Source organism: Rhipicephalus microplus, chromosome 8 (genome assembly GCF_043290135.1).
Source record: "Rhipicephalus microplus isolate Deutch F79 chromosome 8, USDA_Rmic, whole genome shotgun sequence".
Taxonomy (NCBI): domain Eukaryota; kingdom Metazoa; phylum Arthropoda; class Arachnida; order Ixodida; family Ixodidae; genus Rhipicephalus; species Rhipicephalus microplus.
The window spans coordinates 123,502,408-123,574,496 of record NC_134707.1 but is presented as its reverse complement, the minus strand read 5'-3'; the positions used below and the strand labels follow the sequence as shown (position 1 = coordinate 123,574,496).

At 44.1% G+C, this 72,089-nt stretch overlaps 1 protein-coding gene across 2 annotated transcripts; it reads right to left on the bottom strand.

The window, feature by feature from the left end:
- Window positions 1-16,011: 16,011 nt before the first annotated feature.
- Window positions 16,012-70,143, bottom strand: LOC119165486 (lipase member K). Of its 2 annotated transcripts, XM_075872557.1 has the most exons (9): window positions 69,947-70,143; window positions 52,068-52,257; window positions 49,978-50,092; window positions 48,751-48,901; window positions 47,523-47,615; window positions 35,639-35,791; window positions 31,980-32,051; window positions 28,847-28,915; window positions 16,012-16,370 (listed from the first exon to the last, which is right to left on the bottom strand). In XM_075872557.1, the coding sequence occupies exons 1-9, from the start codon at window positions 70,040-70,042 to the stop codon at window positions 16,116-16,118; spliced, it is 1,194 nt and encodes a 397-aa protein (XP_075728672.1). In that variant the 5' UTR covers window positions 70,043-70,143; the 3' UTR covers window positions 16,012-16,115. The 2 variants fall into 2 exon arrangements, with proteins under 2 accessions (XP_075728672.1, XP_075728673.1); XM_075872558.1 differs by lacking the exon at window positions 31,980-32,051.
- Between the last annotated feature and the right edge of the window lie 1,946 nt (window positions 70,144-72,089).

The following is a 72,089-nucleotide window of genomic DNA, read 5'->3' as shown; positions in this document are numbered from 1 at the left end:
TACAGTGGCACCACATTCTCGCAAGAAGTCTATGCCGAGAATGACGTCATGTGTCGACTGAGGTATAATCACAAACTCGGTCGTTATGATAAGGCCTCCCGAAAATACTTCAGCACTACACACACCTATAGGGCGCAACGGCTCTCCACTCACTCTACACAACGTCGAAGTTTCATCCCAGGTAAAAACAACTTTCCGCCCTAACACGTCTCTAAAGGAAGCACTCATCACAGAAATTGTTGCACCTGTGTCCACCAAAGCCATTACAGGCACATATTCTACCAAAACACGCACTTTGTTTTCAAACATACACACATGAGGTGTTTCTGCCAGTAGCATGTTTCCAGCAACCTCAACCCTATTGGCCGCGCTGGCTAGTTTTCCGGTGGCGAAGAGGGCGCTTTGCCATGCAGCGGTGAAGGAGAACGATGAGCACGAGGTCGCGGTGGGGGCGTTAAACTCTTGTCAGATGCCGAGAAGTGGTTGCGGAAGTTGCTGGCCAATAGTTGTCATCAGGTGGTATGTGGGCCGGCCGCCGGACACCATGAGACTATTGAAGGTTCGTGAAAATTCGGATAGTTGGTAATACCAAGGAGCCACCCTACGTTTGCAAAACCGCGATATGTGGCCTGGCACACCGCAGGAATAGCACACCGGCCGATGTCGAAACGTTGGTCGCTTGATAAATCGAGCATCATCATTTGTTCTTGTGTAACGTATGTACTGGTCGGGTACGTCGTAACGAGACGCCGAGTGTCGAGGAGGCATGCGCTGAGGGCGTCAGTCATACCGATATATCAAGATTGATATCAAGATATCAAGAAATACATATCAAGATTTTCATGTCATGACAAGTCAAATATGTCCTTCATACAGTCATGTTATGCCATACCAAGTTTGGTATCAATACAATTATCGAAACGGCCATGAGAGCTAAAAATCGTAGGTGGCTAGATAGATAGATAGATAGATAGATAGATAGATAGATAGATAGATAGATAGATAGATAGATAGATAGATAGATAGATAGATAGATAGATAGATAGATAGATAGATAGATAGATAGATAGATAGATAGATAGATAGATAGATAGATAGATAGATAGATAGATAGACAGACAGACAGACAGACAGACAGACAGACAGACAGACAGACAGACAGACAGACAGACAGACAGACAGACAGACAGACAGACAGACAGACAGACAGACAGACAGACAGACAGACAGACAGACAGACAGACAGACAGACAGATAGATAGATAGATAGATAGATAGATAGATAGATAGATAGATAGATAGATAGATAGATAGATAGATAGATAGATAGATAGATAGATAGATAGATAGATAGATACGCTCAAAGTCGCTGAACTTCGCTAAGAAATGCTTCGCAATTAAAACGTTCCCCATTGTGAGGTATTATGGGGCGAGAATTATATGTGACACATAGTGTATAGTGAAAAATAGTGGATGATGTAGTGCCGGCAACCCTGTAGCGCGAAACGTTGTCAGAACCACCATGACGAGCTGCCACAAAAAAAAAATGGCAGCATATCCACGGAGTGAACGATGGAGAGTGGGGCGAAACATTTGTCCGTCCATTCGTTCTTGCTTTCGTCCGTCCATGCGTCCGTCTGTGTGAACGTACATGCGTCCATCCGCCCGTCCGTGCGTCCGTCCCTGCGTTCGTTCCTACATCCGCTCCTGCGTTCGTTCATGCGTCCATCCATGCATCTGTCTGTGTGTCCGTTCGTCCATCTATTCAACACTGCAAGTATCACCATCTCACATCTTTTCATCATATATTCCCCATATAGAAGCCCCGCCATTCAGTGGACATTCCAAGGACTAAACGAGAGATGGCACACGCACACATTCTTACGGCTTGCGCTTCGGGTCTACTTCCCACCTTTAACCACCTCAACTTCATGGTATATACTAGTTCACTGTATTCATGGCACTGCGGCCCAACGCTCGCTAAACTTTTCCAAAACCAAGGAGGTTACGGCCAGCGAGTATAACGCAGCAACCTTTTCCTGTCAAATAGTGCTCAATGTACATGCCAATGGCTGGTAATGGGAAATGAGAGACAGGAGAATTCGGCTTTTACTTTCTTACGGCTTGCGCTTCGTATTTACTTTCCACCTTTAACCACCTCTAGTTCATTCATGGTATATACTAGTTCATTGTATTCATGGCACAGCGACACAACGCTCGCTAAACATTTCTAAAACTAGGGAGGTTACATCCTGCGAGTATAACCTAGCAACCTTTTCTTGTGAGATAGTGCTCATTGTACATGCCAATGGCTGCTAATGTGGATTGCAGCGCAAGCGTTAAGCCGAATGCTCCTGCCTCTCATTCCCCCTTAGCAGCCATTGGCATGTACATCTTTTATTGTTCAACAATGCACAGAAAAAATCTCTCACCGGCACCACCTTGGAGGTCAAAATGTTACACTTGTTACACACTACAACGGCTACGAGGGACGAACGGGTGCCGCTATAAGGAGCTTCGCCCCTAAAAAATTAATAAATGTAGAGAAAGCGATGCGAAAAGTACCACTTTTATGTAGAGTTAAACTCTGCAATTCTAGAGTTAAACTCTACAAGAAGGTGATTTCACATGCTGTCACGTGCTTTCAACTACGCCACCACCATCCACCAAGTTTCCTCACGTCGCCGTCATCCAGCTTGTTCGCCAAGCCGCTCACCAAACATGTTTTGCATCGCCGAAATCAGCCGGCATTTTCCCCTGTCACCACCACTGGCTCACCACCACCACCAGCATGTGCCACCATTTATTCCACTCTCGCCGTCATCAGCTATTTTGACCACTACATCTCCCGCGATAATTGCTATTATTTTCATCGTATTACCCATTTTTCCCACCATATCCACCAGCAATTCCAGTATCCACCCAGTCAGGATTTTCTATAGGAAGGGGTATTTTGTGTTTCTTTCTTTGTAACTTCGGCTACCAGTTGTACAGTTTTTGCGAAATTTCGGCAGTTGTTCTCAATGCTAAGCGGCGAAATCGGCAATTGCAGAAATACTAGACAATAAACAAACGTGGCTTTATTTTGATCTTAGAAATTAACTACGTTGTGAGACTTCTCCGACACGGTTCTTGACCACGCAAAATATTGTCTTGAAGTAGCTATTTTACGCATGAAATAATAGAATACATTTCTCGCTATTCGACTGTCATATCGCACACTGCACAACATCTATTCCGCCGTCTTATGGACTTTGTACCCTCAGGACAATGGTCTCGCCTCGTCTTTTTCATGTAGCGTTTAGTGAACGTCCGAGTTTTACGATGGTATTGCAGAGCACAAATTAAATGTGTCTCGCTGGTTACCCCTCCAGGAAGTCAGAGATTTTTCGTCTGTTTATTATATCTACAGATCAACTATGGTGATCACCGCGCTGAGCCAAGCTACCAGGCTAATTATTTTGGCCAGACCCACCGTGACAAAATATAATAATACTAAGCGAAAGCAATAGAGGTATATTGATGTTGAGATGTTTCTTTTACTTTACTGGTTTTTTTTGGTCGTCGACCTGGTCAAATCCTATTATCGTTTGACTGAGTGGAGCACTGATGATTCCCGATATATTGCGGCACTTGCTGATGTAGAACTTGTAACGTAACAAAAACAATGCACCTTGAAGAGTACGCCTCCGAGAAAACTTGGAGTTTGGTGCTGGGCGACGCATCAGACAGCGGTTTGCATTTTTTATTGGGGTTGTTTAACATTAAAACGGGCACAGTAGTTCCCGTGAACCATTGGCTGGCTGATGTAAAAAAAAAAAGAAGCAGACGGGTGGTTAGACCTAAAACATGCTAATATTGTTCGACTCATCCACGCATAAGTCCACACACTCCGCGCCGTCGGCACGAGCAAGAAAAGAAGATAGTGCTGTTGTGGGAATAGGAACGAAATTTCATCGCCGCGCCCTCGCCTTTTCTCTGCCTCCCTAATATGTCAATATATAGGGCTGGCGTGCCGCCAAAGCATCGCGGATGCTGCAGCCAGCCAATGGAGCTCTCGGTGCGTTCATTTTGCGGGTGCTTGTGGAGCACGTGTTTGCAAGAGCAGCGATACTGGGAACGACATGTGGCATAGCCTCGCGCGGTCATGTGACCAAGCCTTCTATGCTGCTACGTCGCAAGCCGGCTTCACGGCATGAAACCAAAACCGAAAAATGTCCGCCTAAATACCGTAACACCAAATTATTTAGCCGCAATAAATTAATGTTTTTGAGTGTATCATGCTTCTCGGTGCTATAGGAAACACTTGTAGCAAAGAACGCGAATGCAACGAATATGATGTCACCACCCCTTTCAAAGAAAACTTCATTCTCCTTGAAGCAAAACATCCCACAAAAGAGCCTTGACGTACAACTACAATCTAGGCCAGCGTTTTGGTTATGACATGTCAAAGGAGGCGCAGGAACACTATCTATAAATGGCTCCGCAAACATAGCATAGACACCAGAACTGAGGCCAATGGCGTAAGCGACTGTCTCGGCAATGGTAGGCGCAGTAGGGTGATCCGCTGGTTCACCTCGTGACCCAGGGCCCAGGTCCTGATGTTACGTCTACTGCGCCGGTGGGATACGCGGTGGCCCAGGTTTGAGCGCCTCAAGCGAAGCAGTGCACGTGGAGAGGAGGACCTCGGTCTTGCCAGCGGCCGATGGGAGGGCCCTCTGACGCTGAAAACGTTGCGAGAAATCCGTCGGTTCCGGCAGCTTTCTCGTTAAGGATTCTGGTTTCAACGATGGTTGGCCGGTCATTCTCAATGTCTCGGAGAGGGTTTTATCCTACCACATTCGCACCGTATTTCGGTGGGAGCTGCGTTCCCATTAGGTGGCTTCTCGCAAGCGATGACTTCCACGACAACTGCAAGGGCGTCTTCTTCGGCAGGCGTTTGGTGGGTGGCGTCACCACGGACCTGAGCCAACAGTGGGGGGCTTTACCGTTGGGTTGTCCTCGCTCTGCAGTATGTCAGAGTAGAAATTTCATGCAACAGACACACAGCTACTTCGTTTTAGTTAACATTTGTTTCACTGCAGATGCCACAATTAGAGCATAAACCGGGTGCGACGATTATTCACAGACACTAAAAGAATGCTGTTGCTTTGAGCCATTTGTTATCTGGAATATTTGTTGACACAAGGAAATGCTTTGTAGCGACAAATCTGTTCGCGCATTTACTGTTTAAATAATAGAATGCTGTACAACACAGAGTTCAAAGTGTCACTTCAATATGCGGTGTGACAAATAATTATTGCCCGCACCAATATGCGGGCAAGAACTAATTGTAAAAAGGGCCACTAGTTCAGTAAAAAAAACAATCCCCTTTTTCGTGTCAATTGATTTCCTGTACTACGCAAATATGCTAATTTCTGTTGATCGGAGAAGTTTAACATCCATACAAACATTTAAAGGATTTTATGAAAGACATGGAAATGTTAAATTATCGAAGTTATGTGAAGAAGAAACACGTAGTCTGAGCAGCGCATTATAGACAATTCTGCTGATCTTTTAGTGACATCTTGTAAAATTACCCGATTATTGATAACCTGCTTGATTATCAACCCGACATTAGCCGATCTTTGGGCTACGTAACAAGATTACATAGATAATTCAAGAAGAGCTGACGCAGCTGCAGTTATGCGCCGCACCACGACCACCAGGTCGCTCACCGCGAGCGAGGTCGCAATGTTTTGTTCAATCCCACGATTAAGGTTCCTACAACTACCTTATGTCGATGACAAGATTTGTTGCTGCTTGTAATCACCTGTGATATCCAGAAGGTAACAGAACAATTTGTTTTTGCCGAACACAGTCGAAGGCTTCGCACAATCTTCGCTGCACAGGCTTTGTCTGGGCAATGTTGATTCGTGGAGAACAGCCGCCGGCGAGGCTGCTTACGTCACTCCTCCTACAGCCAATAGAAGCCACTGAGCGATGTGCCGGAGGTTTGGCGAAGCAGCCACTGGAGCATAATCAGGGAATAGGCCTCGTTTTCTTCCCGTTTATTTCGTCCGTCGCCCACCAGAGAAAAAAAACACTGTAAAACGAGTGTATATGCTCCGGCATATTCCGGTTTGAGGGACACTAGCGGAGCAGAGTAGGAGCCTCCCCCTCCCCCTCTCCCCACATTCCCATTTCTCCTAGCTTCGTATACTTTTTTTAGTTCTAGCTACCCTATACTGCTGCCTAAACACGATTCACACTTCAGCCCGATGAATCCCATAACGCGGCCGACGGTTCCATTGATGTTCTGGGTTTTCCACATACGATAGCGGTGTGCACGTGAAAAAAGAAGAAAATCGCCTGCATACCGAAGAGACTATTAGGCAACTGATTAGCCACATTATTTGCATAAATTTTCTTTGTTTCCTCGAGTAATTTCTTATTGGAATATGCTACTGAAGAGACGGTCAACACTACGTTCATATGGGTGTTTTCTCAGCGTATTTCTAAAATAAGCTCTGGTTAAAGTGTTGTTTCAAAATCGAAAGACATTATCATTGTGTTATTTTATCATATGCATACCGCATCGTATGCTCACACGCGATTGTGTGAGCATATTTACGCCTCGCCTTATGTGTGTTGTACGTTTTAAAATGACATCAAGCAACACTGATGTATTGTCAAGTTGTATGTCGAATTACTGTCGATGTGTTTCTTTGTTTTCACTCCTGCATGCACCCGAGAAGGGCCTGCAGTATCTGTAAATAAAAGAATGGACCACTCCCGAATAGTTGAGCTATTTCGGCTACGCACGCTCACACTGAGCTAACAGGAGGTCACTGAGAGCTGGTGCCACCCAAAAGCGTACACATACACCGGCCTCTTGAACATAGTAGGTGCCGTCGTACGCTACGAGGGAGCAACACAAATAGGAGTGCTGCAGTTCAAGAAACATACTTGTGTTCGTGCCACAGGAAGTTTCGAAACACACTTCACCAAGTTCTTCGATGGCTTTCAAGACAGCAGCCAGAGGTTCTTCGTGCGGAAGACAGCAGTAAAGGTCCTTGACATCCACGGCCAGGACAAGCACATCTCACTTACTCAAGCGTTCTGAGTGCGCGGAAAGTTTCTCTACAAGTTCATATCCCTTCTTGGTCACAACTTCAGCAGCAGTCTCCTCAGCGGCTGCGCCCGCGTGCGAGTAAATCTGCCTTCCCTGGTGTTTTTTGCACATGCGACTGCAACGTGACCGCTACCTGGCGCGGTTATCCCTGCCTCGCGATCTCCTTGGAGAGGAGCGCACGTCGGAGTAAAAAATTAGACCTCCCGCTAAGGGAACCACGGAGATGCAAAGCAGTGGGCACTAACGCTTACAAAGGCGGCGGCGTTGACGCTTGCGCTAATCGCATCGTGGCGCAGGAGAAAAACCTAGAGATGCACAAAGCACACAGTGATTCAACCGGTGTTTCCTAGTGGAACATATCCCCGCCACGGTGGTCTAGTGGCTAAGGTACTCGGCTGCTGACTCGCAGGTCTCTGGATTGAATCCCAGCAGTGGCGGCTGCATTTCCGATGGAGGCGGAAATGTTGTAGGCCCGTGTGCTCAGATTTGGGTGCAATTTAAAGTACCCCAGGTGGTCGAAATTTCCGGAGCCCTCCACTACGGCATCTCTCATAATCATATGGTGGTTTTGGGACGTTAAACCCCACATATCAATCATTACTGAAACATATGAATCATTGATAATGGGCAAAGAGAGAAAGAGGACCCTAATTAGACACAGAGACCCACTGCCCACTTTTAGTTATTGCACATGCCGAGAATTGTTGTTTAACAAAGCACATGAGAAATCTCACACCGGCACTACCTAGGTCAAGATCCAGTGTCTTCAAGGGAGGGTGGCCAGTGAACGGTCGTGCAGCGCTAGCGTGCGTTGTGAGGTAAGAGAGAGAGAGAGGAGAGTGGAGAGGGAAAGAGAGGAGGATGGGACATGCACGTGCACTCAGGCTGGCCACGCCGCACACTGGATTAAAGAGGATCGTGAAATGTTTCGCATCTAATAATTGGAAATGTCACCACATACAGAACATTATTTTAGGATGGGTGCAACATACTGTGGGATCAGGAAGAATGAATCCCGAGGTGAAAACGTAACTGTTTATTCGCTCAGTAGCAGCATTCGGCGAGCATACCGATGCTACGCCCATCTGGGGTCTTTGTATCGAAGGAAGAAACTTGCGGCAGCCTGTTTTAGTAGCCACAGCCACTGACGCCATCTCTGGTGATGCTGTGGTGGCACTGTGTAGTTTATCGAAAGGTGATGCAGCATGTATCCATGTCACGCCGACTTAAAATATAGCGAGGTGGAGGCTGGGCAGGAGTATGGGCAGTGTGTGTCGCCGCAGCTTCGCATCAGAACGGAAAAGTGGGGGTGTGGGAGTGCTAATTAACCGTGGAGCCGAATGGGACTGAGTCGAAATGATGCGTTCAGAGCAGCTCAGTGTTTTGGGCATATTAGGTCAAAATAGAACGTCGTCAGGGCTGGATTGGTTGCACCTGGCGTGGAGCAGCCAATGGTACACGCCTTTCAACGTCAGTAAGTGTTCTCATGAGTCCTTTCGTTGCCGCAATAGCTATATAGCGCCTTCGTACGCCATCAACAACCACACATCAAGTGATGTCCACCTCTGTTGAACAGTGGCTACGGCGTTCGGCTACTCACCCAGAGGTAGTGGGTTCGGTACCGGTCACGGTGGGCACTTCTAGATGGCAGCAAAATGATGGAGGCCCGTGTACCGTGCAATGCCAGTGAACGTGAAAGAACACCAGATGGTCAAAGTTCTGGGAGCCCTTTACTACGACGCCTCCCTCATAATGATGTCGTGGCTTTCGGACGTAAAACACCACGCAATATTGCCGCCTCTTTCTAGTAGTGGGTCGTATGCCAGGGCGTGATTACCTTCTTTAGTTGTCTGGTCATTTTCCCGCTTAGTATCGAGTAGTCAGCCCCGGTATCAACTAAAGCACCTACTGCATAGCCATCTATCAGCACCGGTATATCCAGAGAAAGCCGCACATATCGCTCAGTCGAATCTACACCCTTTACTGTTAGCGTCGATCGGAGGTCTTCAGCACGTCGACTGCCAGCGACCTCGCCTCCAACATCAGTGCTCGTCCAGCATCAAAACGGCAAAGAACGAGTCATTGCCTATGCCAGCCGCTCACTGTCCCGTACCGAGGTGAATTACACGACCACAGAGAAAGAGTGTCTCGCAGTAGTGTGGGCGATCACCAAGTTTCATCCGTACCTCTATGGTCGTCCATTTAAAGTGGTGACGAACCACCATGCCCTCTGCTGGTTGGTAAACATTCGTGATCCCTCTGGACGACTGGTCCGATGGAGCTTGCGTCTACAGGAATTTGATGTTACCATCGTATATAAGTCTGGATGGAAGCATGAAGACGCTGATACGCTGTCACGTGCACCCACACCTTTAGTCAATCAAGAAGAAGAGGACGATGACGGTTTCCTGGGCGCCCTTAGCTCATCTGACTTGAGCAGACGCCAGCGAGAGGATGAAGAGATTCGACCGCTCATCGACTATCTGGAGGGTCATAGCGCCGTTATACCTCGCCATCTATCTCGCATCGTGACATCTTTCTGCCTCCGAGATAATGTCCTGTACAAAAAAAACGCCCGTCCTACGAGCCGCGCTTACCTCCTCGTCGTCCCGAAGGACATGCGGGATGAAGTCCTCTCTGCGTGTCATGACGAGCCCACATCTGGTCATCTAGGTTACTCGCGAACGCTCGCCAGAGTAAGTGAGGCGTACTACTGGCCCGGACTTTCTGCAAGTGTGAAGCAGTACGTTAAAAGCTGTCGTGAATGCCAGCGTCGAAAGTCGCCACCAAGCAAGCCGGCTGGATTACTTCAGCCAATTGATCCACCCCACAAGCCATTTGACCAAGTTGGCATGGACATTCTCGGTCCATTTTCTTTATCGTCTGACGGCAACAAATGGGTCATTGTTGCAACTGACTATTTGACCCGCTATGCTGAGACACAGGCGATACCACGAGCCACGGCTTCTGAGGTAGCACAGTTCTTCATGTGCCACATTGTTCTGCGCCACGGTGCTCCATCTACAGTGATAACCGACAGAGGAACAGCGTTCACTGCACAACTTATTGATGAAGTTTTTCGACTAAGTAACACTAGGCATCGAACGACGACTGCTTACCATCCGCAGAGCAATGGCTTAACCGAGCGACTAAATAAGACAGTCACAAACATGATCTCCATGTACATCGACGTCCAACACAAAACATGGGATCGCATTTTGCCTTATGTGACGTTCGCTTATAACACCGCCGTTCAAGAAACAACCCTATTTACACCGTTTCGCCTTCTCTACGGCCGCGAAGTTCAGACGATGCTGGATGCGATGCTTCCTTGTGAAGGCGCCGATCAATTAACAACTGACGCAGAAGAATTTGCAGAGCGTGCCGAAGAAACTCGCCAGCTCGCCCGGCTACACATTGGTCAGCAGCAACAGGTTGATGCACGACGTTACAATATGCGTCACAATGACGTATCTTACAGACCGGGAGACCAAGTTTGGATTTGGACCCCTGTTCGACGCCGTGGCCTCTCCGAAAAGTTGCTCAGCAGATACTTCGGTCCGTATAAAGTATTACGCCGCGTGAGCGACGTAAACTACGAAGTGGTTCCGGACGCTACGTCGTCACGATGGGTACAACAAAAACAACCGACCTCTGACATAGTTCACGTGGTGCGCATGAAGCCCTATTTTGCGCGTTCCTAAAAGACCACTTTTCCTGTGTTTTTTTTATTTGTGCTCCGACAATTGCCTCATCATTGGTGAACTTATCGCGTCTAACATTTCATTATTGGTGCCCTTTTTCATTGTTTAAACTACTTTGTTTTGGTTTTTTTTTCAATAACTTTGCAGCATCGGGACGATGCTCTTTTTTTTTTGTTGTTGTTGAGGGGGAATATTGCCACCTCTTTCTAGTAGTGGGTCGTATGCCAAGGTGAAGGCACACACCACAAAAAAGAAAGAAGTGCACGTGGGCCTTCGCTCTGGCAAACAAGCCCAACCGACGCGCTTGGTTAGAGCCCTGTTGCTCAGACGTCAGTAAATCTTGTCGACACCCCCTGGAGTGACGTGACAATATTATTAACACAATAACTCAGTGCAAGACATGTAAATGCCTAGCAGTACATATATCTCGTCAATTTTATGGACCCACCATCTTCACCAACTAATTCCTACACTCGCCTATTAGGATAACTACGCCGTAACCTATCATTAGCATCCCATGTAGGCCAACTACCTACATATGAAGCATTGGTCCGATTCAAAGAAGAATATACTTCCATATTTGTCACAACCACCAAGTAATATCCCTAACTGTTCTGTACCAATTGAATTGGTCCAGAACAGCGCTTCCAGGTTCATTCTTTCTGATTATTCCTACAGAACAAATGAATCCTTCCTAAAATAACAGCTCTTCCTACCTTCACTTTTTTCTCGTCAGAAAACTGTTCTCCTGATATTATTCCTTAGATTTTTCCATTCGCTGCCTCCAGGAAACTAAATAATCATTTCTAAACACCACTCCTTCCACGACTCCCACCAAAATGCTGCGTGTCCAGCACGTGCACATACGACCACCCATGAACCTTCATTTTTCCTGCATACCTCCGTGGAATCGAATGTCCTTGCTTCATGTATCCCCCTCAACCACAACCTTGCTCTATCTAAAGCTGCCATTGAAGACCATCCTTCAAATCATGAAATATAACCAGACACGCTAGTTTTTCTTTTTAGGGGCGAAGCTTGTTATAACGACCCTCGTTCGTCCCTCGTAGCCATTGTAGTGTGTATCAAATTAAACATTTTGACCTCCAAGGTAGTGCCGGTGAGAGATTTCTTCGGTGCGTTGTTGAACAATACAAAATAGGGCTCAATGTACATGCCAATGGCTGTTAAGAAAGAATTAGAGACAGGAGCATTCGGCTTTTGAATTACGCGCACGCTGCGATCACCATTATCAGCCATTGGTATGTACATTGAGCACTATTTGACAAGAAAGGGTTGCTACGTTATACTCGCTGGGTGTAACCTCCTTAGTTTTAGAAAGGTTTAGCGAGCGTTGAGCCGCAGTACCATGAATACAATGAACTTGTATATACCATGAACTCGAGGTGGTTAAAGGTGGGAAGTAGATACGAAGCACAAGCCGTAATAAAGTAAAAGCCGAATTCTCCTGTCTCTCATTTCCCATTAGCAGCCATTTGCATGTACATCTGACAGGAAAAGGGTGCTACATCATACTCGCTGGGCATAAGCTCCTTGGTTTTTGAAAGGTTTAGCGAGCGTTGGACCGCAGTGCCATGAATACAGTGAACTAGTATACACCATGAACTCGAGGTGATTAAAGGTGGGAAGTAGACCCGAAGCGTAAGCCGTAAGAAAGTGTGCGTGTGCCACCTATCGTTTAGTCCTTGGAATGTCCGCTGGATGGCGGTGCTTTTATATGGGGAATATATGATGAAAAGATGCAAGATGGTGGTACTTGGAGTGTTGAATAGATGGACGAAGGGACGCACAGACAGATGCATGGATGGACGCATGAACGGACGCAGTGGCGGATGCATGGACGAACGGAGGGATAGACGCATGAACAGACGCACGCATGGATGGGCGGACGGACGCATGGACGGTCACACAGACGGACGCATGGACGGACGGAAGCAAGAACGAATGGACAGACGAATGCTTCGCCCCACTCTCCGTCATTCACTCCGTGGATTGTTCGTCCACTCCTTATGTTATGCCCGATGTGGGACCTTCGAAGTATTATGAATACATTATTCAATCTAGGGGCCTACTTTTGAAGGAAGGTAGGAGGGGGTGTGGCATTAGACAGCTCACAGTGACACAGGGCGAGAAAGTGAACACACATTTCTTTGCATCAAAGTCAGCATTTTCAAGGCAGTGCAAGCTCCTACTCTTATCGCATGCGGCGCCTTTAAGTGCTTTCGCGAAACGTGACACAGCTAAATAAACAGGTGTTGCTCAGCAAGAACTCCAGCGAAACGTATTTCTACGTGCAATGAATGTTCGTAAATGAAAAAAAAAATCACTAGAGATTTTGCTGCAATTCTTTTCAACCATTTCAAATATCTGGCTCAATACCAGATAGCTATAGAGATTGTGCTGTCATTTCTATTTTAAACATCCGAGCAATACGAGCCGCTAATACCGCGTTCCCCCTTGTTTTCTTCAAACTCAGACATCCGTATACAGTGTCTAGTCTCACCTTCACCTAAATGACTTCGGACTGCAACTGCACATGAAACAAATTCAGAAATATGATCAACTTACGTCGCAAGGCCTCCCTCGGCGGCAAAGTTCTCCATTGTCATTCTGTGCAAGTTTTTCTTTGTGGAACAAGAAAAAATATTTCGCAACCTTTTGCAACGTAGTTTGAGCAGCCTACTGCACAGCAAGTCGCCGCGGCATCGCACTGCAGCTGATTCCACTGCGCAGAAGGTATAAAGGAGGAATCGGCAGCGTGCGGACTGCGGGGCCGTATTGTGCAGCCCTTGGCATGACGCCCGTTCCCTCCCCTTTCTGGTTTGTCACTTCCACTCTGAAAACTGACATGAAATTTTTCACATGAAATAGTATTTTCACTCTTAACCAATACCTCATTGGAATTTATGACATGTGTGGTATGGTTTCTCATTTATTGTGCAAGTTATTGACAGACGATTAGAAGAGTCTTTACGCATATTGCTTGCCCTCCGATTTTATGTCGACCAACGGCTCCCTCTTCTTTATGCAACGGAAACTTCCGCTTCAAATGGTTGCCGATCCCTGGTGTGGAGCCTACATATAGTTTCCTTGGGAACGCAATTGTTTCCCTGTGTTTGTTCGCTCTCTCTTTGTGTCACTTTTTCAGTAAATGAAATTTACACTGGTCATCGGAGGGAGGGAAGGACGGCAACGCATATTAAGAGGAGCACCGCCGAAACATTGGCGGAGCCCTAGAAGCCTTACCTTGATATTATTGGAAGTGTTGCACTGTGTCTCTCTCTCTTTTTTTCGGTCGTCTTTTTGCCCATTACCTGGGATCGTCCAAGAAGCCTTCGTTGTAAAGGTTCGTAATGAGGTAGAAAAAGGCAAAGAGATGTGGAGAGAGAGAGGGAGAGCTCAGGGAGGAGGTTTTCCTTTCCCCTAATTGCAATTTCGTGCTCTGTCAAGGCAAAAAAATTCATAGTTTTAGGGCTGGAGCGAAGCAATGATTCTTAGAGAAACATATCGGAATGCCACGCAGAGAACAACAAGCAACTTGAAACTTGCAGCCTGCCGTTGAATCACAAGAAGAAATGCTCGAAAACAGCGCACAGGTATACAAATGGCAAGCGCGAACTATACCTATCGCAATTGTTACGTGTTCTTGTTTGATCTGCGTGGAATGCAAGTGTCGACCTCGCAGGACCCGACACTTTATGCTAGGAAACAACTTTATTGGTGGTCCGGCAGAGCTTTCGCAGACCAGGCTTCGGGTCTTTCTACGTATGGACGTCGAGGACTTGCCTCAACGCCACCTCGGGGGCCTGCTGAACGGACCAAAGTTGGTCGCCGAGGCTGGGGGGGTTCAAGACAACAACCTACTGTGACGAAGGGGTTCCGGTGTTAGCAGGTTGTGGTGTTTGGGTACAATGCCTGAACACCTGGTTATTGTGGCGACCTCAGTGTGAGGAGGTGGTAGAAGAGCTTGGTAGTCTCATGGCGGCTCGTTCAGCAGTCTGGTTCAGCAGTAATATACGACGCTCGCCTGCGTGGTTCGCGAGAACGTGTGCCTACACGTGTGCCGTCTCGTTTATGTTGCATTGAATTTCTGTTGACTCTCCCGTGTGAGCCGCTGACCGCAGAAAGGCTGCCTATCAGGCCCAACATTGTCTTGAATAAGCAAAAAAAATTGGGTGATGTCGTACTCCTTAACCGGTTAAGTACTTACCTTGTGAAGTTTCTGGAAGCTTTAGCGTGGTAATGTCTGAAAACACCAAAAACACTTTAAAGATTTACCATCACTGTGGATTTCACGTGCAAAATGATCAGCGAAAAACCTAACAATGTTATTTCGACTTCCATTTTCATCATTATTAATTCACCCGCAGATAGCGAGACCAAATTCCGGCTTCGTAGCCTACATTTTCAATTGGGGCGAAAATGCTTTAGGCCCACGTGCACACATCTGGATGTAGGTTAAAAACCCCCCGGAGGTCGAAATTTCCGAAGCCATTCACTAGGGCGTCTCTCATAACCATATTGGAGTTTTGCTATGTTAAACCCCACTAATAAATCAATGACTTAATCGATCGATCGATCGATCAATATTTGATAATAACGTATGACCGCGGAAATAATGACTAAAAAGCACTCAGACAATCATTTATTAGGCAAAACAGATTGATACTCCCATTTCCTTGATATTTTAAGCGTCATGTGCATTGCTGCTAAAATGATCCCGACTTTTTTGCGGAATATCTTATTGTGAAACTATCAACTTGAACATCACTGTTTTTAGTAACACCTCTCCCAGGTGGCCAAATTTCCGGAGACCTCTACTACAGCGTCTCTTATAACCGTATGGTGGTTTGGGGACGTTAAACCCCACATATCACCTTTAGTACCACCCCAGTTGCTAGATCGAGCGGCTACAGAGCCACAATTTAAAGATGAAAATCTGAAACATGAGTCTACTACTGGAATTGCTGATGAAAATTACTGCTTACCGCATCTCATTTTCGCGCAACTACAGCCTCATTACGTCAGTAAAAAATTGGTATTTTCAAGTGCTTCAGTCATGTCAATTGTGTGTTCACGGTTTCTTATGTTATTTATTATTCACCTAATTTTTTAGCAGTAAGCCAACTACTGAACAGCAAAAAAGGAAAACAAAAAAAAAACAGCCAGTGGTTTACGTACTACTTGGTGAGGATGTTTATTCATGCTTTTTCACAATTTCAGTCAAGGCTATTTCACAATTGGTTAATTCCAATACTATTGATAAGCTGCTGCCTTCATGCCGCATACAAAAGCCTCCAATAATTCATAAAATCGATGAGTGGCCTGTAAACGACTGTAGCTGCATCGGTGCCTAAAACGAAGTCCAAGTGCGTGAATTCCAGCTCTGGAACAACGTAGTCAAGCACCACATTCGGCAGGCTCCTCCGAAGTGTGGAAACATCTTCAGGGTTAGCAAAGAAGTCATTTCTGGCGCTGAAGAGTGCCACTGGAGCTGTAATCTTCGAGAAATCGTAGGCCGGACTTTTCACCTTTAAAAATTATGTGGGAAAAAAATTAGTTGCCTAAGCAGTCACTTCAAGAGCCTTTCCACAAAGAACTAATGAATATTGGTCTTGTGAACCATTCTGCAATTACTTAAGTAACTGTAGTAAAATATAAACTTCGATTTTGCATCAGATAATTAGACGCATGGCAAAACTCGGTGACATCACAATATATGCGCAGATCTGTTGTATATTTAACAGCCTGTTATTGAAAAACAAGCCAAGTGTAATTCAATTGGTTTTTAACTCGTTTATATTTTCTCATGCTTGTAAATGATACCCAGATAACAAGCTGACCAATGGCGACACGATGACATAGGTTTTGTTGAAAGCATCTCTCCAATAAGATGGCTCTTCCTCGCCGTGGTGGTATAGTAGTTAAGGTACTCGGCTGCTGACCCGCAGGTGGCGGGATCAAATCCCGGCTGCATTTTCGGTGGTGGTGAAAATGGTGTAGGCTTGTGTGCCCAGATTTGGCTGCACGTTAAGGAACCCCAGCTGGTCAGAATTTCCAGGGCCTTCCACTATGGTGTCTCTCGTAATGATGTGGTAGTTTTGGGATGTTATTCTCCCCTCCCCCAATATCAATGAATCCAATGATGGCTTTGAATGATTCATTGTTTCCTCAAATATTGTGTCATTAAAATTTGCATAGTACAGTGTTGTGTGTGCACCATAGAGTTTCCTAAATATACACTAGGGGGAACTCTGACGCTAGTGTCTATGGGAGCTTCAATGCACGGTGCTTCAGCAAGTTTGGGAATGATGAGTTTTACACGGATTTGTTTGATCTTCGTGCTTATGACTCCATGTGTGTTCGTGTGGCTTGGAGCTGTTTGTCCCAAAACAAACCTAAGCAAATGTTCACCGGTTACACTCCACCACATCACTACTTTAGGCTTATCATTTCAGAGCGGGTCATGAAGTTCAAAAAGGGTTTGTTTTTTCCTTCGAAGTAGAACCGAAACACCGCAATAAACGAAGCCACATGTATGATTCGTCATCCGCAAGTAAGAAGACCAGGCAAATTCGTGTACTATACACCATTCCCATAGTCGCTTAACGATTGGTTGCCAGAGTACCCTCTTGTTAATTTAGGAAATTCTATGGCGTGGACTACTTTGTGTAACCTCTTTTGACAACATATGATTGATATGTGTGGTTTAACGTCCCGAAACCACCATATTAATATGAGAGACGCCGTAGTGGACGGCTCCGGAAATTTTGACCACCTGGGGTTCTTTAACATACACTCAAATCATATATATATATATATATATATATATATATATATATATATATATATATATATATATATATATATATATATATATATATATATATATATATATATATATATATATATATATATATATATATATATATATGTATATATGTATATATATATATATATATGTGTGTGTGTGTGTGTGTGTGTGTGTGAGAGAGAGACATATGATGGGTGGATGGCTGGTTTGTAGAAGCAGAGGAGGAAGAAGTGATACAGAATAACTATGGCGTATGAGCCAGGCCACGTCTCCCGTTTCCCGTTCATCGTAGCGTCACACGAGTCAGCAGGATGAAGACCTGGGCGCCACATTCATCAACCGACCACCATCTTTGAACGTCTCAGCAAGACACAGTGACTGAACGTGGACCACGAAAGTACATTCCAACTCTACACCAAGACCAGCATCATGACAGCACCATCAGACGGCCTTGACATCCCCAAGTACACCGCATCAGTGGACGACGGGCCCGTACAGGACTGGTTCTACCTTTTCGAGCTTCCACGCTGCCGCTGCATCCTGGTCGGAACGGGAGATGATCACAAACTTCACTGACTACATCTCAGGTGAGACATTCAAATTTTACCTCACCCGCATCTTCGAGAATGATGAGTCTTGGAAAAAGATCAAAGAAGAAATGATCACCCGTTTTAAAGAATACAATGGAGACCCGTCCATACTTCATCAGCGGAAAGCTTTTCAACTCAACCATCACAGTTACGCGAAGTGTTCCCGCAGTAAGCCTATTTTCCAAATGAGACCCCAGAGGAAATATACCGCCATTGTACCATCATATGACTTTTCCGAAACGTCACGCATTACAACACCAACTAGGGACTTGCACGTCGCAGCAGAGAAGGTAATGCCACCGCACACGCCGATAGGAATGTAGACCATTTTGCCAAAAGACCGAACTTACGGTTGGATTTTTCATGAGCAATTAAACCAGCATTTCCTATGTATTTACGGCACCATAATACTTCAGGTATTACTGAACAACCCGAATCACTTGATGCTTCGTGTCGCACACATGGCCCACGCGTCTTCGGACGCGTGACGGCATTTACCCATGACGAGTTAGTAAATCCGCATGAAACCAAACCACACAACGAATGTTCACAGAAATCACATTTGTTCAAAGTATTCAGCTCAGCAGTTCCACAAAGACAGAAGCATTCACAATCAGCATCTTGTGAAGAAAAGTGTTCTGCAGAAGCGTCGAGTGTTCATCAATCACAAGATCGAAGCAACGTGAATCCAGTATACAACCTCACTGCCTATAATGAAAACAAAACCACACGTTCGACTTCTGATGACCTAAGTACGCTTCAGGCGACCACCAACAACGAACGGTTTATAAATACAGAAGATTCAAGTGCACCGAGCCCGCCACATTATCTTGCGCCGAAAACAGTTGCATTGGTTGGCACCGTAAAAGCCTGTGGAGGACTCGCTAAGAATCCTGGCACACCGCGATCAACGTCACACCACAAGCAAGTTGACGAAAACAAGAAACTACAACGTCAACGTATACTTCAACATTGTCAACGACGAAACAAAACTTCATCGAGTGCACTCTTAAGGCTTAAAGAACATTGCAAAAAGGCCCATCATGGTGGATACATTCTCCACCAAAGATCAAGAATGTGCCTTCCATCGAAACATTTGCGACATCGCCATAGAAAAATCTCCAAAAGCCACAAAAGCACCCCTTGTACTCAACAGAAACACAGGCAGCGCCGAATCAACCTCGATCACACGCAAGCTGCCGGCACGGCCTGTGCCACGACGAAGAATTCGATGCCTACGACATTCTACCTTCAAGTGCTCCAAGGACTTCCAACCTTGTTCGTTCCTCGCAGCTGCTCAAGTCATGTCATGGTCAGTGCAGTTTTGCAAGACGCGGTTACCTTCTCCAGAACGCCACAGCCAACCTCGCCCACCAGAACTCCCCCATGCATTTACCGGACTGCTACTCTTTTCTGAAGTTTTGCGAGTTTACGGAACACCACTTGTACATAAAACCAATTGTGCATTTTGACATTTGTGACTTCTCAACCTTGCCTTGTTTACTTTTTCTTGTTCGTAATCCATGCCTTCTTTTGGGGGGAGGGGGAATCATGTGACATATGATGGGATGGATGGTTTGTAGAAGCGGAAGAGAAAGAAGTGATATAGAATAAACATGGCGTATGAGCCAGGCCACGTCTCCCGTTCATCGTAGCGTCACACACACACACACACACACATACAGATATATATATATATATATATATATATATATATATATATATATATATATATATATATATATATATATATATATATATATATATATATATATATATATATATATATATATATATATATATTATCCGTATATGGAAGAAGACGCACGTACGAAGTGATTTTATTGACGTTTCGGCCGTGGGTACGGCCTTCATCAGAAGCTGATGAAGGCCGGACTTGTTTTTGGTATATATATATATATATATATATATATATATATATATATATATATATATATATATATATATATATATATATATATATATATATATATATATATATATATATATATATATATATATATAAATATGAAAGTAGATGCGCTTTCACATAACAACTGTTTATTGTGCCGACGTTTCGACAGGAACCCTGTCTTTTTCAAGGCATAATACTATTTACACATGTTCCGTGCTTTTTTTATATCCTGTCGAGACAGGAGGGGAGGGGTCAAATGAGAAAGAGAGACAAAAAAAAGAAAAAAAAAAAAAAGAAGGAAGAAACAGCGAAACGGGAGGACAAACAATAAATAAAATATAGAAATTCTAGGAGAAGAAGCAAGACCGACATGGCGTAATTAGAAAGAGGCAGCATTTCAACAGAGTAGGGCAGAGGTAGATGAGGAGTGTCATCATTGTCAACAATACCTCCCCCGCACCCACACTTCCCCAAGTGGGCAGGGAGCCGCCGTTTTTGTATTTCCCCTTTCCGTGTAGTCCGCTGGCGGCTCGTTCCTCTTTGAAGTGTATGACAAGTTAATGGGGAGGGCTTAAGTGCTTTAAGTGCATGCTGGTGGCATCGGGAGTAGCGAAAAAGCCGGTGAATGAGGCACTGCCATCGATATTCATTATATGCATTGGTTCCTTGTCAGTGAAGGAAAAGAATGTGCGTTAAAGGATTAACGAAGGAGAAAAAAAAAAAAAACAGGGGGGGGGGGGGGGGAGAGACTGTACCACTCCGGGACAGTCACCACACAGTTGAGGCCCACTGGGAAGATATGCGCGCATGTAGGAAAAAGTTAACGAAACCACCTAGCTGTCAGCTCCTTGTCAGTGAAGGAACAGAATGTGCGCTGAAGCTTGACGAAGAAAAAAAGGAAAAAAAAAGGGGGGGGGGGACCGTACGACCTCCGGGACCACTTATCTGTGCGTTCCGGCTGTGCTTGATTAGGCAAATCGTTTCTATGTTGTCAGATGCATAGGCCAAAAGCTTCGTTAGCGGGTAATATTATTGTCGTAATGAAACCGGACTGATTAGAGAGAAGCGTTTGCGTCTTTTAGCGGTCGTAACGCAGACAGAGTGCCTGGGTGTTCATTTATTCCGTATTTTATCGTGTTAAATTTGTAGATAAAATAAGATTCCCGTTGTTCCCGTTCTCTGATTGTTCGAAAGTTGTTTTCTAGTAGTGTAACCCTGATGTCATCAAAGCTGTGGTCTTTTAATGTGCAGTGTTTTGAAAGTGGAAGGCCTGGAAGAGATCGTACATGTGCCCGATGGTTGTTGAATCTAATTCTAAACGGAGTGTCTGTCTGGCCCACGTATTGCATGTTACATACCCCACATTCCAAGAGGTATATGACATTGTCTGAGTCACAGTCTAGTGCACCTCTTATCCTGTGCTTAAAATCCGAGTGGGTGCTTTTCGCCACTGTCGTTGTCTGCATGTGTTTGCATACCCTGCATCTGCTTTTTCCGCAAGGGTGACACCCAATTTGAGGTTTCACACCTATCTTTGAATTTATTAAATGATCCTTTATATTTTTCGGCCTTCTGTATACAACACAAGGAGGAGAAGTGAAAATTTTGGATAGTCGCACGCTCTGTTCCAATATGTTAAAGTGTTTTCTTAGGACCTTGTTTATGTTCGGTGGGTTGCTCGTGAAAGTTAATAGCAAGTTTTTGTTGCGGTGTTGGTCGGCGTTTCTCTGGTGGTTGAGAAGAATCTGGCGGTCCAGATTTTCAGCTTTTTTGATGGCGTCATCGATGATAGCTGGTGGGTATTCTTGATTAAGGAGTACTTCGCGCATATGTGTGCTGTTTTTGTGGAAGTCCTCGGTGCGGGAGCAGATTCGTCGAAATCTGTGTGCTTGGGAATAGGGAATGCTGGTCTTGCAATGTCGCGGGTGGCAGCTTTTGAAGTGCAGGTATTGTTGCCTGTCTGTAGGTTTTCTGTATACGTTAGTTACCAACGCACCATCGTCAACTCGAATGAGTACATCAAGAAAGTTTATTTCAGTGTTAGAGTAGGTGTGTGTAAAATAAATGCTGGGGTGTACCTGGTTGAATGCCTGTATGAATTTGAGGAGCTCGTTTTCCGAATGTGTCCAAATTATGAATATATCATCTAGGTACCGTTTATAGAGTAATGGTTTGATATTACAAGATGAAAGAAAATTGGACTCTATGTGGTGCATGAATATGTTGGCGTAGTTTGGGGCCATTCTTGTACCCATTGCCGTACCGCTGATTTGAAGATAGTACTGGTTGTTAAATTCAAAGCTGTTCAAATCGAGTACAAGTCTTGTGAAGATTTCAATTACTTTTTTGCTTGGATAAGCGACAGGGTTGTGTGTGCCATACGATTCAACAAGTGCCCTTACACCATCGTCATGTGGGATATTTGTGTAGAGTGAGCTAACATCCAATGTTACGAGAAATGCACCGTCTGGAATTTTCACGTCTGCTATTTCCCGAAGGAAGTGGTTTGTGTCACGCAAGAAGGACTCATGTGTGGGTGGTATGTCTTTGATTAAAGAATCAATATAACTGGAAATGGGTTCCGTTAACGTTCCCGTGCCTGATATAATGGGTCTGCCAGGGTTATTCTCTTTATGAATCTTCGGCAGCATGTAAAAACGACCAGGCGCCGAATGTACCGTAATAAGTGCCTTTTTAAGCTTTGAATTAATGGCGCCTTCACGTGTGAGATTCTCTAGGGTTGTTACAATGATTTTTTTGTGCTCCGTGGTAGGGTCAAAGTCGAGGTGTTTGTAGAATTGTTTGTTATTTAGTTGTCGCTTGCCTTCCTCGATGTAGTCCGATCTATTCAGAACAACAATCGCGCCTCCTTTGTCTGCTGGTTTGATGACGAGATCTTCGCAGTTGCTCAACGTGAGTAGTGCCTCTTTTTCTCTTTTTGATATGTTATTCATGCTTGGTTTGTGCACTTTGTACGCATGTATAACATCTTTTTGAACCGCGTCTATATAGAGATCCAGATGTCGATCTCTGTTGGCGTCTGGGGTCCATTGCCGTCCAATTACCCCACGAAAAAGTGCGTTATCTTTTGCGGGTTTATCAAAGAAATATTCCTCCAATCTTAAATTTCGTGCGAAGTTGTCTAGGTCTTTTAGGAGCGTGAATTCATCATACCAAGAATACGGCACGAACTTCACGTGCAAAGCCTCGAGCAATATGTACTGGCGGGTACGGCTCCGAAGGGGCTGCGCTTGTCGCTAACACCATCGATGCATAACTTTGCCGAAGGGGAAATGAAACGGTGGAACGAAATTCTCGATCACGCCACACAGGAGCTAACGAAGGTCACCATCGAACACTGTAGAAAGACTCTAAACGCACTGACAGACGAGGAGCGGTATTTAAGAAATATCTTTTCTCTTTCGGAGTGGGAAACTAAAGAACTAGACGTATTTGAGCACAAAAAAACGGAGGAAATTGAAAAACTTAAGAAGAAGAAATTTGCGCGGGACAATGTGTCACAAGCTATACCCACTGCTGCTTACAGAAAAAATACCAAATCATCTCACGTTCAAAAAAATTTGCCACCACACCCCAAAGAGCCAAACGTTATTAACCTTTCCGACAAAGAACTTAGCAAAGAAGAATTGAGTATACTATCACGCGGACTCACATTCTGCCCTGGCAACGGAAGGTATGATGAATTCACGCTCCTAAAAGACCTAGACAACTTCGCACGAAATTTAAGATTGGAGGAATATTTCTTTGATAAACCCGCAAAAGATAACGCACTTTTTCGTGGGGTAATTGGACGGCAATGGACCCCAGACGCCAACAGAGATCGACATCTGGATCTCTATATAGACGCGGTTCAAAAAGATGTTATACATGCGTACAAAGTGCACAAACCAAGCATGAATAACATATCAAAAAGAGAAAAAGAGGCACTACTCACGTTGAGCAACTGCGAAGATCTCGTCATCAAACCAGCAGACAAAGGAGGCGCGATTGTTGTTCTGAATAGATCGGACTACATCGAGGAAGGCAAGCGACAACTAAATAACAAACAATTCTACAAACACCTCGACTTTGACCCTACCACGGAGCACAAAAAAATCATTGTAACAACCCTAGAGAATCTCACACGTGAAGGCGCCATTAATTCAAAGCTTAAAAAGGCACTTATTACGGTACATTCGGCGCCTGGTCGTTTTTACATGCTGCCGAAGATTCATAAAGAGAATAACCCTGGCAGACCCATTATATCAGGCACGGGAACGTTAACGGAACCCATTTCCAGTTATATTGATTCTTTAATCAAAGACATACCACCCACACATGAGTCCTTCTTGCGTGACACAAACCACTTCCTTCGGGAAATAGCAGACGTGAAAATTCCAGACGGTGCATTTCTCGTAACATTGGATGTTAGCTCACTCTACACAAATATCCCACATGACGATGGTGTAAGGGCACTTGTTGAATCGTATGGCACACACAACCCTGTCGCTTATCCAAGCAAAAAAGTAATTGAAATCTTCACAAGACTTGTACTCGATTTGAACAGCTTTGAATTTAACAACCAGTACTATCTTCAAATCAGCGGTACGGCAATGGGTACAAGAATGGCCCCAAACTACGCCAACATATTCATGCACCACATAGAGTCCAATTTTCTTTCATCTTGTAATATCAAACCATTACTCTATAAACGGTACCTAGATGATATATTCATAATTTGGACACATTCGGAAAACGAGCTCCTCAAATTCATACAGGCATTCAACCAGGTACACCCCAGCATTTATTTTACACACACCTACTCTAACACTGAAATAAACTTTCTTGATGTACTCATTCGAGTTGACGATGGTGCGTTGGTAACTAACGTATACAGAAAACCTACAGACAGGCAACAATACCTGCACTTCAAAAGCTGCCACCCGCGACATTGCAAGACCAGCATTCCCTATTCCCAAGCACACAGATTTCGACGAATCTGCTCCCGCACCGAGGACTTCCACAAAAACAGCACACATATGCGCGAAGTACTCCTTAATCAAGAATACCCACCAGCTATCATCGATGACGCCATCAAAAAAGCTGAAAATCTGGACCGCCAGATTCTTCTCAACCACCAGAGAAACGCCGACCAACACCGCAACAAAAACTTGCTATTAACTTTCACGAGCAACCCACCGAACATAAACAAGGTCCTAAGAAAACACTTTAACATATTGGAACAGAGCGTGCGACTATCCAAAATTTTCACTTCTCCTCCTTGTGTTGTATACAGAAGGCCGAAAAATATAAAGGATCATTTAATAAATTCAAAGATAGGTGTGAAACCTCAAATTGGGTGTCACCCTTGCGGAAAAAGCAGATGCAGGGTATGCAAACACATGCAGACAACGACAGTGGCGAAAAGCACCCACTCGGATTTTAAGCACAGGATAAGAGGTGCACTAGACTGTGACTCAGACAATGTCATATACCTCTTGGAATGTGGGGTATGTAACATGCAATACGTGGGCCAGACAGACACTCCGTTTAGAATTAGATTCAACAACCATCGGGCACATGTACGATCTCTTCCAGGCCTTCCACTTTCAAAACACTGCACATTAAAAGACCACAGCTTTGATGACATCAGGGTTACACTACTAGAAAACAACTTTCGAACAATCAGAGAACGGGAACAACGGGAATCTTATTTTATCTACAAATTTAACACGATAAAATACGGAATAAATGAACACCCAGGCACTCTGTCTGCGTTACGACCGCTAAAAGACGCAAACGCTTCTCTCTAATCAGTCCGGTTTCATTACGACAATAATATTACCCGCTAACGAAGCTTTTGGCCTATGCATCTGACAACATAGAAACGATTTGCCTAATCAAGCACAGCCGGAACGCACAGATAAGTGGTCCCGGAGGTCGTACGGTCCCCCCCCCCCTTTTTTTTTTCCTTTTTTTCTTCGTCAAGCTTCAGCGCACATTCTGTTCCTTCACTGACAAGGAGCTGACAGCTAGGTGGTTTCGTTAACTTTTTCCTACATGCGCGCATATCTTCCCAGTGGGCCTCAACTGTGTGGTGACTGTCCCGGAGTGGTACAGTCTCTCCCCCCCCCCCCCCCCTGTTTTTTTTTTTTTTTCTCCTTCGTTAATCCTTTAACGCACATTCTTTTCCTTCACTGACAAGGAACCAATGCATATAATGAATATCGATGGCAGTGCCTCATTCACCGGCTTTTTCGCTACTCCCGATGCCACCAGCATGCACTTAAAGCACTTAAGCCCTCCCCATTAACTTGTCATACACTTCAAAGAGGAACGAGCCGCCAGCGGACTACACGGAAAGGGGAAATACAAAAACGGCGGCTCCCTGCCCACTTGGGGAAGTGTGGGTGCGGGGGAGGTATTGTTGACAATGATGACACTCCTCATCTACCTCTGCCCTACTCTGTTGAAATGCTGCCTCTTTCTAATTACGCCATGTCGGTCTTGCTTCTTCTCCTAGAATTTCTATATTTTATTTATTGTTTGTCCTCCCGTTTCGCTGTTTCTTCCTTCTTTTTTTTTTTTCTTTTTTTTGTCTCTCTTTCTCATTTGACCCCTCCCCTCCTGTCTCGACAGGATATAAAAAAAGCACGGAACATGTGTAAATAGTATTATGCCTTGAAAAAGACAGGGTTCCTGTCGAAACGTCGGCACAATAAACAGTTGTTATGTGAAAGCGCATCTACTTTCATATTTATAACCTTGCGGCAACCGAAGTTATTCTTCTATATATATATATATATATATATGGCTCCGCAATGGTAAATTTATAATCTAAAGAACACAGACAGGACACCCATACGAAGGAAAGAACCTGAATTGTGCAATGCCTCGGCTTCCCTATTTCTCATAGTTCAGAACAGCAAAAGACAATGGGGCACATAATGAACAGAAACACAAGGACGGCAGTCGGAACTCTTCTGAGCCTTCTAGTTACTTTTATTCGCGTGGTTTGGATCCACGAGATTGACGTATTTAGAAGAATAATAATGAGGTAGTGGGCACTAAATACTAATATTAAATTACGAACAACGTAGAAAACCGTCGTTAGATCTTACAAATACCTGGTGATCTATATGCTTCATTTTATTCGAAGTTATGATAATTCGTTAAAAAAATAATGGCACTGAAACATTTTTTTTTACCAGTGCACTTGTCTTCGTCAAGGCGGCTAGTGTATACTGGTTATTTGAATGCACGCTATTCATTCGTGTGAAAAGAAGAACATAAAGACTATAGGAAGGGAAGAAATGAAAGGCAGGGAGGTCAACGAGACGCACGTCCGGTTTGCTACCCTGCAGTGGGGGAAGGGGTGAGGGGTTAATATTATTAAATTTCAGTGAAGTTGATTCACTGGAGGGTGTTTGAGCCTTTCTAGCTTATAGCGCTGCGTTATTTCATGGTAACTATCCACGCGGTCCTCCCATTGCCACTCTTTCTTGCGTATAACTCCGGTTGAAACGGCGTTGGCGTTCGCAAAAGCTCGGTTATTGACCTCTCGTGCAGCCACGTGCGCGGCCTTGTTGCTGGCCAGCGGTGTTTTTGTGTGTGCGGTGTTTCATGTGACAAAATTATTATAGAATTTTCTTTATTCATTAGGATTCGTAGCGCTTTTCGGGGAAAACGGCCATTAGCATAGCTAGGTATTGCCGCTTGCGAGTCACTAATTACAACTTCGGATTCAGTGGTGGCAACGGCGAGCGTGATGGCCTCCTCAGACGTCTCGGTTAGGGGCGTTCGCAGCGTAGCGTTAGTCTTACATGCCCACTGTCAACCACCGCGGCCACGTAACCCACACTTGCACGCGTATCTGGCTGCGTCTACGAATACCACTCTTCCTTGCGATGTTCGTATTTTCTCTGCAATTATTGCGCTCTCTTCGACCAGTTTCATGTTCCGGGTGCGCATTTTTGGGCAACCACGGAATCACTATTCTTTCCATCACCTAAGCGGGAACGTCGGTATTTTGTTGATTTGCTGTTATATGTGCATTTCTCAAATTACACAAAAAGGTAACGGGTTACATTCAATGAGTTAGATGTGAATAGACCTTCAGAGCCAGTCAAAATCTATCTAAGGTAGATGTTGCACTCAAAACACTTTCTTTTTCGCTTTTCGGAAGAAAGGGGTCGGGTTTCGATAAAATCGTTGATTACTGTTCTCTCTACATTATCAAGAACTAGACACTACACAAGTCAAGACACATAGGATTCTCGCAATGGTGATCTTGATAATCATCATAATTTTCAGAACAGTAATCAGAAACATTCTTATATTTCATGCTCCTCGACAACACTAGTAGTTCAGCGTTATAGACAGCCTACAAAACTCACTCAGCACCGCCTTAATCTGCCGGGGGGGGGGGGGGGCACTACATTATTTATTGAGGCAAAAGTTTTCGAAATAATGTGGGAAACCACCAACCATACCCAAATAGCTTGCTCAGGCATAAATGGCAGTAATTTCAGTATTTGTTGCAATAACACTATTCTCTTTTGCCACTGTGTGCTAAGGATATTGAAGTGGTTTTTTTTTTAAGCTTTCAGACTCAAACTTTTACGTATGAATAACTGGAAATCAGTGCTATGCTTGGAGAGCGTGCTGAAAAATGTAGGTTTTTCTTACTGTGCCATAGAAGTCAAAGTTCCTAAGGGGCCCATAATTGTACTTGACGAAGTTCTTTGCTCGGATGATCTGAAAAAAGGAAAGATGAACATTAATATCACTATCACACATGCCTGCTTAAAAAATACATTATTTCGGCAGTACCAATAGGTACAAATTGCGAAATATTTATTCATGGCATATAAATAAACAAGACCATATTTATATTATTTACACATAACAGCACGAATGTAGTGCATGGCGGACGCTTTCTTCCTTCTTTCTTGAGAGCTCACGCGTTCATTTTGATGGCCTCTTCTTCTCCATCTTCTGAACTAAATGTAAATATTCAATTTATATCTTAAGGTGCACAAGAACGTCAAGCGTCAAAATAATCAAGGCGTAAAGGTAAGTCGCCTCATCGCTGGTACCCCATTTAGAAGAGCCAATCTATCTTTCGCACGATTGCTTCTTACTGCTCATCGACTAAAGCTATGTACGGCTGTATAAAGTAGTTCATCAGTATCGGGGCTTCAGCAAACCGGTAATAGTGCATTTACTGTGTGGTCCTATTTCTCCACCATAGGTGCATGATTTCTTTATCTGTTTACCTCCCAACATTCTTTCTATTTTCAAGACGAATTGAACATACTGTTGAACGAAATACAAAAGTGAGCAATAAACAGTGGAAAAAACGCCACGTCACATCTCAAGTTTACCTCGGGGCGGATGCAGTTAGCTGCCCTTCTATTTGCCGATGTGGTGTTCACGTGACTAAGAAGCTTCAAATTGACAGCCTAAGTTTGTCGCGCAACATAATGTCCCGTGTGAACACTACTTATAAAACCCTGATATCTCAGGAATATGCCAGCGTAACTGCATATAAGTATTATGAGAACGAACATCTTTGTTTTACATATGAGCCAGTTTAGAGTCGTGCCTTGTTTCTTGTCTGACGTCGTAGCTAAGATAATACTCGGAGCGCCCACTAGATGGTTCTGTGGTAGAGCTCTCGCTCCACTCCGGCGCGTGCTTTGGCTATGAGTGGAGACCACTAGCGGTGCTGCGCTGCTCTGTATAATGAAAGCGCTTGCTTCTCTCTCTTTGTTTCCTTCACACAAAGCGTAGTAGTACGAATTGAGACATGAGCATGAGTGCGGCGGAGGTGAGGACTCGCAAAGTGGCTGTAAGCTTAACCATGAACGTCTATGACGATTATTAAAAAGCATTTCTTCCCCGAACTTTAGGTGGACTCAAGGCAGCTTCGCATACTACTCAGGGTTCTTTTTAAGGGGAGATCTGTGCAACTTTATTACTTCTACGACATGCAAGTGCCTGTAGAACTTAAAGCAAACTTTCTTAATTTTATTGATTATATTTTATTGTGAGAACATTCAAAATCGAAGGACATAATTCTAAAGATATGAATACTAAATATTTCACTAAATTATCAAAATATTGGCAAATCTCAAGTACAGTGGGAATCGATGATATGTGAAGCGCGAATGAGGAAGGTGCATATGTCCGCTTGAAGTCAGCACAGCATTCAAAGGCACACGTAAATGATTTCGTACATGGCTTCCGCGTATTTATTTTCATGTTTCGACGTGTCATTTACCTTCGTCGTCTATTCACGTCACGTGATTCTAAACTTAGTATATCGGAAGCTAGCAAAACGACCGCGAGCACAATACTAGCGCAGCATGTAGTGATGTTCTACATGACACGGATGTCACCATTATTATAATCGTACATGTTATTTACCTTCATCATTCATTTACGTTCCAAAATATCAAATTTGGCATATGTGAAGCCTGCGAAACGACCGCGAGCGCAATATTAGCGCAGCATTGAGTGATGTTTTACATGACACAGATGTCACCATTATTAGAATCGTACATGTGATTTACCTTCGTCATTCATGTACGTTCCAAAACATCTAATTTGGCATATGTGAAACTAGTGAATGGACCGCGAGCGCTCATGAGCGTGGCGTGTAGTCATGTCCTACATGACATGCATGTCATGATTTCCACGTTAGGGTCTGCCACCTATGTTCGCCATGCAGTCATGTCATACCATACCAGTTTTACAGTCTACCATGTGAACACAACAACGCAAAAGCAGCGAGAGCACGAAAGGTAAATCTGACATTCATGACATGTATGTCATAATTCTAAGTTTATGACTATTCATTTATGCTCGTCGTATAGTCATGCTATGCGATACCACTTTTGGTATCGATACCATTATCAAAGCGGCCAGGAGAGCTAAAAGTCGTAGGTGGATAGATAGATAGATAGATAGATAGATAGATAGATAGATAGATAGATAGATAGATAGATAGATAGATAGATAGATAGATAGATAGATAGATAGATAGATAGATAGATAGATAGATAGATAGATAGATAGATAGATAGATAGATAGATAGACAGACAGACAGACAGACAGACAGACAGACAGACAGACAGACAGACAGACAGACAGACAGACAGACAGACAGATAGACAGATAGATAGATAGATAGATAGATAGATAGATAGATAGATAGATAGATAGATAGATAGATAGATAGATAGATAGATAGATAGATAGATAGATAGATAGATAGATAGATAGATAGATAGATAGATAGATAGATAGATAGATAGATAGATAGATAGATAGATAGATAGATAGATAGATAGACAGACAGACAGACAGACAGACAGACAGACAGACAGACAGACAGACAGACAGACAGACAGACAGGCAGACAGACAGACAGACAGACAGACAGACAGACAGACAGATACGCGCACAGTCACCGAAGTTGACTAAGAAATGCTTCACCTGTAAAAGGTAATTTAACTTGTTTTTCTTGGCCTAGCTGGTACAATGGTTAGGCTTTTCTGCCGAAGACGCGAAAGTCGTACATTTGAACGTAGCTGATGTTGGTCGCACTTTGACGCAAGCGAAATGCTAGATGTCCATGTCCTGTGTGAAGTAAGTGCAATCCTAAAGAATACGGCATCGTCAAAATTTCCGCACATGACTACTACTACGTTGTTCCGGCTCGAAAACATTCCGTATAATAACTCGTCCGTCAAATATAATTGTTTTCCGTCAAATATAATAATTATTCCGTCAAATATAATTGTTTTTACTAACCTGGGCGTACTGTTCGACGTTCCTTTTGGAGGCACCGGAGGGGATATGACTAGTGTAGACGGCCAAGCGTGACTGGTAAAAAACGAATACACACGTTAAGGCCTACGGAGAATGCTTACGAGACAAAGGCCGATTTTCCAAAGCGATATCATGCTTAATTTCAATGTATTACGCCCGTGTCAGGCATGCAAGTCAAGTCAATACTTACGGAGAAAACATTTCGTTTAAAGTATGTTTTCCAGAGCCTGAGAGACGCTAGCGTAGTCTCACTTGCGGGAAAGTATACTCCTGCGGACATTTCTATACTCTTACTCATTATGCTGGTGCGGTGGCTCACCAACACTCATTCACATAACTTGCAATTGCCGACGAAAACTTGCACAGGGCAACTAATCCCTCATTGCATTCTACGAAATCCATAGGTCTTGGGAGGTGAGACTCATTTGACGGTACCCAAAAAGCCAGCAGGCAACCTCCGGACAAGCCAAGCAAGCTGCTCGAGCCAGTGAGGCCCTGGAGTACGGGCTCCACACACGCCAAGCTCAGTTTCTCGTTTCAATAAAACATTTACTCCACCTTCTCCGGTCGGAGTTCGTTCCATAAACGCAGATTTTGGCGACGTTTGTATAAAGGAAAGTGGCGTTGTTAAGCGGGAAAAATATATTTTGTTCCTATTTATAAGCAAACTTTAGACAATCCTATCTCTTAAACTGTTTCTCTGGCTTTGTTCTAATTGTAGACAGAATCGTAGACAGTCTACGCTGACAGTTTAAAGACAGCATCGCACCCATGTTTTCCGATAAAAGGGACACGACTGGATGGCTCGATGGATGGATGGATGAATTGATATGGCTGTGCCCTTTAGATCGGGCGGTGGCTAACGCCACCAAGCCGTAATACTTAGTCAACCAAAATCTGGATTTACTTTTTCCCTTTTAATGGTGAGGTTGAGGACTGTTTCTTTGCAGGGAAAAGTTTAATTTTCACTCGTGCCTTGACTTTAGCCACTTATCAGATAACCTCCTTCTAGTTAGGTCTACCCGCTTAAAGTTTATTTTGCCCTCCCGGTCCCTAAACCCCAGTGCTTTGAAAAACTCTGCGCCATCATCCTGAACTATAGGGTGAAGCCCTTTACAGAATATTATCAAGTGTTCGGCAGTTTCTTCTTTCTCTCCTCACGCACTGCATACTGTGTCTACCCCTTCGTATTTGGCCCGATATGTCTTGGTTCGCAGTACTCCCGTCCTTGCCTCAAACAGTAGAGAACTACCCCGAGTATTATCATAGATCCTTTCCTTGGCAATTTCCTGCTTAAAAGTTCGATAGATCTCTAGTGCGGACTTCTTAATGATGCCCATTTTCCACATGTCAGTCTCCGTTTCCTTCATTTTCTTCTTAACAGATAGTTCTTTTTGGTTTGGCCCCTGCTGTTCTCTAAGTATTTACCAGTCAATTTTCTGGTTCGCTTCCTCCATTTGGTATCGACATTCTTCATGTACAATTAGCTGAATACCTTCCTAGCCGAATGCTCCTCCCCCATTTCTCTCAATCGCTTTTCAAATTTTATCTTGCTGCCAGCTTCCTTGCCCTCAAATGATGTCCATCCCATATCACCTTGTACTTCCTGATTTGGTGTGTTCCCGTGAGCTCCTAAGGCAAGCCTACCCTCGTGCCTTAATTTCTAATCTTGCTTGAACTTCTGATCTCATGCACAAGACCGCATTGCCGAACGTCAGACCAGGAACCATGACCCCTTTCCGTATTTTTCTCACAACCTCATACGTATTGTAATTCCACAGTGCCCTGTTTTTCATCACCGCTGCATTCATGTTACCTTTAGTCGTCACGTATATTTCGTGTTCCCTTAGGTACTCGGCCCCATTGCTTATCCATACGCCCAGATATTTGTATTTATCTGTTATCTCTAGCGTGACCTTCTGTATTCTAAGCTCACTACCTTCATTATCATTCAAAATCACGACTGCTGATTTTTCCTTACTGAATCTGAAATCTAACCTATCTCCCTCAATACCGCAAATGTCCATCAATCTTTGCAAATCTTCCTTGTTGTCGGCCTAAAGCACTATATCATCTGCGTACATCAATGCTGGTAGTGCCTGTTCAATGAGTTTTCCTTGTTTGAAGAAAGAGAGGTTGAAGCCCAGTCCACTTCCCTATAATCTGGCCTCTAATCATTGTGGGTACATCATGAATAACAAGGGCGACAGAGGACACTCCTGCCTAAGCCCCCGTTTTACTTCTGTGGGCTTGGATACCTGTTCTTCCCACTTTATAACTGCCTTGTTACCTTTGTAGATATCTTTTAAAAGATTAGTGACTCCATCTTCCATTGTGTCCAGTGATCCCCACAAGTTCTCTTAAACCACGCTATCGTATGCTTTCTTGATATCCAAAAATGCTAGCCATAGGGACCTGTGTTCCTTTTCTGCTATTCCGATGCACGATCTACGTGACTATATATAGGCGCCACCTAGCGTCGAGAAGAAAAAAACTAAACTAAACAAACGCCATTGTTGATTTTTCAGCATCATTCGCGCTCAAGTCTGAGAAAAAATTGAACTTTACTCACAATGAATGTCTGGAGAAGTGTTTGCTTCCGGGCAGACGACCATTCCGGCGAGATGCAAGCTATCCAAGTGATTCGCTCAGTCACCATCTTACTTGGACAACAAAGTGGCGTGCATTGTTTTTGTCTATGACTCTGTTATCACGAAGCTGTCTATTCTGCCTACTACAGGAGAATTACAAACAGACTTAAGATGGCCGCCGTCCACTTACCAGTCCATTTAGTCGCTTACAGTGAGTATTGGAACACACCTATCTTCGAAAAATGCACTCGTAGTTTGCCGCCATTTCTTCTCTGCAAAAAGTGCGCTCTGCTACAGAAGCCATAAAGATATAGCCGTTCTGCGCGATTGATGACAATCGAACGTTTGCGCTCCCCTAGACCCATTCTCTAGTCATTTTGTTGCGCAGAGTGGCCATATTTTGCGGCTTGCACAGGCACATGAACCTGATGAGCTTGCCCAGCAAAGAGTATAATCCCACAAGTGCACTCTCATTTTCTGTTAATCAGTATGTGTCCTAATGTGCCACTAGGGGTTTTGAAGCGTGCGAGCTTCCCGCGAGTGCACATAACTTGCTCGCTTGACACGGCTCTTACATTAACGTTCACGAGCAATGTATGAAGCCCGATGCTCAAGTTGATAACCCTGCTTCATATGGTGGATGCCAAAGGGTCCTAATCTCCGAGTTCAACGCGGAAGTTTACGCGTATGAGCTTTACTTTTTTCCCTGTATCATCTAGGCTTCATGCAGAATATCAACCAGAGAATAGAGCACAGTATAAACACCATGGAAAGCTTTGAACGCCCACACAACAGGCAAATACTTAAGGGCAGAAGACAACAAGCACCTACGTCTTATATTACAGCTTCGTATTGTGCGTGCTGAGAACTTTCTATGATAAACTCCTACCAACTCACCCAGCTTTCCGTACTTCTGTAATAAAATAATATGACCGTAAGCGATTGCTGTTTTTCTAATTTTCTTTGAAGATAAGAACTCTTCTTAGACGTTGGTAAAAAAAATAAAACTGTGTATTAACCTTCTCTTACGGCCATCATACCTGTGCGTACCTGATTGAGCTGGTTCGGGTTGAAGCCGAACAGGAGGAAGGTCGGCAGGGCACAGGCGAAGCGAAGGGGCGACTCGCACAGCGCGTAGGCGACACGGCGCAACCACTGCGGTCGCACGAGCAGCCGACCACGGTTGAGAGCGATGGCCGATGCCTACGGGGAAACATGCCTTCAATTAGCACCCACATGTAATGTCTCCATAAAGGGCCTCTAAACCACAGTAACCTTATAGGCGAGTTTCTTCCTTGCCTTCCGTATACCCTCCCTACAGGCGCTATCTCCTCGACGCCACTTCGTAAAATGTGTGAAATCACCTTACAAATGTTGGGCGAGTAAGTATTTCGAGCTTTTCGAATACACGCCACTATCACCACTTGCGCAGACGCAAACGCAGAGAACGAAGTGAAGTCAGTTTATCCCTCAAGTTACTCATGAGAGACAAGGCAGACCGGGCAGGGCATGCGACTGCAAGGCAAAGAGGGGTAGAAGACAATTCACAGCAGATATAGTTTGTATATGGAACAATCCATTGCCCATTTCATTTTGACATCACGTGAGCGAACAGCTGACGTCACGAATTGTGCTGCAAATGCGGGAAACGCCGGGCAGAGAATAGCACGCTCGTTTTTCGTACTTCTATGGGTGGCTTAGCAACCCTTTAAGGGCACGAGGTAGGCAATACACATCCCACGCATTTTTTGTCATTTTGGTGTACCGTTTTCTTAGTCACTAAAATGCATATTTATATATCTCACAGAGCATTTTTCAAAATATTTTGTTCTTTAAACGGAGCTAGATGTATTGAAGTTTGTATATTAGTGGAATTTTTTTCATCTTTCTACCACTACAGCCTAACTTTCAAGTTAATTGGCCTTTAAGAAAATTTGTATCTCAAAAGCATTAAAGCGCATAACTGCGATTCTGCGTCACTATCTGTACGTTTTCATGCAGAATGCAAGAAAAAATTATGAAGCTATTATCTTAGAATGCATAGCAAAAGATGGTACCTAAGTAATAAACAGCGTGCTTTTGAGATAATCGAGCTTAAAGTTATAAAACACCTGAAAAGCGATCACACTTCGTCATTAAAACTATTTTATTTTGTAGATACAAGCTTGGTCATTATTTCATTCTTCCTTTTTTTGCATTAGCACAAAGTGCCCATAAGCCACCACACACACCTGTGTGGCTGTAGACTCTGTAACATATGAAGGAACCTATAAACCATGCACGCACTCGTTGCACAATTTACTAGTTGTGAGGCCTGGTGTGATTCTGTGACTCGCATATGCCTGGCAGTATTCACTTTGGCAAATTACCAAGCATATGCGATAGATTGCTCAGCTGTTATCTCCTAATAACATAACGAGCTACGTGACGCTAACAGTCAAAAAAGAGTGTTTCACATTTGCCGCGACAGCAACTGGTGGCGCTGACTGATGTCCCCACGTTTAAAAGGATATATACCCTATAGAATGGAGGGAGGGATAACCGCTGCCGTAGCTCAGGCGTAAAGCATCGGACACAGGTTCCGATCCTGCTGGTGGTAAGTTATCTTTTACAGCGAACGCTGTTTCGAGATCACAACACGGGTAGCGTGCGCGCCGTAGTTGTCCACTGCCGCCGCCGGCTTCCGTAACTACTATCGCACGAAATAGAAAAAAGTAAACGAACATCACCAAAAACACAATGGGATTCAAACCCGTGTCCATTGCGTGCCCGTCCAGTATTCTACAACTAAACCATGCCGGTGCTTGCAACTCCTCTGCAAAGTGGCCTTAGGCAGTGTTAGTGTCGGGAACAGGATAGCGTAAATCTGAGCAATTAAGCGTTTTAGGACAGAAAACGAGCAACAAGGTATCACATAGTGTGAATTGCGCAACGAGTGGGCCATCGAATGCTCCAACCCTTTATGAAAGCTTGATCTTTTAATAGCGAAGCATTTTCTAGCGAACTTCGGCGACTTTGAGCGTACCTATCTATCTATCTAGCCGCCTACGGCTTTTAGCTTTCCTGGCCGTTTCAATGATGGTATTGACACCAAAACTCGGCTGCTGACCCGCAAGTCGCGGGTTCAAATCCCGGCGGCGGCGGCTGCATTTCCGATGGAGGCGGAAATGTTGTAGGCTCGTGTGCTCAGATTTGGGTGCACGTTAAAGAACCCCAGGTGATCGAAATTTCCGGAGCCCTCCACTACGGCGTCTCTCATAATCATATGGTAGTTTTGGGACGTTAAACCCTACATATCATATTGACACCAAAACTTATTATGGTATAACATGACTCTATGAAGAACTTTTTTGACTAATCATAACATAAAAATCATGACATGTATGTCATAAATGTTATGATATACATTTTATGGTCCTGCGGCTCTTGCGGCGGTTTCGTTCACATGGAATGTTGCAAAATTGGCATGGTATGGCATAGTTGCATGGCGAAGACAAGCGACAGACCTAACATGAAAATCAAAAGATGCGTGTCAACATGACTACATGCTACCCTCATGATGTGCTCGTGGCCGTTTCGCTAGCTTCACATGTACCAAATTTGGTATTACGTGACGATAACGGACGACTTAGGTAAATGATACATCCAAACATGATAATCTTGACATGCGTGTCATGTAACAACATGACTACATGATGCGCTCGTGGCCGTTTTGCTAACTTCTCATATGCCAAATATGGTATTACGTGACACGAATAGATGACGAAGGTATATGACTGGTGCAAACATAATAATCATGGGATGCGTTTGATGTGAGAACATGATCACATGCCGTCGTCAAAGTACCAATACATTTCGACGTGACGCAGTGCGCGTGCTCGCCGGCGTTCATTTCGTCGCGTCAGGCCGGCGTTGCCATGCCAGGCGCTGGTGCTGCCATATACTCGCAAGCGTGCGCCACGCTGCGTTTATTTGACGGATGCGTGTTTCAGTGCGTCCAGCGTCCCTCCGTCGCGAAAAGAGGGAGATTGAGTGCTGTATGGGTAACGCATTGGCATTGTTACTCTATGGCATCGGTACGAAATGCAGCGTATCGCATTTCGCGCCGGTTGCCGTCGGGCCGCGCCAAGGGATGCTCCATGGTCGCGCCTGGTGTCAGACTATAGAGTGCTCGTGTGTTGCTAACGTAGCGTCGTTGTGCACCGCGTGCACGCGCGTCAACGCTACATTGGAGTATATTGGGCCCTTCATAGTGCGCTCGCCACTGTTTTGCTAGCTCCACATATACCAAGTTTGGCGTTACGTGACGTCAAAGAGTGACGAAAAATATGTCTGGTGCAAACGTGATAACCCTGACACGCGTGTCATGTAAGAATATGACAACATTCCATGCTCATAGCGCGCTCGTGGCCGTTTCGCTATCTCCGCTTATACTAATATTTGGTATCACCTGACATGAATAGATGACGAAGGTAAACGACACATCCAAACGAAATTATGACACAGAAGTAATTTGCGGCATGATTTACCTCCACCTCGTAACCTTCTGCTGATTTTAAAGTGACATATCAACATTTCTCCTTCACGCTTTGCATATCATCGATTGCCACAATGCGTGGGGTATGCCAATTTTTTCACCAATTAACTGTGGGTCACTCCCACTGTGGGGGATTGTGGGGATTACAAAAGCTACTGGAATAATTCTTTACTGTCGTCAGCCACAGCACACAAAAATTGCACAGAGTTCCTTGCAAGTGTGCAGCGGGAACCATGATTCTCCGAAGAATGACGTAGGTGGTATAGTGAGTGCCTGCCTAATACACAATGATTAATGGCGCAGAGGGTACCCTGCAAGTGTCCTGGCAGCAGGTACCTAAAGAGTGTTAAAAAAATTGGCAGATCCCACGTACAGTAGGTATTGACGATACGCGAAGCACGAATGAGACAGGGTGATATGTCTCTTTAAAATGAGCACAACGTTACGAGGTGGAGGTAAATGATGCCGTACATGACTTCCGTGTCATTATTATTATGTTTGGATGTGTAGTATACCTTCGTAATCTATTCACGTCATGTTATACCCAATTCAGTATATGTGGAGTTAGCGAAACGCCCGCGATCACGCTATGAGTGGGGTGTGTTGTTATGTTCTTACATGGTACACGTGTCAGGATTATCATATTTGCGCCAGTCATATATTCCATCATGCATTGACGTCACATAACACCAAATTTGGTATATAACGACCACGAGCGCATAATTAAGGGCCCAGTATACTCTGATGTAGCCTTGACGCGCGCTCACGTTGAGCACAGCGACGCTTCGTTAGCAAAACGCGAGCACTCTATAGTCTGATGCAAGGCCCGACCGGTGCGACCAGCGTCCATCGGCACGGCCCGACAGCAATCGGCGTGAAATGCGACATGCTGCATTTCGAGCCGATGCGTTACCCAGAAAACACTGCGTCTCCCTCTTTCCGTTACGGAGGGACGCCGGACGTGCTAAAACTCGCATGCGCCAAAGCAACGCAGAGCGGCGGGCGCCTGCTAGTATATGGCAAGACCGGCGTCTGGCGTGGCAACGCCGGCAAGACGCAATGAAATGAACACCGGCGAGCACGCGCACCGTGTCACGTCGAAATGAATTGGCGCCTTGACTGTGGCATGTAGTCATGTTTTCACATGACACACATCTCATGATTATAATGTTTGCACCAGTCGCATACCTCATCATCCATTGACGTCCCGGAATACCAATTTTGGCATATGTGAAGCTAGCGAAATGGCCGCGAGCGCGTAATGAGTGTGTCATGTAGTCATGTTGTTACATGACACGCATCTCATGATTATCATATTTGCACCATTCACAATCCTTTGTCATTCATTCACGTACTGTAATACCAAATTTGGTACATGTGACGCAATAGAAACGGCCGCGAGTGCATAATGAGCATGGCATATAGTCATGTTGTTACATGACACGCATGTCAAGATTTTAGAGTTAGGGTCTGTCACCTGTGTTCGCCATGCAATCATGTCATACCATACGAGTTTTGCAACATGCCGTGTGAACGAAACCACCGCAAGAGCTGCGTGACCAGGAAATCAAACCATGACATTAATGACATATCATGATTTTCATATTCTGACTAGTCAAATATGTTCTTCATACAGTCATGGTATGCCTTACCAAGTTTGGTATTGATATCATTATCAAAACGACCAGGAGAGCTAAAAGCCGTAGGCGGCTTGATAGATAGATAGATAGATAGATAGATAGATAGATAGATAGATAGATAGATAGATAGATAGATAGATAGATAGATAGATAGATAGATAGATAGATAGATAGATAGATAGATAGATCGATAGATAGATAGACAGATAGATAGATAGATAGATAGATAGATAGATAGATAGATAGATAGATAGATAGATAGATAGATAGATAGATAGATAGATAGATAGATAGATAGATAGATAGATAGATAGATAGATAGACAGACAGACAGACAGACAGACAGACAGACAGACAGACAGACAGACAGACAGACAGACAGACAGACAGACAGACAGACAGACAGACAGATAGATAGATAGATAGATAGATAGATAGATAGATAGATAGATAGATAGATAGATAGATAGATAGATAGATAGATAGATAGATAGATAGATAGATAGATAGATAGATAGATAGATAGATAGATAGATAGATAGATAGATAGATAGATAGATAGATAGATAGATAGATAGATAGATAGATAGATAGATAGATAGATAGATAGATAGATAGATAGATAGATAGATAGATAGATAGATAGATAGATAGATAGATAGATAGATAGATAGATAGATAGATAGATAGATAGATAGATAGATAGATAGATAGATAGATAGATAGATAGATAGATAGATAGATAGGCAGGCAGGCAGGCTCAAAGTCACCGAGGTTCGCTAAGAAATGCTTCGCATTTTGAACGCAAGGCCTGTGCGGTAGCCGCAGGACAGTCACAACGAAAGTGGAAGAGCGGCCTTTCAGAGCCTTTTCTAAATATACTCATTGGGTATCTGCTGCAAACGCACTTGCTAGGTATCAACTACGGCATTATTAATTTTAATTTTTGGGCAGTGGGACACCATTCGCTGTGCTATTTATGCTTCGTCATTCTTCAGGGAAGCGTGGTGTCTGCTAAAAACTTCCGAGAAATTTAGTGTTAATTGTTGATGCAATGGCTGGTGACGATGAGGAATTATGTCTGAAGTGGGTATGTGACGCAGTTGATAGGTAATCAAGAAGAAGTTTTTGTAATGGGTTGGAGCATTGGACGACCCACTCGTTACGCTATGGTATTGTGTGACGCCTGGTTGTTCTTTAGCTGTTCTGAAACGCTTTTAACTCATATGAACTCGATTGTTTTTCCGACATGAACTTTAAAATAATTGTGCTTGTGGTTTGGATGGTATGAAAGTGGCACCTTTTAAGGCTGTCTCTGATTTAACTTGTTATGGGCTCTCTCATTCATGTAACTTAATCTTGGAAACTGGTACGTTTTCGGACAAAATGAAAATCGCCAAAGTTAGTGTCTTATACAAAGGAGGCGCGGTTTGCATTATTGCTAATTACACGCCAATATCTATCCTCCTGCTTTTTTCAAAGATCGCTGAAAAAGTAATTAATGCCCGAATAACTATTCACCTAAAAAATATAAGTGGTTATCTCCAAAACATTATGGGTTTGAAAAGAGGAAATCAACAGAATCAGCTTTAGTTAACAGTAAAGAGGAAAATTGTTTCCAACATAGAAAACCGCTTCTAGACAATTAGTATTTTTGATGATATTAAAAAAAAACTTTTGATTCAATCAAGCATTGGATTCTTTTCAGAAAGCTCCCATATTATGGAATACATGGCACGGTGTATAAGCTACTACAGAGTTATCTCTCAAATAGAGTACAGTGTGTTGCATATAATAACGTATTATCAGATGTTCGATACCTCGCTTTTGGCGTCCCACAAGGGTCTATATTAGAACCGATACTATTTCTTCTTTATAATAACGATATTGTCAACATTCCTGAGACTCCTGAAATTGTGGTATACGCTGCCAACACAAATGTGTTTTTCTCTTCAAAAGATCCAACAGTCATCGTACGTGATGCTAATATTTACCTCCAAAATTTATCGCAGTGGTTAAGTGGGAATCAGCTACTTTTACATACACAAAAAACTAAGTATATTATCATTTCTGCTATAAATAAACTGCTCCAACGTCAAAATGCCATATTGTTCGAATCAGAAGTGCTACAACAAGTTTCAGAATGTAAGTTTCTTGGTGTCTATTTCCACGAATCCCATCGGTGGACGTATCATGTAAATTATGTAAAACGTAGTGTAGCCCAAACAATTGGTGCCCTAAACAAACTTCGTATGTTGTTACCCGAGAACATAAAACGACAACTTTACCATTGTGCTGTTCACACAAGGCTACAGTATTGTATACTAGTTTGGGGCGCTATATCAAAAACAAACATTCATGTTCTTTATCTAATGAAAAAACGTGCTTTACGATTCATTCACTACTTATCAAGTCAACAACACGTTCCTTCCTACTTTAAATATAGCTACATATTGACTATTAGGGACATGTATAATCAACGCCTAGCCGAAACAGCCTTCCTGAACTTGAAATCAGACCCAGAAATATTTTTGTCATTATATACTAATGCTGATCCGCATTATAGTCTCAGACACACTGCGTTTTGAAAAATTCAGACTAGGACAGGATACAGCATACAACTGCTCCAACGGCAGATACCAACTCTTTTAAATATGTACCCTTCTCTACTTGATGTGATGCACAGCTGCTCTTCTTTGCTAGCCTTCCGGAAAAAGTTAAACAGCTTCTACTCGAGCAATAATGTCATGTTCTTCTGTCTCCTCTTTTGTAGCTCTATTATTGTGTGCGAGTGTGTTTTGTGTTTCTCTGTAAGATAATTTTGTGTTTAATTTCTGTAAAAAAACTATTTCTTTTTGTTGTGTAACAATAGTTATTTTATTACACATATTTATACTTACAAAGTTTGACTACGGGTTCCAGAATTGAATAAAAACTGTGTATGGTTTGCCTGATATTGTTGTATAGTTGAACAATAAATTGCATAAGGTTTCGAATTACAGTTTCTAAGCTATTTGCGTTTTGTATTAAACTGTTGATTGTGTGATTGTGCTGCCTGGGGCTATGGGCCTAGTCAGGCGACTTTAAATGTTGCCTTTTGCCATAGCCCCAGGGCAACCTCTTTTGTTGCCGAAAAAATAAACAATTCAATTCAATTCGCATCAAGCCTGCCTAAGACAAGTCCGCGAAGCACTGGCATGGCTCAGTGGTGGATTCTTGGTTGGCACGCATCCGACACGGGTTATATCTCCACTGTGCCCTTGGTACGTACTATTTTATTTCTCATTTTGTGCGATAGTGGATACGTACTGGGCGGAAGCGGTGGCGGGCCACTACGGCCCCACGCGGGACTCGAGTTGTGATCTTATGACAGGTCTTGCTGTAAAAATGCTCTGAGAGGCCGCTCTTCCAGCTTTCGCTGTGACGGTGGTGCACGTCACGCGTAAGCGTGGCATTTTTTTTTTTTCTTCGTCCACTTTTATTTCGTCACACTTCTATTTCAATTACTTCTAATATTATCCTATGTACTTCTCTTGGCATGATTATTTATAAGTGGTCATTAATATAGTGTGTAACAGAAGACGAGCTCTTGTATTTACAAATTTTTTTTTACATAAACCACGTTCATTTTCTTTATGCGTACGCGTACATCCTGCACTTATTTTGCACAAGTGCCATGCAAACACTGTGATTTTCGTCATCCTGTGACAATGCTATCAATGCGACCACGGCACCAGACTCCCTACTTGACACTGCCCCATTGTGCGAATTTTAAAAGCATGAAAGGCAAAGATGCAGGCTATAAACAGTCCCCTGTGAAATAGCTGCTATAGAAGATGGCCAACAGTCCATTGTCGGTGGAAAAAATCCTAAGCAAAGATAAAAAAATGGAAACCCTTAAGCTTCGCTTTTAAGTGTTGAACGCGATAGCGAAATCCGGCCCCTAGTGAACCCTTCAATCGCTGTGTGCATACTTATTAATATATTTTGTTACATACACACATACGCACACCAACACACACACAGTAGATTGGGACAGCGCGCGCTATTATCGCCGAATGGGCTCGTTTTCGTCGTGACACCTGTCGAACAAAGCGCATTAAAGGGGCCGTGAAAATTTTTTTTAAGTAACCATGGAAGGAATTCATTAGAAGAGCTTATTGCCTCACGAATTCAACGTCGCAAGCATTTTAAGAATCAGTCCAGTGCAAGTGGACTCACAAAGGTTTATCGCATGCTTCAATTGCATTATCTTTTCTCTCGTCCAGACGAAAGCAATGGAAGCTAAGCAGGGAGGGGTGGCAGGGCAAAAAAACCACCACGCCTTGTGACCTTGAGCACTTCTTTTTTCTACGAATGCGCGGCTTTATCAGTGTGATCGCGCGCGCACGCTTGGAAAAGTAGCGGCCTCTCACGGCTATCTCAGTAACTTGATTTTTCGGTCACAGACGCACAGACGATTCGTCGCTTACAACCAACGGGGCCGACGCCAGCGGCGGGTTTTATGCGACACAAGCTCGTTAATGCCATCACGTTCAAACTATCTCAGGTCCACGCGAGGGGGCCTCTTTACCATTAACGATGTAGTCTGGAGAGGGCCCGAGCCCCCCAGCCACCTATATTCTCCACCTATGTATATGAGTGTGTACCCCTGCGATAAAGACACTCGCCGTCAGAGCGTGAGGCCTAGGTTTAAACTACAATATAGGAAACATGATCGCTTTCATTCAAACAACTTTTGGGTGTGTAGAATTTCAGGGACCCAGTATCTTGCATCTCATGTTGGCGTGATCACGCTCGAAATCTGGTCCTCGGTACCGGCTTTTACGTTTGGCCGAGTCGCGTTCCAAGCTGGTAGAGGAAAACCATGTCAGATGGAAGAACGTAGGTTCTAATGCGGCATGCTTGCCGAAAGAAGGTGCACAAAGAATGGCAACATGGCGTGGTGTAAGTCTATTATAAAGGGAAGCTGCGAACAAAAGGGGTAGGAACGCACATCAAGGCCTATGTGCTGCAACAGATTATCTTCCGGAGCAGATGAACCAGACTTGGGCACTGGCTGATAACAGTGAGCGATGCGCAAGCGCATCACGGCCTAAAATGGGATTGGCAGTGCTGAAAACCAAGATAAAATGAACCAACAAGCCCCAATATGATAATAAAGCAGAAATTATGATTGATGATGGGGTTGAATGTCTTCACACCACCGCATAATGTCTTCACACCACCGCAAGACGCCGTAGTAGATGGCTCCGGAAATTTCAACCACCTGGGCTTCTTTAACGTGAACCCAAATCAGCAGAAATGACAAAGAAGCAATTGTGGTAGTTAAGCTAAAGGACCCCTGACACCGAATTTGGAACATCGAGATGCATGTACGTGCTCTTTGTATGAAAGGAAGAAGGGTACAATTAAGGGTCCGTTTTTCTTTGTTACACAGAAGATTAATGACATGTTTGAGCTTTGACATTTATTTTCCAGCACAAAACGCTGTCTGAGAGCCCTGCATGCGGGAGCACATCTGACCAACACTAGCGACGAGCGTTGCTTATAAAATGTATTTATATGGTTTTAAAGTGAGAGTTATTGCTCATCCGAATATTAAGGTCCAATCGACACCACCTGTGATTTGACGTAGACACAGGTTCAACGTGGTGTTGCTGAGGGCAAGCGAGTATTTTGAACGTCAGAGAATCCTTGCGCGCCCAGTACTCCGACTAGCACCCGGCGACGCCTTTTTGTGTCACCCCTTCTTTCTCTCCGCAGTCAGGCTGCTCTCGAATGAGTTCTGGCTGCTAACGCCGAAATACTTTTCTTTTTTTTCTGAGGGGTAGATGCTTAAAGCACGCATATCGTTTCATTCTTCACCATCCGCGGGTCCCCCCTATCGGAAAACTGCTCATTCAGCGTCACCGAAGGCTAACTGCACATACTTTCAGGCGCTCCCACGATGTGAGTTACTGGATTTTATGGTATTTAGGTGGGCGTTCCAGACTGGCGCAATGTCATTCTGAATTAGCAATGCTATACCTTTCATAATACGATGCATTAGAGCATTCACGATTTAATTTCGTGATCGCCAGACAGAAAGCTACCAATCACTCTAAAGAAGTTGTATAGAAATCATTCGGATTAAGGAGCCCTTCAAATTTACTAAATATTACTAAAAACAACGCTTTGGAAGCAAGCGGCTGACACCTGCACCACTCAAAAGAGGGTGCTGCCCTCTAGCCAAGCCCATGATTTTTCCTTCTAGGGGCACCTCTACGGCGCTTCCGTACCATCTGAAGGGGAAACAACCTGACGGAATCCGCTGCTGACATCTCTCTCAACTTCTCTACAAGCAAGAATTTGGATAGAGCTTAGAGAAAAGTATACGACGCATGTCACACGTCGAGTTAGCGAGTATCCCTAACAAGATTACATTCACTTCTGGGAAACCCTGCGTGCTTCATTGATGATTTTGAAAAGGGAGCTATCGTGCACGGTGCGTGTGGGTTTCGAAAATTCCACAGCTTTCTCAGTAGTGAAGCAACATTTAGCGCAGCATTGAAAACTGTATTAATCATCATACAGTAACGACCTTTTATCACCTCGACTTGTTGAGCGACTGAAACTTCATCATCATATTGACTTAGTTCACGAACTTGCTTCGAACTCATGGTTATATAATGGGTCATAGCTGGCTCTATAGGTGTAGATTAGAGCAAGCTGCATGTGAACATGGCGCTTCGTTCAAGAAACTTGTGTCGCTTACCGTGAGAAGCGGCGAGATAGGAACTAGAAGACGCACTGGGCTTCGGATGAACGTCATGTTCGCTACGGGTGCGAGGGCGACCAGCAGCAGTATCTGAAAAAAAAAGCTAAATTTCAAGGGAACTGGAAAATCCTATGTGTGTTGATCGATATGTGGGGTTTAACATCCGAATACCGCCTGATGATTGTGAGAGACGCCGTAAATTTCGACCACTTAGGTTTCTTCAACGTGCATCCAAATATGAGCACATGAGCCTACAGCATTGTTGCCTCCCTCCGTAATGCAGCCGCTGCACTTGGGATTCGATCCTGTGACCTGGTGGTCATCAGCTGAGTACCTAATCCACTAGACCACCTCGGTGGAGAAACCGAAGCCTGTTCAGCGAAAGCCTGTCATCATTCGACCAGCTATGCCACCTCTTCTTTTTACAGCTTCTCAGAAATCACGTGATTGGTGAAATAGAGTAAGGGGATAGGCAACAGCTGTGGCGGTGGCACTGTTGCTATGCGTCGCTGAGCCACCAAATGATTGCTGAGAGAGTGTGACGAGAGGCCACAGCTGGCACCGTTCCAGGGAACACACAGATGGACGGTCACTATGAGTAGGAGACTTTGAAGGCTTTCGCCGTAAAATGCATGCTGAATATTTCCATGCTGACTTCAATGGCAAATCGGCATTGGCAAACTGCAACAGCAACAACGCATGAATGTTGCGAAAGACTTTTCACACTGTGTTATAACTCAATAAAACTTGCTGTTGGGTTAGTTGGTTATTCGTCATATTTTAAGGTATTTTAGCACATCCTTCACTCTCGCAAACACTCACATAACCACTCGAGTAACACAGAGAGCGCTGAGTGTCGTGTGTTTTACTCCGGTGGATGTGTTAGTGTTTGTGTGGGTGTTAGCGAGAGTGAAGGTTGCGCTAAATATCTTACATTATCACTCTGTTATACCATGATATCTTCTTGTTAGAGCTTTAGTGGTGGAATGTCAATGCAATCAACTGAAAAAAAAAAGAGTTATATTTGCCTTCCAGTCATCTTGCGCAGATGCATCGTGAACCACGTGACGTTTTTTTTTTTATGCGGAGTGTCCACGCTATAGCGAAACGCGAAAAACAAAAGGCATCTGAGATTAGATATTAGTTCACGTATGAAGGTTGAAATGCTTAAGCTTATTCAACAGTCAACGTGCCTTGCCTTTATAAATAGCTTTCAGTTGCTTACTTTATCGTTGTACTGTGGCTTGTCGGCCAGCATCACCCATGCTGCCGTGTTTCCTTGAGAGAATCCTACCAAAAACAGTTGCGGCCATTCAGTGCGTGCCAGCACGTAGTCCACAAGGGCGGGTACGTCCAGCAGACCAATTTCGTCCAGACTGCAAGTCCAGGACCAGAGCAAATAGAGCAAATAACAAAGATTGAGAAAGGTTCCGACGAACGTTCATCGACAAGTGCTATTAATCAGTGAGACACTCTCTACAGACTGTTGTCTTGGACTGGGACAGATGGATTATATTTATTGGGTCCTTCGGAACACGTGTCAGCACATTTTGGGCCGCTCCATAGTAGGCACAAAAAAAGAAAGTCGCTAAATAAAAATTTTTAACATTGCGTGAGGCGTGTAGCCCGCGACATGTGTTATTTGTGTTTATTATCACGTATCTATTCAAAAGCCGACATTATTCTGTAGAAGAAAAGTTGCAATGACGACAAATTATTGCGATTTACATTTTCAAGTTCACTGCCAACGATTTTTAACGCTCAAACGCGTGTGTCACTTGTGGTCTGATCTAGCATAGACTAAATGAAGACCGTAGCCTGTTATTCAGTCCACCGATGAAACTGTTTTCATGTCGGGAGTAACGCTCTATTTGCCCGTCACAGCGGCAGCTTGCTTTAATTTTACAATGCCTGCGCAATGGCAGCATAACGAATAAGGCAATGGTGCTGATAGGGTGCGTCAGCTTTCAGCCTTGTGTGTACGATCCTGACAAATCCAAGACAACTTTCACCGTATGCTGCCGTCATTGCATGGCTTTCAAGTGTCGCGCGTTGAAAGTTGAAATGAGTGTCACCGCACGCCATAGAAAATGACCTTCTACTGAAGAAAAATAGCCTTTCCACGTTCAGGCTGGTTCTGACAACAATTTACTCCTTTATTTCTTACAGTTTAAAAGGGAAGATCAGAACGACAACCCTTCCAAGCAGGCTATATTCAAACTCACTCACACTCAACTATGTGAGCGTTGACAGTCTCGAAAGCGTCAAAGTTAGGATGTAATATCCCTCTGCGGCAAAAATCTTGGTGATTATTGCATTATGTCGGCCCATGAAGCCACACCACTTGGTTTAACATTGTTTTCTCATCTGTTGCCTCCCTTGAAAGCAGACTCAAGTGCATCATCCGAGACTTGCAGGTTCAAAGCGTATGGAAGGTTTCACCTTCACATACCGGAAATCCCAATAGCGGCTCTCGCTGTCACTGTACTCCAGGTGGCCCCTCGAGTAAGGCGTTCCGCGGTAGTTTCCAAGCCACACGTCGTAACCAGCGTCTGCAAGCAGGAATCCTGCGCAACCCAATGTTGTTGTTTTTTGTTTTATCGCCTAGAATATCTAAATTCATAATATAGTGTTCATTATATTATCAACGTCTTTTTTCCCGTAAGCATGTGACTAGTGCAACGACGTCGAAACAGAGGCCTTGCTGCAGAGAATGAGATACCACATTTCATTGATTGATTAATTGAATGATTGATTGATTCTCTGCCCCTATTACCCCACCCCAACCCACTCTGGTGGATCGGCAATAAAACGAGTGGTGCCTTGTTATATAAAGGAATTTGTTCATAATTTCATAACTTTAAGCCATATATCTTTTTAAATCATTTGTTAGATTATGATCTATTTGTTAGCAAAAAAAGAAAAAAGGGCTAAGGGTTCTTTTTTGTTTCAACGTTTAACCTAATGTTTAATGTTTCAACCTTACAAATCAATTCATTTTACTATATAAAAATATAACCAACTTGTTTTGAAAAATATGTGTGATTTCGATTAACTCAGTATTCAATTCGTCTCGTCTCTCGTGGGAAATAGCATACGACCTCGCAAACGCTCCTGTGGGTAAAACCCAGCACAGCGGCCCCAAAAGAAAAAGCACCGGAAGGAATCAATTTAGTCTCAACGTGCAAAGCACAAGATGGTCGGTCTCTTTTCAATAGAACGCGCAAGCGAGTTTTTCTTCTTCGTCCTTTTTGTGGTCCTTCATAACACATGCATAACAGTATCATCGCCTTTCTTGCCGGAAGCAAGTGACGATAATACACATCAAATACTGATGAGAGGTTGACATCAAAGAGACCACCTGAAGTATTTTTTTTTATGTTGCACCACAAACGAAAAACAATAAAGTTGCAAGTAGCTCCTTCGTGCTAAGATAATTAAATGGAAGAATTGGCAAAGTCGAACAAATAAGAAAATAAGAGAAATGAGATGTCAATAAACGTCTCAGTAACGACAGTTCACAATTCACTGAGGAGCTAGCCAACGCACTCCTTTAATTTGCGACTGCTGTATATAGCCCAGTGTGTGTAGCATACGCGCCGAATATTGCTTACCTCAAGCCCTGGTTAAGTTTGCCCACTAAAAGTACCTTCAGAAAACTTTTGCTTAATGTCTTTGATTCACTCATTATCATTCGACAATCTGACAACTTCGCAGTGATTTACCAATTGTTCGGATGCTTCTGTCGATTGTGAAGTGAGAGTATAAGTGCAATAAAATATGGTTATTGCGATGAGCCCAATGTAAGTATAGATTGTGGTTTCATTATGGGTAGTATTGTGGTTGCCCTGTGACATACTATAGGGCGCAGTTTCTTGTTATTAATTATCGTTAAAGAGCTCGTTTCGCAAATTTTTCTGCGTGTGCATCCACGTCGCTGATTGTGCGCGAAAAATCATCTTGTGCGTGACCGAAAAATGTACAGGGACATGACGTATTCCGCACAACAGTGAACAGGATAGTGAGTAAGACGTTAAATTTCGTTTAGCCTCCTATACATTCTCCCGTACCTATCCTTATCTTTGTGCGTGACTATGCGGTTAAGGTTAAACCTTTAAATACAATTTCACTTGGCACAACGCACGCCTATTGTGTGTTTTGTGCAGCCTGCATCAGGCCTACTAAGGCTTTATATGTCGTTCGTGCGAGTGTGTGTGAGCGAATGTATGTGCGCGTGTTAGTGTGCAAAACACCGGTTTCTACTAAGCCTTTTAAACGGATATGTTGTACAATCTGTGTGTGCGTTTGTGAGTGCGCTACTTCCTATTCAGATCCACCTGTTGTTATCCACAACTTCAAGTCACTCAGACCCAGCGCAAGGTGAATCTCTCGCATTTAAAATAAAGACTTGCATTTTCTCACCCATAAATATTCCTTTGCATATAATAATTCCTCAGCGTCCTTATTCAAGGTTTTTTCACCCCTTTTACTTCTTATTGGCCATCGAGATTACCACCAAAAAATAACGAGGCGGGCTCTGACCGAGGCTTTGATGTGGGTAGTTGATGACCCACTCGGCAGCCGAAGATAGCAGTCCATGGACGAGCAAGACCGGTGGTCCAGGAGGTCGTCCTTCACGGCTCAGCACACGCTGCAGGCTGAGCACGTAACCGTCCTCTGTGGTGGCCACGTGTTCTTCGGCCTCGTAGCCCTTGCTTCGCACGAGCTCGGCCTGCACGACAAAGTCGCTGATTGATTGAACGATTGATTGATTGACTGATAGAAAACTTGTTCTTGCACTCCCACGTCAAAAACAAGTAATGCTCTTCATTTAAAAGCTCCACTGCACTTTGCATCTATACGGGCGATAGCGCACGCTTAGTAGTCAAAATCAAGAGGCTCATGAGCCTTGAACCTGAGCAGCACAAGTTCTTCAGGGTGAAAATTTTCCACGTCACATAACTCTGCGCAGCAAACCATGGAATACTTAAAGCACCCCTAAGTGGTATTGCTTTTTAACGTAGGAAGGGATCGAAAAGAAGTTTTCATACGGTAACACACATTCCAGAATTCCTAACTAACTTCGGCTAACGAGCCACTTTCAAGAAAATTTGTTTCCGCAAAGGCTACGTCAATCACAATGGTAGGAGTTGGGAGGAGGGGTTGAATAGATTGTCAGCTAACAATTGAATTTATAGAAAACCTTTTTTGTATTTAATATACTCCTTACTAAATGTAATTTAGCATCATGACCCCAGCCACACATTGATGCTTTTTTTTTCAAAAAAAAACTGAAATATTCAGGGAACACAATACGAGTAGATACGAAAACAAAGAAGGACGACGCACATGCATCACCGTGTGTGCGTCGCCCTTCCTTGTCATCGTCTACAATTGCGGTGTGTTCTCTCCAATGTTCAACCAACATGCACAAGCTTAGACGTTAAGTCACTTGAGGACTGCATTATGGACGCCAATTCTCAAATACAGAAGTTTGTTTCACGGTTATCTTTCAAAACATAGTGACCACAGAATGTGCCTTCATTGCCGTAGACCAGCCATGTATGTGCAGATGAGGAACATTATTATGTCATAATATGTTGTGCACCATAATTGTTGAAAAGATACGGTGCTCTAGTGGCTAAGGCACTCGGCTACTGACCCGCAGGTCACGGGACAAAATGCCGGCCGTAAGGGCCACAATTTTGATGGAGGCGAGAATGCTTGAGGCCCGTGTGCTTAAATTTAGGTGCAGATTAAAAACTCCAGAGGGTTGATATTTCTGGAGCCCTCCACTACGGCGCCTCTAAACATCACATCGTGATTCCGTGAAGTTAAATCCCAACGATTATTACCTACAATAGAACTAGGCGAAGACGGACATAGATGGATTACGGGCATCGTTTTCAGGACTCCTGTCGTGCACGTGCGATCAGTCGATTAACTTTTAGATGTTATTCCTTTACACCAAGCAGCTTTTGCGCTAATACACCTTCATTCCGCAAGGCAAGCTTCATGAAAATAACGAGTTCGTTGACAAACTACCCAGCAGCGCTGGATATTTTGATTAATTGATTTGATTTGATTTAATTGATTTTATAGTTATGGCTTAATAAGCATTATTTCAAAACACTACGCCGCCGATAACAAAAAACTGCCTGAGTATGAGTCTATAGGCCAGTATTCATACGGCAACCATAGCCTTGCTTTCAGTTTCCCGCATCAGTTTTGCGTTTTTGTGCATTTGATACCAAAAGTGTGCCACTAATCGCAAACCAGTCTTATAGTTGTGTTTTACCCTGTTATCGTTAATATGCTCTATTAACGCACGTATAGTACATAGAAACTTAAGCAAAACGTAAGATAAGGATAAAGTTGGTTTTCGAGTGTTTTGAATAGGAGCTACTTCTGCTAACTCCGGCGTATTTCAGTTGTAATTTAAGTCTGTTGATCAGTTTCCGCTGCTCCCTTGGAGGGGATGGAAGTAGACCACCCCGGGCGCCTGCCAGCACCAGCGGCGTCAGCGGCGACCACCTCCAGGAAGCGGATGGGACAAGCGAGCGACAGCGACAGTGAAGAAACTCATGCTTACTATCTCAGCAGTGAGGACTTCTCAGATGACGTGTTCCAACCTGTGCTGAGCCGCAAGGCGAAGAGAAGGAACATGAGGACATCCTCATCCTCAACTATTCAAACTGTAAGTGAAGCGCCAAAATCGAACACTTATACCATCCTGTTTCTGCCTGCACTTCCTACCGTCAGCATGAAACGCCTTGTGTTTAAGAGCACATCACTCCCCTCTCATGTGAAGGTGGGGTACTTCAGACATGCTGTGCGGCCTTTCATTCCGAAGCCTCTCCAGTGCCGTAAATGCATGAAACTTGGACATGTGAGCAGCGTCTGCGAGAATTCAGTGGTATGCCACCGCTGCGCCGAGCACCATGAAGCGGATAAGTGCATCGCAACTGTCAAGAAATGCTCTAATTGCAATGGATCCCATGAAGCCACATCGAAGGACTGCCCGCGGATTCAGAAGGAAATTGCCATCTTGAAGGAGATGGTGCGCTATCACTCATCTCATCGAGAAGCCGCAGCTAAAGTCAGAAGGCGTCGTTCACGTCGACGTCGGTCTTCGAGGACGCCCGCTACCTCCTCGACACGTTTGCGTGATCCCTCATCAGTACCACCTCCTTTGCCTCCCAGACCACATGCCGTGGGAAAGGCTGTAAAGGACAAAGCCAGTGAGCATACCCTAACTGCGACAGAGTGGCCTGCACTTCAAAGGGAAGCAGCATCAAGCGAACCGAAGGAGCTTCATGACGGACAGTCCGCGCTCCCGGTTCGAGATCTTTCCAACCCAGACAGGCAAGTGACTGCAATCGTGCCGGTTCGAGATCTTTCCAACCAAGACAGGCAAGTGGCTGCAATCGTGCAATCATTAATTGCCACGATTCGCACGCTACTGAGCAGCATACAATCTCCGTCTGCTAAGAGTGCACTGCAAATACTGGATGCACTGAATCCAGTTCTTGCTAACTTCGTATAAGCACAATGGCTCAACAAAATCTCATCTTCCGCACTGAAGTTAAAAGTGCGTCGATTTTTGAGTGGAATGCCAGAGGCATGAAGTCCCGTATCTCGGACTTTCGCCAATTTGTTCGGGCCAATCAATTCTCTATACTTGTCATATGTGAACCAAACGTATCAACGCCTTATAGATTGTCCGGTTATGAAGCTTTTTGTTCAGCCGCTTGCGAAGAACGAAGCAAAGTAATTGTTTACATTCGCACAGACTTGACTTATCTTTCGCATCCAATAAGTTCAAATGACGACAATCAGTACGTGTGTCTTCGTGTGAAGAAGAATGCAGTTTCATTCACGCTTACTGGTGGATATATATCTCCGTCATCGTGATTTGACTGCGACAGAGTAAAAGACATCCTAATGAGAACCGATGGGCATTGGATCATCACCGGTGACTTCAACGCCCATCACATGCTTTGGGGGAGCACTAAGATGAATGCCAGGGGCCGGAACAGTGTTACATTCGCTTCCGATTACGACCTTTCCATCATGAACGATGGTACTCCCACATATCTGCGGGGTCTCACGTATGGCGGTTGCCTTGACCTAACATTGGTGTCACGGTGCTTCTCTCACAAAGTTAAGTGGTTTTGTGATATTGAGACTCATGGGAGTGATCACAAACCCACCTACGTGACGATCGATGGTATCATAAAAAATTTCTCTTCCGGTATTACAATTGGCACTGACTGGTCGATGTTTGCATCGCGTGTTGAGAACGCTTGCCAAGAAGGCCTCGCCTGCAGCCTGGAAAATACCATAGTGGAAGCTATGCAAGCGTTTAAATGTAAATTACCATTTTCGTCTAAAGTAACACAGTTTGACATTGAACTGGAAAAATTACGAGCTATACGAAGGCGTGCTGAACGACAATACAGACGCACAAGTTCAATTTACGATCTGAGGGAAGCAAGGCGGCTCCAGAAAAAGATTCAACGACGCATTTACAAATTGGAGAGCGAACGCTGGAAAGCATTCTGCGAATCTCTAGACCCTCATAAACCACTGTCATGTATCTGGAGAACAGTTCGAGGTCTTCGCTCCTCTCCACAACAACGGCACCCTTTTAAAGCTTCGGCACTCCATCATGGAAAAACAGAACTCGAGGTGGCTGAAGAGTTTTGCACGAGAGTTGCCGGGAATATTATGAACGAGAGCATCGACGCCGTGATCGTTCCTGAGACGCGATTACCAGAAATGGACATTTCATTCACCATGGAAGAACTGGAAGGTGCGTTAGTCGCTTCTAGACGCATGTCATCACCAGGTCCTGATGGTATTACTTATAGTGCGTTGGGACACCTCGGACAAAAAGCTAGAAAAGAACTTTTAACATGCTTCAACAACTCCTGGCTCAGCGGCAGTGTTCCCCGAGAATGGAAAATAAGTCGATTAATACCACTTTTGAAATCGGGAAAATCACCATTGGACTTGACAGCGTATCGCCCTATTGCCCTCGCAAGCTGCCTCGGAAAAGTGATGGAAAGAATGGTTCTATTTCGTCTCGAGTGGTACTTGGAACGATACACCAAATACCCTTCTTGCATGGCAGGCTTTCGTCGGGGCCGCTCCTCCATTAACTGTGTCCTTGATTTATCGACATTTGTTCAACAAGAAAAAAGTCGCAAGCGCATATCAGTGGCACTCTTTCTTGACGTGAAGGGTGCATATGATAATGTAGCTCACGATGCCATCCTCACTTCTCTCGCAGCAATGGGCATTGGTGGACGAATGTTTCAATGGATAAAAGATTATATAACTGGCCGGGGTTTCTTTGTACAAACATATGAGGGTACAACTGCCCAACAATACACCTACTGCGGAGTACCTCAGGGAGGTGTCTTAAGCCCCACATTGTTCAGTGTGGCCCTCATTGGTCTGGTGAAGGTTCTGCCAAAGTCGGTGTGCCTATCCATATACGCCGATGATATTTGCCTCTGGAGTGCTGCAGTTACTCGCCCTCAGGTGCGTGCACGAATACAGCGGGCAGCAACCCTCACAACAGCCTACCTTCAGAAACAAGGCCTAAATATATCAACTGTGAAGTGTGCGTTGATGGCGTTTACACGCAAACCAATGACGCCATACCCTGTTTACATGAATGGGCAGAGTGTCAAATATGCACGGACGCATCGTTTCCTGGGCATAATAATCGACAGAAGTCTTTCGTGGAGCCCACATTGTGCGTACTTGAAGAAGACACTGCTATCTATTGTGCATATCATAAAATTCTTGTGCGGTAAAGCATGGGGAACTTCTGTGGCCTCCATGCTACAGCTGTACAGGGCCCTATTTCTGGGTCTATTGCGCTACAGCTTGCCGGTACTGACTAACACTCATTCATTGGAGAGTTTGCAGGGTCAGGCACTGCGTATCTGCCTAGGACTGCCCCGATGCGCTTCTACTTATGCCACAATCATGCTTGCAAAAAACCATCCGGTCAGGACATATATAGTTGTGGATTGCCTCAGAGCGCACATTCGACATGCTAGCTGTGTCCCCGACCACCACTTGGCCCTTCTACCTTCCGGAAGACCACGTGCTACGTTTTCAGACGTCATAGCCAAGCACCTAAACAGCATTCCATCAGGATATACGCCAGCTGCGAGTACGGCATGCCCTTTGTGGTGCCTCGACCAGCCGCAAGTACGTCTAGAAATTCTGGGAATCAAAAAGAAAAGCAGTCACTCCAGAGTAGCATTGAAGCAAGCAACACTGCTATTATTACATGAGTTGTACTTAGACCGAACGCAGATATACACTGATGGGTCCGTCTCATCCAGCAGCTCATTAGGTGCCGCTGTAATTCCGGCTGCAGAAATGACAATCAAGTTTACGTTGTCGCATATGACTACATCTACGGCATCAGAGCTTGCTGCTATATGGGCTGCTTTACAATATCTCGTTCAAGAACGTCCAGAAAAATGGGTCATATTCTGTAATTCGAAGTCAGCGCTTCAGAGTTTGCAGTCTGCCATGCGTAGGAGGAGCCATGACCAACTGGTACAAGAAATAAGGCATGGCCATCATGAAGCTCTAGCACGAGGACATGATATTATAGATCAATGGCTGCCTGGACATATCGGTATTACCGGAAATCAATTAGCCGATGATGCAGCCCGCTCAGCCCATGAAGAAACCCGTGTAGTCCCGATTCCCTTTCAAGGAATGATGCAGCAAGACAACTTTACCTGCTGGCTCGAGATCTCACACGCACGTTCTGGTCGTCTACCAGCTTCCAAAGGTGTCAATTTTAAGAACTGGATCCTTCGCTCAAGCTAAAGCTACCATCACAACTTTCCCGCTCCGATGCGACACTGTTATGCCGTCTTTGGTCGGGTGTTGCATTCACAAAGGCGTACTCCTTTCGCATTGGTATGGCAGACACTCCTACATGTGACTACTGCGGAGATGAAGAGACCATCGAACACGTCCTGTGCAGCTGCGCTTGCTACGACACACAGCGATGCCAGCTACGGATGGTTTTGAATCGACTTGACCCCGGACCATTTTGTGTGCAGAAGATACTAGGACCTTGGGCATCTGCCTCAGTTGCGCAGAAAGCAACTAAAGCACTGCTACTTTATTTTGAGTCAACAAACCTGAGCGACCGCCTGTAAACTGTGTGTGCTTCCCGAGTGTGCTCGCGATTGTGTGTACCTTCTCATCTTTCTGCAACCTCTTTTCTCCCCTTTATCCCCTCCCCAGTGCAGTGTAGCAAACCGGATGTGCGTCTGGTTAACCTCCCTGCCTTTCCTTGCATTTTTATATATATATATATATATATATATATATATATATATATCTCTGGTTTTCGAGTATGGGTCAAGTGCCTGTCAATAATACAACAATTAGGGTGCGTAAAATGTAAATGTTCTCTATTATACTTGCCCTCTCCCTCATTTTTCAATAAATATTGCAAACTTATATGAAAGTGTTTTATTCTAATATTTTAGCGAACAAAACAAAATATGAGAATTAGAAAACGTAAAAAAATGGGCAGATTTCAAGTACAGTGGGAATCGAAGATATGCGAAGCACTAATAAGAAATGTGGATATATCACTTTAAAACCAGCACAACGTTACGAGGTGGAGGTAAATGATGCCGTACATGACTTCCGTGTCGTGATTATCATGCTTGGGTGTGTCGTTTACATTCGTCCTCTATTCGAGTCATGTGCTATCTAATTTAGTATATGCGAAGCTAGCGAAACGGCCACGAGCCCGCTGTGAGCGTGGTATGTTGTCATGTTCTTACATGACACGCGTGTCAGGGTTATCATGTTTGCACCAGTCATATATTTCGTCATCCATTTACGTCACGTATCACCGAATCCGGTATATAAGGAGCTAGCAAAAGGGCCTCGAGCGCAACATGAAGGGCCTAATATACTCCAATGCAGCGTTGGCGCACGCACACGCTGGGCACAGTGACGCTACGTTAGCAAAACGCGAGCACTCTATGGTCTGACGACAGGCGCGATCAGCGTCCGTGGGCGCAGCCCAACGGCAACTACCGCGAAATTCGACATGCTGCATTTCGCACCGATGCGTTACCCAGAAGAAAACACTGCGTCTCCCTCTTTTCGTGAAGGAGGAACGCCAGACGCGCTGAAACGCGCATGCATCAAAGCAACGCAGCGTGCACGGCGCGTGCCTGCGAGTATGTGGCAGGACCGGCGCCACGCGTGGCAACGACGGCACGAGATGAACGCTGGCGAGCAGGTGCACCACATCAAGTCGAAAGGTGTTGGCGGCTTGACTGTGGCATGTAGTCATGTTCTCACATGACACGACTCTCATGGTTATCATGTTTGCACCAGTCACATACCTTCGTCATTCATTGGCGTCACGTAATACCACATTTGGCATATATATGTGAAGCAAGAGAAACTGCCGCAAGCGCATCATCAGTGTGGCATGTAGTCATGTCGTTACAATGACATGCATATCTTGATTATCATGTTTGGATGTGTATTTTACCTATGTCTTCCGTTCGCGTCACGTAATACCGAGTTTGGTACATGTGAAGCTAGCGAAACGGCCGCGAGCGCATCATGAGCGTAGCATGCAGTCATGTTATTACCTGACACGGATTTCATGCTTATCATGTTTGCACCAGTATGATACCTTCGTCATTCATTCATATCGCGTAATACCAAATTTTGCATAAGTGAAGCTAGCGAAACGACCACCAGCGGATCATGATCGTGGCATGTAGTCATGTTGTTACATGACACACGTCTCATGATTATCATGCTTGCACTAGTCACATACATTCGTCATCCATTAACGTACTGTAATAACAAATTTGGTATTTGTGACGCTCGTGACACGGTCACGAGCTCATCATGAGCGTGGCATGTATTCATGTTGTTACATGACACGCATGTCATGATTTTCATGTAAGGGTCTATCGCTTGTTTTCGAAAATGCAATCATGACATACCATACCAGTTTTGCAACATGCCATGTGAACGAAACCACCGCAAGAGCTGCAGGACCAAGAAATGTAAATCATGATATTTGTGACATACATGTCATGATTTTCCTGTTATGACTAGTCAAATATGTTCTTCATACAGTCATGTTATGTCTTACCAAGTTTCGTATCGGTACCATTATCGAAACAGCCAGGAGAACTAAATGTTCTGGGCAGCTAGATAGATAGATAGATAGATAGATAGATAGATAGATAGATAGATAGATAGATAGATAGATAGATAGATAGATAGATAGAAAGATAGATAGATAGATAGATAGATAGATAGATAGATAGATAGATAGATAGATAGATAGATAGATAGATAGATAGATAGATAGATAGATAGATAGATAGATAGATAGATAGATAGATAGATAGATAGATAGATAGATAGATAGATAGATAGATAGATAGATAGATAGATAGATAGATAGATAGATAGATAGATTTGAATGTAAACATTTGACAGAAGTCTGTCTGGTTGGGTATGAAACTGGGAGATTTTATAGGCTCCAACCAAATGTTTTTAAGAGACCCGACGTTTCGGAACCGACTTGGTTCGTTCTTCAGGGTGACTGCGTAGGCTACGTAGCAGCAGCGTCTTCAAAGCACTCGAGGGGTGGCTGATGACCTCTCTCTCTGTCTGTCTCTCTCTCTCTCTATCTCTCTCTCCCTCTCTCGTTTTGTCGTGGAGCACAGTCCATGTGTGTACACTGGGGGAAGGGTTCTGTGAGAGCGGTTGACGTGGGCTGTTCCCTGAACGTGCCACCACTCGAGTAACAACCTTCTCCTCCAGTTCGGCTTGCTTTCGAGGATGGCCGTCACTTCGAAATTTATCTTGTAGTCCAATGTCTCCGCAGTCGCCGAACATGCGGAGACATTGGACCACAAGATAAATTTCGAAGCGACGGCTTCAAAATCTATCTATTAATCTATCTATCTATCTATCTATCTATCTATCTATCTATCTATATATATATATATATATATATATATATATATATATCGGTGGACGGACGGACGGACAGATGGATGAATGGATGGATGTATGGACGGACGGACGGACGGATGGACGGACGGACGGACGATTGGATGGATGGATGGATGGATGGATGGATGGATGGATGGATGGATGGATGGATGGATGGATGGATGGATGGATGGATGGATGGATGGATGGATACTACCAAAGTCACCAAAGTTCACTAAGAAATGCTTTGCATTTATTAAATGAGGGCACTGTCAATACACGTTGATAAGGAAAACAATTCAGTAACAAAGCGCGATAGTAGATTATCAAAAAAATCAGGGCTTTAGAATTTTGTATAACTTTATGTACAGTAGCGGTAAGCCAGGAAGCCGTATTAGCATACTCAGCAGACGGTGAGTTGAGCCAGTTGGTACATTTTGATTTTTTTGAAGATTTTTGAAGACATCCATTTTAAAGAGTTTTGTTAAGTGAGTGTTTTTGTAAGGAAGAAGGAAGAAGAAAGTTTAAGCCGAAAGACAGGGAGGTTAGCCAGTTCTTAGACCGGCTGGCTTCCCTGTGCTGGGGAAAGGGGTGAGGGGAATAAAAGATGTTAAAAAAATGTTGCGAAGAGAGAGAGAGAGAGAGAAATTACAAAAAATGCGACATAGGAAAGGCAACATCAAACAGTATAAAACACTAAAGTCTGTTTCTGAGGCCAGTTGTCCGCAAAAAGCGCAGCAAAGCTTTCAAAGCATTCTGGGCTGAGGATGGGCTCGGCCAATGACCCAGAAACTTTTGTTCCGACTAAGGCCGATCATCCAGTCTATCCAGAGCTGCAGTAAGTTCTTGTCTTTGCGCGTTGAAATGGGTGCACTCACACAGAAGGTTCGTGATGGTTTCTTCACAGCGGCAGTAAATACATGTAGAAGAGCTGGCCATTTCAATGAGATAAGAGTGCGCATTCGTGAAGGCCACTCCAAGACATAGGCTGTGCAGAAGAGTCTCCTCAGCTCGAGATATCCTTGAGGGAAAACGAAGCTGCAGATAGGGATCCAAGTTATGCAGGCGCGCGTTTTTTGAAGTCTGTTGAGTTCCACTGTACCAGTGTGAGGTCACGTGCAAGCGAACGAAGTCTTGTAGCTGCGTCGGTTCTTGAAAACGGCATGGCTGTGTACTGGGTACCATCGTGTGCAGAACTTGCGGCCTCTCCTGCGCGGTCATTGCCGTATATACCGCAATGACCTGGTATCCACTGATACACTATGCTGTGCTGTTTCTCGATTGCTTGGCGATGAAGAAGCCTTATTTCAGCTACTAATTGTTCATTAGGTTCATAGCGAAAGGATGACATAAGACATTGGTGAGCTGCCTTCGAGTCTGAGAAGGTAGACCAAGTTCCCGAAAGTTCTTCAAGTATAAACTCCAGAGCTGCACGTATGGCGGCGAGTTCTTCAGCTGTCGACAACGTCAAATGCGATGTCATGAATTCAATTGTGATGTGCCTCGCGGGAATAACCACCGCCCCTGCTGATCTTACTGAAGACACCGAGTCATTCGTGTAAATGTGAAGGCGTCCGTTGTGCTTCTCTTGCAGGAAGAGAAGTAAGGATGAGTGTTCCTTCAAGCAACACTCATCTAGAAGCTCACTGTAAAGTTTGCGGATGTTATCGCGTGTTTATTGAAACCAAAACCATTTTTCGCCGTAACCATCAGCTGATTCGCCAGATAAATCTCACATCAGGAAGAGGGGGCATGACTGTGATAGCCAAGCCAGAATTGTGCTGCATGATAAGGAGTGCGTGTACCTAGACAATGATGGGACCGATGAGTGGGCTACAGGTGGACACCTACGCACCGGGACAGGAGGAACCCTTGGGAGGCTTCTTGACGACACAAACACACAATTTATTTACATAATTGCAGGAGTACAATAGATTAGGCATCGGGACGTGCCATTCATTACATGAGACACCACAGTCCCAAGCGAAGGCCAGAGAGAGAGAGAGCACTGAGCGAACACGCGACGCGCTTTTTATGCCCTCGTCCGTGCACGTGCTTCTTGTCCGACGCCGACTGCACGTCTCAGCGCCGCCGATGCGCTTTCGATGTGGTGCACGCGGACGCCTTTTGCGTTGCTGCAGGAAGCAGATCGCGTTAGCAGGGCTCACCGATGATTGTCTCTTGCAGAGCTATGTCATTGTTCTGCCAGTCATAACAACACGCAATGCTTGCAATATACTTTGATAATCCTAATTTGAGGGATTTTGTAGCACCCTGCCCTATTCCACATTCGCCAAGAATCATGTCTCTGTGTTTGCATAACTTTACTATTTAATGGCACATCAGTTGCGCTGTCCTGTCCATTTTATGTTGTCCAAGTTTAGGTGTGCTTAAATTTTTTTTTGCATATTCAGATATTGTGTATACCCTTGTTAAATGGCCTTCAGGATTGCCGGCGTACTTAGCACGTTATACGGTCTTGTCATGAAAACGCTACCTGTGTTAATTGCCCCCCCCCTAACCTCCTCTTAACCAATGCATGCCCCTGAAACACTTATGCCCTCGTACAGTATTTTCGCTAATTGAACCAGGGGTGATGAAGCTCAAGAAGTTGGTACATGAACCGATGCGACAGATCTTTTCGTACACACGGTCCGCTTTAATGTAATCAACAGGTTTCGTTACCATTTTTTTGCAGAGACAGATGGAAAGGGCTTTACTAAAAAGTTGTAATTGACAATAAAGTAGTTCTTTAGACTGGCTCGTTGTGTGCAATAATTTTATCAAGCCACTTCAATTAAACAAAGGTACATCTAAAAAGCAGGTAATGCACTTTGAGTACTGCCCAGAGTATACTTACACCAGTTAATCTCACGCCCGGTTTATTGCAGTCACCGTTTGCGCAAAGCTTAGCATTGACCCAATGCTTCAAAAGAAAACTTCCTAAAAACAGTATTTTACATATTTTCACATAATGCTGCCCTGTGCCAAAAAAATTAAAAAGTAACCATAATCACGTGTAACCGTTACTATTTTAAGCTTATGTTATACAAATAGTTTTTAACAAGTGTAGTCACGTATTAACTCAGAGCACTGAACGAATGGGGCCAGGTACGTATCAGTGACGTAGCCAGGTGGTGGCGTATACCTGGGCCCGTGCCCTTACCCCCTCCCTCTTCCTAAACGTTTTAACGCGACAGCGTTAAAAAGCTCGTGTCGCAGAAAACCCGCCGCCGGCGTCAGCCCCGTTGGTTATGAGCGAAAAATCGTCTGTGCGCCTGTGAACGAAAAATACAGTTACTGAGATAGCTGCGGGATGCCGCTACTGGTCCACGCGTGCACGCGCAATCACACTTAAAAAGCAGCGCATTTGAAGAAAAAAAAAAGTGCTCAAGATCACTAGGCGCGGTAGTTTCTTTGCCCTGCCACTCCTCCCTGTTTAGCTTGCAGCGCTTTCGTCGGAATGAGAGAAGAGATAATGCAATTGCAGCATGAGACAAACCTTTGTAACTCCACTCGCACTGGACAAATTCTTAAAATTTTTGCGGCGTGTAATTCTTGAAGCAATAAGCTCTTCTAGTGAATTCACTCCACGGTTACTTGAAAAAGTGTTTTTGGACACATTTAACATGTTTTGTTCGACAGATGTAACAATGAAAACGAGCCCATTCGGCGCGCTGGTCCAATCTACTCTGTGCGTGTTTGTGTGCGTGCATGTGTATGTAACAAAACATATCAATAAGTATGCACTTAACGGTTGAAGGGTGCACTAAGGGTCGGATTTTGCTACCACATTCAACTCCTAAATGCGAAGCTTAAGGGCCTCCCAGTTTTTTCGAATTAGCAAATAAAGCGAAAAAGGGCTGTTTCAAATCAATGGCACCCCCTGACCCCGAAATAAAATTCTTTCCTATGCTCCTAACGGTATGGAGTTCTATAATTTGATAGTGCGTGGAAGAAAGCTATAGCTCATGTATCAGTGCGCACAAAAAAACGAAGCAAGATGAAGTCAGTGGAAGTTACGCGTAGATGAAGGCTTGAGAAGGGGAAACAAGCTGAGTTAGAAGTGCAATATAAATTTTCTATTACGTTGTGTGAAAATGACCGATACGGAGTACCATGGTTTTCGTAGGACCACCTAAAAAGGTTCGGCAGATCCCACGTACCTTTGAAATCGATGTTATGTGAAGATGAGGAGGGAAGGTGACCATGTTGTAATTTTATTGAGTGATACGTTATGGAAATGAGGCTATTTATATGTAGTAGTGTTGCAGTTGCAGATGTTTGAATAACTACTTCCCTATTGAAAAAAATGTCCATCATAGGAATGGTGGATTCCACCATCTACCATTTTGGTTTAGTATGGCGGTGGAAATGGTGGCACATGGTGTATGGTGGCGTATGGTGGAGCGGATGGTGGATGGAGCGCGAAGCAGCGCCAGAACCACCGTGACGAGCTGCCACTAAAGAAATAAGAAAAATAATTGTACAAAGAAAGATTTAGCAAGCACCCGTAAAAAAAGAAGGTGCGGCAGAGCGGAATCGAACTTGGCACCTCCGAATTGCGAACTGCGCACATTAACCACTGCGCCACGCCGACAGATGGCGATTGTGTGTTAAAGGAGAAGTCAAATCACAAAGTCATTGTTTAACTTCAGATCTGTTTGTTGTTTGCTCGATATTGACGGGATCTGCACCTGATACTAACCTTTGCACATTTGATAAACACGAACGATTGCCTGTAACGATTGCCACTGCGATAATGGCAACAGCGCTTTGTTTTTGTTGCAATTTACAACCGCGAGAAAAAAAAACACCTTTGTGAACTGAGGAGCAGCAGCTAGAATTTATCGGCGATTATTGCCAAGTTTAATATCCGTTTCTCGCTCTTTCCAAAGGGCGATATCTGTTCAGGCTTTATGACGCTTCGATGCTCATTCGATAGATACTCCCACACAATTGATTTTGATGTTCTTCGCGCAACGCACATCGCAGTCGTGCCAGCGAACCATTGTTGCTCTGTCGTTAGGAACAACTACATAACGGCTTGTCCAAAACTAATGCAGTGCGCCAGAAACATCATGCTACCATATTGGTTCAGTAGGCATACGAATTGACGTGTCTATGTTCTCGCATAAGAGCCAGCGAAGCGCCGGCGAGTGCGACCGGCGGCTGTCGGTGAGGCGAGGCGTACCTTTGGTGAAAGTGCTGCAAGCGCGTCGCATCGATGTTCGTTGCTTCTTGCGTCAACACCGCACACAATAAAAAGGCTTCATTTAGGGTAAATGATGCCGCAGCTGTGCTGTATTATCATTTTTACTCGTCAAAACCGTGTATACTGAAACTCAGAAGCGCCGATAACACTTGTACGGGCTCGGTCGGTATGACTAACCTTTGGTGGAAATTATGGTGGTAGAACAGAAGGGTGAAAGTCAAATTCGCTGGGGCTCCTCTCGACGCATGTCGAAAGTGAAAGTTATGCATATTCACACGCAGTTTGTTAACTTAAAGGGACGGCTCAAAAAATAGAGTGTGCAAGAATTACCAGAGTAGCGTTTCTAGCGTGGCGACATCAAGTGAACGCTGTGCTCTGCTCTAACATTGAAAGGGGCAATTACGAACTGGAGCACATTTGTTTGTCGACAACTGTTTGCCGATGTAAAACATTGATTCTCATGTTCACAGTGATAACTCTAGTCTTCTAAACATCACAACAAAGAAACACATCGTGGATGTCAAACTGATTAAAAAACCTAACCGAAAAATGCGTGACGTCACTTCCGTGCGGCGGAGCAGCCGTTTTTTTGTCGGGGTGGCTCGTGCGCCGCGCGGCGCAGCAGTTTCTGCCCATATTTTATGCTCCATAAAAATTGAAGCGTTAATTGTTCACACCACAGGAATAAAAAACAAAACGTACTGAAAGCGTATTGAGCAGCGTTGGTTTCTTTTGACCGTAAACATATATCTCTGCGCATTCAAGAATGAAACACTACTAATGAGTGATTTCACATACTGTCGTGCTTTTTATCGTGCCACCGTCATCCACCAAGCTTCCATCATGCCACCGTCATTCAACTTGCTCACCAAGCCTTCCACCAAACACGTTTTGCCTCGCCACCATGAGCAGGGCATTTTCCACCGTCACCATCATCGGCTCGCCACCACCACCATCATCTTCCACCATTTCTTGCACTCTAGCCGTCATCAGCCGTCTTTTTCTACCATCACCACCATTGGCTCGCCACCATTACCACCATCTACCACCATTTTTTCCACTATCGCCGCCGTCAGCCATTATGCCCACTACAGTTTCCACCATATCCACTATTCTTTCCATCATATCCACTATTCTTTCAACCATATCCACCAACGATTCCAGCATCCACCAACCCAGGATTTTCAATAAGGCTGTTTGCACTTGAGAAACGCTGTACACAGGAACATGAACATTAGCAACACTAGAAGCGATAAAGTGATGTGAAGCACATGTCCTTGCGAGGATTGTAGCTCTGGAAACTGCTTCATAAATAAATTCAAGCGAATTACACCTAACTACAATTGACATTAGCGCGACATGATGGCTGTATTATAGGAGTACATATGTAATCCTTATAAAATTAGATAGCCAGCACAGCTACTACAATTGACGTTTCACGGATATTAGAGTCAATTTGAAAATCAGTTCCGTTACCCGGGGTGGCTCTGTGGTAGAATGCTTGATTGCCACGCAGAATGCTGGGATTCAATTTCTGCTCAGACCCTCACATTTATTCGATGCACTTGTCTAGTCAACCTTGCCGATGTCACCTTTTTTCTAAAGTTCATGCAGTAAAATTACCGATGTGTATTCTCGAGGTTCCCAGATACTCATTGTCATTCTCTTGGGGCACATACCGGCTTACCAGTAGCACATACCCACTCGAGGGTATTTGCCGCTTTCTGGCGCGAACTGTTGGACGACGCGATGGGATTGTGACATTATTCATGTCTTGACCTGCCAGTCGTATTCACTTAAACATCTCACCTTCCATACAAATCTTGGTTCACGCGAGGTTAGGGGGTGATAACGAGAGCACCCAGATAGATAGATAGATAGATAGATAGATAGATAGATAGATAGATAGATAGATAGATAGATAGATAGATAGATAGATAGATAGATAGATAGATAGATAGATAGATAGATAGATAGATAGATAGATAGATAGATAGATAGATAGATAGATAGATAGATAGATAGATAGATAGATAGATAGATAGATAGATAGATAGATAGATAGATAGATAGATAGATAGATAGATAGATAGATAGATAGATAGATAGATAGATAGATAGATAGATAGATAGATAGATAGATAGATAGATACGCACATAAATGTTAAAAATGCTTGCAGTATACGCAAAGTTATGCTTCTCAGTTAAAACAACTATTATAACAAGAACATATTGAGAGTCAAGGTGTTCTAATACAATACGATAGCTATCCGTAAGTGTTGCTATAACTCATTCACACCATTTATTTGGCCATTGCTTTGTACAGAACAACAGTCATTGATTCGTTAGTCTAGCTGTCATGACCGCAGCTTTCTACAGAATTTATATGGGAGAGAACACAGGCGTTGTTGCCGCTCAACTATTATGTGTATGATCCGCAGAACATGCCCATGTCTAACCTTTATGGCCGTACAGGCCATAAAGGTTAGACATGGTTAAGGCTTTTTTAAGGTAGAGCTACAGCTCTACCTGAAAAAAATGCTATAGAAATGCTATTATAAGAATTGTGGTTGCTATTCTCATTATTAACCTTTATTTGTTGCCATAATTACCTCACCTTCAAAATTAATTTACGCGCATGCAGAAATATTGTGAGAGCTTTATATAAGTCGGCCGCTTTCCAGAATCTTAGTGTTCTTTTAAACATGCAACAACGTGCTTTGCCCACTTGATCACTTTCAAAATGTCTTTTCCACGATACTTGAAACAGTTGTTTGTCTAGGAATCTTAACGGCTCAAAAGAAGAGCCTCCGTTTCTAACCATTTGCGATCACGCGGGAGCATATTGTGGACTAAAAGAACTACGTTAGGGTGAAACAACTATATCAAATGAAAATACTATGTAGGACTAATTCCTCCTATTTACGATAAAACATGTATGCAGAGAGAACAAATGCAATCTTTAACACATTTACTCTCAAAGCAGTTATTTAAACATGAATTCGTTTGTTGGAGTACCCAAACAACAAGCCAAACTGAGGCTTATCATAAATGCACATGTGGGCACTTGCGTCCCAATTGCAGCGCCAAGGTATTTAACATGGCGCATGCCACAACGTTAGCAATTACATACAGAGAATGCTTGGCTAAAATTGTGCACACTCACGGGGCTCCGAAACGCGTCTGGTTGCCGCTGGCTCGCGGTAAAGGATCGCAGTGTAGGGCAGGCAAACCACAGTACGCAGTAGACAATCCATTGCATGAGAGTTCTGCCCGAGCAGCCAAACAGTGGGCAATCCTGGTTGTCCCTTCGAGGCAGACACCTCGCCTGTTTTGACCTTGAAATGGCGGCGCTTTCGGGCGATGCGGTGCAGGAGAGAGAAGATGGGCGATCGCCGTTTCGCTAAGCGGACGGGCTCCATTTTTCTAGGTCACTGGGTTCACTTCACTCGTGCAGGTCTGAGTGGCGTGGCTTGGCGGAATACCGATGTGACGAGGAGGAAACGAGGCCTTGAGACCGTCTGAACGCAAAGATAAAATTTAGCCTGGGCTTCATTCATGCCAGGATCACGTGCACGTACGTACGGAAAAGTGAAAGAGAAGCTTTGTGTAGCTAATATATGTCCCATAAACACTGCCGATAGAAAATTCTTTCTTAGTTTAGGAATGCTTGTAAGAGAATCGGAAGCATTTGAGGCAGTACTTCCAGGGAATTAGCCAGGAGGGTGTGGTTGGGACGGTCATAATCACCAAATAATAATGCCTTTCTCGTGCCTGCTCCCTGTAGATGTGCCGCTATACCAGTGAGGCCTTAGCCCACATGCTGCACTCTTTTGCCGTACACATATCGCGTGTACTAGTAAAAAAGCTGAAAAGTGTGCTCACAAACGCGAAGCACCAACTACCGAAAGAAAAATTTCCTGCCACCTTCTATAACATCCCCTGCAGACTCTAGTCATTTGTACATCAGCGAGACAGGTGATTTCCAAAGGTGCCTAAAAGAACAGTCTTACGATGTTAAAAAAGAAAAAGTGTCTTCGAATGCACTTTAAGAGAATTCTGTGTCAAAGGGAGATGATATTGCTTGGAGCAATACTCATGTGCTACCCACTGAAATAAATCAACCTCTACTCATTAATCTAATCTCTAGTCATTATCAATACGAACGACGAATACCACGCTAAATTACAATGACGGCACACTTCCATCTGTTTACGCACACTGTTTGCGCCATCAATTTACACGCACATAGCCCAGCCCCGAGTTTTCATTATTTCATTTGTGGACAAGGTCCGCGTACGGCAGCCGAAACTGCTGTCTTATATTACAGCGAAACCAGCTAAGACATAGCAACAAGAGATGCGTGCGGTGCCATAGTTATCCGCCACTGACGTAGGTATCTGGAACCACTATCGCACGAAATAAGAAAAACACCAAGGACACAGCGTGATTCTAGCCCGGGTTTTCGGCGTACCAGCCCACTATCCTACCGCACTGCCATGCCGGTACTTGCGACTCGGTCGTCAAATTGCTTTAGGCGGGCTTGATGTTGGGGAATTAATTGCGTTAGTATATATATATGAGAAAAAAAGCGTTTTAAGCGTTTTATAACAGCAAAGGAACAACCAGGCAACCCACAATGCGAATTGCGTAACCTGTGGGTTGCGAAATGCTCCGTCCCACTACAATAGCTTGTTATCAATCAGCTATTAACTGCGGCGCATACCCACTTCAGGCATAATTGTTCACCGTCGTCAGCCACTGCGTAAAAATTTAAACAAAATTATTAATGAGTGCGTAAAGATACCAGGATTTCCGAAAAATGACGAAGGATAGCATATTGAATGCCGGCCTACTACACAAAATTTATTATTATATATGGCATAGTGGGTATACAGCAAGTGTGTTTGCAGTAGTTACCTAAAGAGTGTTTAGAAAATGCTCTTAAAGACCACTCTTCCAGCTTTCGCTGTGACTGTGCTGCAAGTTCCACGCATGCCTGGCGTTTTTTTTCTAAGTGTTTCTTGGTCGGCGACTAGATTTCACGTTTTGATTATGCATGGTTACTCCCGACCAGACTAGCTTTCGTCAAACTCTTCATTTCAATCACACAGTTGATTCAGCCCGATGAACTAGAAATATACGGAAGCGAAGCTTGATATTATGCTAGTAGATTATTTATGTTGTAATCTATATTAAGCTAGTAGGTAATCATGTGGTCTCTTCGGATTAATTCTTTACTCTCTCTCATATTTTTGGATGCCCCGCCGCGGCGGCTGCTGACCCGCACGTCGCCGTATCGAATCCCG

Excerpts from the sequence above, each read along its gene's own strand:
- LOC119165486 (XM_075872557.1), bottom strand. The coding sequence starts at position 70,042 with ATGCAATGGATTGTCTACTGCGTACTGTGGTTTGCCTGCCCTACACTG. Across the intron at positions 35,792-47,522 it reads CTATCTCGCCGCTTCTCACG|GCATCGGCCATCGCTCTCAA; the intron begins GTAAGCGACACA and ends GTTTCCCCGTAG. Across the intron at positions 28,916-31,979 it reads ACGTCGAACAGTACGCCCAG|ATCATCCGAGCAAAGAACTT; the intron begins GTTAGTAAAAAC and ends TCCTTTTTTCAG.